The following is a 67,818-nucleotide window of genomic DNA, read 5'->3' as shown; positions in this document are numbered from 1 at the left end:
CTACATGTTTGTTAGTCTGTAAAGTTCTATCAGACCATTTGTTTTTAAAGTTTAACCGGTTAAGGTTAACCGTTGTGGGTTGCAGCAGTTTCCTGTCTGCTGCAAGCAGGACGCTGCTCCAGCCTCCCACCAGAAACAGTGTTTATGAGGAACTTCTTAACTCTGTTTCTCAGCTTTTTTTAAAAAGCACTTACAATATTGGCATGCCTATACATCAGAATGTCTGTTACCTAAGCCTAATGAGCATAAAAGTGTGGAACTGCTCATCTAAAAATATATCACTCCATGAAATTCTGCAACGGTGAAGTCCAGATTGAACTACACAACTTAAGTCTTATAGATAAGATCCACTATTTAAACTGAATCCCATTCAATAATTAATACATCTTTAATATTAAATATTTGAACAATTACTAAAATTCTTAGCATATACAATTTCAAATCTTGCTATCAATCCACTGCACAGTTAATTTATGGTATCATTTATTTAAACGATACATGTGGAGATGATTGGTATTAGTAATTGCAGCAGAATAGTTTTGTTCCGGTCAAAACTTTTTCAAAAGTGATGGTAGATCAACTCAAATCTGACTGAGCCAGATTATAAAACAGCTTGGATGAAAGCAGCCTTCTAAGATCCAAAAACTCTTGTCACCTTATACATGTATTTGGAATATACATTCAGCAGATTAAGTCACTTTGCCATTTTGTAAAATAAAAATGATTTTAAAAGGTGTTCGAATTCCTGATTCAGCAAGTATACTTGAGATGTGAAGTTATGCATCTCTAATTTCTTTGGCAGTCAGTTCGGGGGAGGCTGCTTTCCGTTCATTCATTCAACTCCCTATTTGTTTTCTTCCACCTGCATTTCTTGGACAAACAGCCCTGACATTTGTAAGTTTTGTCAAAACTTCCCAGCTAGCACATCTCTGATGCTGTGGCCACTATAAAAGTCTTCTCTGCCAGCCTCCAATTGCACATCACCAACTACATGGCGCTTCTTTCCCAAATACACATCATATCTTTGACCAACTGTCGTCTTTTATTGAAATTCTACCAGACAAAAGAGAACAATACGAAGCTCTGATGAAGGAGGGCTCCTTAATCTCTAGATTAAGTCTGCCCTCAATTCCGCAGATACAGCCTACAGATCTCTGGCATCTGCGGTGGTCTTGAGACGTGCATCCTGGCTCCAACTCTCAGGTTTTCCTAAAGAGGTCCAGAGCACAGTTGAAGACCTTCCATTTGAGACATCCTGACTCTTTGCAGACACCATGAATACCACTCTTCACTCTCTGAAAGACTCCCGTGTCACTCACCAAATGCTTGGCATCCAACCTCCTGCCAATAGGAGGAAGCAGAACAGACAATTTACCTACAGATACAAACTGACGCCAGCACGTCAGTCATTTTGAAGCCTTGGTCGAGGGCTGGACAGCCCCCATGCATCCAGGGCAGCAATCCAAGCCTTATACCATATTTGGCTCCAGACTAGCAGCATTCTATCCAGTCTGGCAATCAATCACGATCGACACATGGGTTCTCGAAATCATCAACACTGGCTATTCAATTCCCTTTACCTCCAACCCCCACCCACAACCACCATCCTTGTCCCTGTTCAGGGAGCCTTCTCAGGAGATGGTGCTCATGCAAGAGGTACATTGTCTCCTGCAGTTGGGGGCCACAGAAGAGGTACCCTTTGAGCACAGAGGAAAAGGCTTTTACTCCTGCTATTGCCTCACAATAAAGAAAACGGGGTTGGAGACCTAGACTAGATCTCAGGAGACTCAATCAGTACGTCCACTACCAATGATTCAAAATGGTGACCCTTGCCTCAGTTATGCCCGCCCTTGAGAAAGGAGATTGGCTGTTCATCTTTGGCTTTCAGGGTGCTTACTTAAGGGGAATCACCATCTTCCCCTATCTAGACAGTTGTCTCATAAAGGCTATGTCTAGACTGCAAGCCTCTTTCGAAAGAGGCTCTTTCGAAAGATACTTTCGAAAGAGCCTCTTTCGAAAGAGAGGGTCTAGACTGCACGTTGAACTTTCGAAAAAGCGGCTTGCTTTTTCGAAAGAAAGCATCCAGTGAGTCTGGATGCTCTCTTTCGAAGAAGCCCTATTTACATTGAAGAACGCCTTCTTTCGAAAGAGGAACTTTCGAAAGAAGGCGTTCTTCCTCATGAAATGAGGTTTACCGCCATCGAAAGAAAAGCCGCGTTCTTTCAATTTAATTTCGAAAGAATGCGGCTTGAGTCTGGACGCAGGGGAAGTTTTTTCGGAAAAAGGCTACTTTTCCCGAAAAAAACCCTGAGTCTGGACACAGCCAAAGGGACAGTCACCTCACCATATGCTACAGGCACTGACATTTACCAGGGCACTTTTCGACAGGCTCAGGCTATGCATAAACCCAGCAAAGTGTGTCTTGCCCCTGACACAGACTCTAGACTTCATAGGGCACACCTGGACTGCGAAACAGCAATAGCTTCACTCCCATAGCCCCAACACTCACAATTACCACAGATGCCTCACTAACAGGTTGGGGGGCTCATCTACAGGATCAGGTAGTCCAAGCCAGGTGGACACAGACAAGCAACACAGACACATCAACTTGCTAGAGCTCAGAACAGTCCAGTATGCATACATGCACTTCTCCCACAGAATATGCAACAATACTGTTCGCATAGACAGACAGACAATACGACAACAATGCACTACATCAACAAGCAGGGTGGCGTCTGCTCTTGCCAGCTCTGTCAGGGAGCAGTACAGTTACGGGAATGGTGCATCCCTCAGCACATTCACCTCATAGCCACATATATCCCAGGCAAAAACAATATGTAGGCGGATGATCTCAGCAGGAACTTTTCCCTCAACCACAAGTGGGAGATCATCAGATTGGCCATCAATCATCTGTTTCGCAGATGGGGGTTCCCTAAGGTGGACCTTTTTGCCACACACACAAACTCACTGTGCCTTCATTACTGCTCCAGAGCGGGACTGGGCCTTGGCTCTCTGGGGGATGCATTCAGCATCACATGGGACGTGCCTCTAGCATATGCATTTCCACCAATCCCACTCATCCGGAGAGTGATATTAAAGATAAAGTAGGACAGAGCAAAAGTGATACTGTAGGTGCTAAGGGGGCCGAGACAGACTTGTATCCAGCTCTATTACACATGGCCAGCCGTCCACCATATCGCTTCCCTCCTGTCCCATCACTGCTCGTGCAACAGAACAGGAGGATCCATCACCCTGCCATCCAGTGCTTTCACCTGCATGCGTGGCTCCTTGCTGACTAACCACGACAGAGCTCCAGTGTCTTCCAGAAGTGCAAACCATTCTTACGAACAGTAGCAGACCTGCAACAGAAAGACCTATACTCAGAAGTGGCAGCATTTCACCAGCTGGTGTTCATCTCTAGACGTTACAACCCCAATCAGACAGGAATGCTGCTCATACTTACCTGCTTACTACATCTGCACAAACTCGGGTCTATCCCTCAGTTCCATCAACGGTCTACCTCGCAGCCATATCCGCGTTTCATCCATTTATACAGGATCACTCGGTTTTCTCTCACCCATCAATCAAGAGATTTATGCAAGGTCTGTGCAATACTTTCCCACCAACTAAAGAACCAGTCGCTGCATGGGACCTTAACCTAATGCTAAGGGCATTAATGGGCAAACCGTTCGAACCACTAGCAACATGTTCCCTCCTCCACCTATCCATGCTGGTGGTCTTCCTAGTGGCTATTATCTCCACAGGAAGGGTGGGAGAGTTGGGCACACTACTGATTGACCCACCTTATACGGTCTTCCACAAGGACAAGGTGGTCCTCTGGACCCATCCTAAATTCCTTCCCAAAGTACTTACCTCATTCCATTGTAACGAGCCAGTTTACTTACCTGTCTTCTTTCCGAAACCTCATGGCGACGACAGGGAAAGGGTTCTCTATATCCTCGATGTCTGCAGGGTGGTGGCCTTTTACTCGCAACGAACACACTCGTTCTGCAAAATGCCTTGTCTGTTGTCTCCTCTACAGAGAGATCTCAGGGACTACCGATCTCGAAACAAAGACTATCCAAGTGGATCTCATACTGTATAGGACTGGCCTACACCATATACAACAAACAGCCTCCTTTGACCATACGTGCCATGGCTGCCTCCACAGCATTCCTCTACGGTATCCCCATGGATGAGATCTGCAGAGCAGCCACATGGGCTTCCGCTCACATTTTCACTCATCACTGCGCCATTCAATCTTATGCAGATGCTCACACTCGATTCGTCTACTCAATACTTTCAGTAGCCAAAATAAGTTTTCCGAAGTTCCCACTTCCAAGTATTGATACTGCTCTGTAGTCATCTAAGGGGGAGCACACATAGGGGACTCCTCAAAGAAGAAGGAAAGGTTATTCACCCTGTGCAGTAACTGGAGTTCTTCATGATGGTTGTCCCCATGGGTGCTCCATACCCACCCTCCTCCCCTCTGCTTCAGATTCTGCTTGGGTCCAGATCAGAAAAGAACTGAGCAGCCGACTGGCCGCGCATACACATTATACACACCAGGCGTCTTGTACCAGAGCCTAGTGCGCGCAGCTAGTCGGGGTGGCACTGCTACTAACAATCTCCAATTGGTGGGCACAGCAACGCTGGTGCATCTAAGGTGGAGGACCCACGGGAACAACCATCTCGAAGAACTCCAGTTACTGCACAGGGTGAGTAATCTTCCCTTTCTACAACAGTAAGACTGATTCTGCCTGTGTTTCTTCTATAGAACAGCAAGTTTTCATGTACAGAAACCTCTACTTTAAATACTTAATCATGATTACTGCCTGTAACCATCAGATTACCAATGTGCCCAATGTCTCATTATCAATTTAAGGATTCTGCCGTTGAAAGCCTAGGAGAATGATCTCTGCTAACCTAGAGTCTCCACAATAGAATGTTGTTTGGCAAAAGACCAAAACTGGCACGTGTACCTCATTGATATCTTATTCATATCAAATTGTTACTGTAGCAGCCTTCATTGATCATGGTATCTTACATTGACACACAAAGGGGTGGGAAGAATATTTTAGAGTTGCAAGTCGAGGACTTCATTTGCAGACAGATGACGTTACATTTCCAATTCCTCCAACATCAAATATTGGCAAACTTGCCACTAGCAAAGCACAGACTGACAATTAATACATAAAAAGCTTTAAAAAACAGTGAATAGTTGTCATATTTCATCTTACAAGAAATAGGCTCTTAAAATTAGTTTGGTTTAGAAATGGGGTCTATTAGATGGAAAGGAATTTTGTGAGGCCTGGGATCCTGCAAATAACATTTTAAATACTTCCATGGTTGTGATTATTTTTCCATTTTGGAGAATGATATTAACAGTGTTAAGCTGCAATCAGCATATGCATTCAGTGTGCTCCTGCCACTCCATTTCTTTGTTGATTTATGGTTAGCTTCTTTCTACAAGTCAAATCTTACTCTAGATACCATATGCTGCTTTGAACTGTACACTGATGCAGGAAAGGATGATTCTGAAATGCCAAACTTCCTGCTGGTTTTATCTACATGAATAGCCAGCCACTGTGCCAGCAAAATAAATGTAATGAACTATCAAACTGAGTTAAAAAGAACAGCAGACACTTTAGAGTTAATGATTTTGAAATAAAGTAGTATATGACTGTTGAAAAGTTAGTGCATTTTATTAAAGTTACTTCACCAACATCCCATAAAATAAATGGCAAACTTCCTTCTTTCTCTGCTGACCTGAGAACAGCACTGCCCAACAGACCCAGGAAGAATACAGGGCTAAAGAGTAGAATAGCTCTTCTAATGAAACCAGGAAGCTATGAGCTCAAGTTTCTTAGAATCCCAAGAAAAAGCTTATTGTTTCAAATGTTGTAAACTATTTATTAGTGCACCAATATTATAGGTGCTTTATCGGCAGTAAGACAATGATCCTGTACCTCAGGGTTTACAGTATAATAAACATTTAACTGAATAAAGAAGGATGGTCTTCAGCTCAGTGGGTGGTGAAATTAAACCTTTTTGCTGGCTATGATCCCTTCTGATATTTTGGTAATTAATGTCTAACAGCTGTAACACATTGATTTGTCACCTCTTCAGCTACAACCCATTGGAAGATACACTGCAAAGCCTTGGAAGTCTATATGATCCACTCCTGATCGCTGTAAATTGTTTGAATCATATACATGGCTTAAGCAGAAGCCACCTCAAATGCTAAACTCTAAGTTAGTCTTCTCCATCTTTTCCCTGGAAGCTCTCAATCTATATACAGGTTTGACCTTCCTGATCCGGCACCCTGGGGACCTGAGCTTCCTGGACCAGAGTTTACCAGAGCAGGGGAGGTCAGTGCTCCTCGGCTGGCTGTCTTGCTGCCAGCTTGTCTTTCTGGGGTTCCCCACCCTGCTACGGCCCCACTAAAGCTGACCCGGCTGAGGCTTCCCACCCTACTGCCTGCCCACTGTGCTCGGGGTTCCTGGGGGTTCCCCAGCCCGGGCTGCCTGGCCACTGCCAGCCCAACTGCTTCTAGGATTCCTCAGGATTCTCCAGCGCCAGGCTGCGGCACCCCAGGCACACTGCGGGTTTCATGGAGTTCCACGGGGTTCCCTGGCTGGGGCAGAAGCTCCCTGATGCCACCTGACCACACTAACACCGAGGTTCTCCTGCCTACATGCTGCTGGCCCAGCCAGGATTCCACAGAACCTAATTTCTCCTATGCTTATTGGGTAATCGAGTAGGAACTTGACTAATCACTTCCCTCCTTGCTGCCTCTATCAGAGAGGCAGTAAGAGGAGGCAGCAGGCTTAAAAGCCAGTCCCCCCCAGCACCATCTCCATGGGGGACAGGGGATGACAGGGATATGGCAGGAGTGGGGACTGAAACGGATGCCAGACAAGGGAGGTCCAACCTTTAGTTATATGGTCTGTTTAGATTATTATAACAACTTTTACCTATAACTAAAGGTTGGACCTCCCTTGTCCGGCATCTTTGGGATCAGTCTGGCCCCGCATAAGGGGATTGGCCAGACCAGGAGATAGCCTTCTCATGGCCCATGCGGCCCTGGCCTTCTATGGCTCTCTAGCTGTTGGCCCCACTGCTGCCAGGGCACCACAGCCACTTGGAGCTCTGTGGTCAGGGCTGGAGCTGTCCAGCTACTGGAGTCAGAACGGGTCCAGAGCTCCTCGGCTTCTGTCAGGGATAGAGTTCATAGACTCATAGACTTTAAGGTCAGAAGGGACCATTATGATCATCTAGTCTGACCCCCTGCACCGTGCAGGCCACAGAATCTCGCCCACCCCTCTTAGAATAATCCTCTCACCTATGTCTCAGATATTGAAGCCTTCCAATACTTTGAAGGCCCCAACATGCAGAGAGTCCTTCAGCTGTGATCTGTGCCCAATGCTACAGAGGAAGGCGAAAAACCTCCAGGGCCTCTGCCAATCTACCCTGGAGGAAAATTCCTTCCTGACCCCAAATATGGCGATCAGCTAAACCCTGAGCATGTGGGCAAGACTCACCAGCCAGACACCCAGAAAGTTCCCTATAGCAACTCCTATCATCCCTCCATTGACCTATTTCTAACTGGAAATGAATGGTCAATTAGTTACCAAGATCATGTTATTTCATCCAACCATCCCCTTATCATAGAATCAGAACTGGAAGAGACCTCAGAAGGTCGTCAAGTCCAGCCCTCCGCTCTAGGCAGGACCAATCCCATCTAAATCAACCCGGCCAGGGCTTTGTCAAGCCGAGACTTAAACACCTCTAGGGATGGAGACTCCACTACTTCCCTAGGTAACCCATTCCAATGCTTCACTACCCTCCTAGTAAAATAGTTTTTCCTAATATCCAAAATGCCCTGGCTGTGGCTAGAACTCTCCAGCTGCCACTGGCCCCGACCGCCAACACTGGGCTCCCCTACCACACTTCTGCCCTGCTGTCAGATCTCCCTATTCCTGGGCTCTGTGCTAGACCATGGATGTTGCCAGACCAGAGTCCCAGTTAAGGGAGGTACCACCTGTAGTTTCTTTTGTGTGTCATGCTTAGCTTGCATGCTGTTTTATTTTAATAACCTACTTTGTCATGTGCACTTATGACCACTTAAATCCTATTTTTTTTTACTTAAAACTGCTTTTGTTTATAATAAACCAAGTGTAACTTATGGAGGAGGAGGAGTAAGAAGTCTACACATCTCTTTACATTGAGAAAGAGGGTGACTGTACAGCATAAGCTCATGAAAGACTCTATACAGCCCAAGATGGATTTATCTAGGGTCTAGCTCCTAGAAGGGCTGTGTATTTGAGTGCTGGGAAAAGGCCACACACTGTGCTGCTTATAGTGTGTGGCCCTGTCCATGTGCTGAAGCAGGCTTGAGAGCTGTGCTCAGCAAGAGGATTATAGGGTGCCCAGGCAGTCAGAAAAAACAGGTTCAATGGAACCTCAGCACATCACATCAGGTAAGTCCTGAAAGAGAGACTGTTAAAAAAAATACATTCCACTGTAAACTGCACCTCCTGTGAGAAGCTTGAGAGATGGAGCTAAGATACTAGTCATCACCACTGCTGTGGAGATGGACCTAGCCCGATTTGGCTACATTGAGGGAAGACTGCAGCTTGTTTGAGTCACAATCTTTAGATTGGGATGGGGAATCTCTTTTGGATCTGTGGCCACACACAAATGAGCAAAAATCCAAAATAAACCCCAAATCCTCACTGATGTGGCACCTGATGGAGAAAGACACTCCCCTTGCACACCAGAGCCTAGAAGGGCTCAGGCTAGTGTACATGTGTGCTCTAGGCCCACAGTGGGGCAGCAGGGGAACTCAAGCATCAGTGCAGGCTCCCCACTGTGGGAGGGAAGCCCTGAGCTTTGGGGGTGGGATCCAGGCAAGCTGGAGGCCATGTGCAGCCCCCAGACCTGAGGTTCCCCACTCCTACTTGTAGACGACTTTGGCAAACACTATTTTCCAGATGATTTGTTGTGTGGCTCTTCTGAGGGCTTGAGAGTGCCACAGCCATGAGTTAACAGAAAGCTTTACTGAAGGTTAGAAGATAGTGGCTGGAGTTTTTGGTAGGGATCACACTTTTGCAGGATGTGGCCCTTCCCAAGGTAACTAACACACTGGGAATGCTTGTCTGCAGTTGTGATTGGCCTCTTATGAGGCACTTCTTGAAGCCTTGCAAACTTGTGGGAGACAGGGTCCTCATGGGGCGGAAGTAGAAGAAATCACTAGTTCGTTTTACTTTTAAAGAGAAAATAAGAAACCCCTAGAACTGCAACTAGTAACTAAGAACTACAGAAATCAAATTGATGTGGTCTTAATCAGTGTTCCCTCTAAGCTGCATATCTTCACAAGTGATAGATCAGCCCTACCTCATCAGAGGTTTGGAGTTTTGTGCAAGGAGCTGACTGACTGGGCAGGACTGATTATCACCTGTGAAGCTGTGCTGCAGCCCAGTTTAGAAGGAACACTGGTCTTAATGGACTACAAATCTCTGTCCCTTGCTAGGGATAGACAAGAAAGAACTGGGGACGGAGAGGGGGTTAGCTTGCTTGTGCTGACTAGCCTTGTGATGTAACAAGGAGCAGCAGCAAATATGCAGGCCTGACAAACATTGCTAGTGAAGCTTCAGGGGGTAGCCTAGTTAGTCTGTGCAGGAAACAACAAATGGTCTGGTAGCACTTTATAGACTAATAAAACATGTAGATGGCATCATGAGCTTTCACGGGCAGAGCTGACATCTGAAGAAGTGGGGTATGCCCATGAAAGCTCTGATACCATCTATATGTTTTGTTTATACAGTGCTACCAGACCTTTTGTTATTTTTTATTGCTGATGAAGTTTTCTAAGCAGCAGTGCAGGGATACAAGCACACACATTTACAGTAGAGCATCTATAGGTATGTCACTCAATCAGGAGTTAACAGATTTGCAGCAAAGGAATACACATCAGGCGGTTTCAATTTTTAGTAGCAAGTAGTACTACTTGGTACCTAACTGCTTAGAAATTGTTGTACAAGACAAACTCAGTACATGTAGCTTCAAATAAAATTCTGGAAGAAAGACATGCCACTGGTTATACTGGGGAGAATTATCTGTGCTTGTGAACTATTCATATGAATAACTTTCAGGTATTTTGATGCAATTCAATGTTGAAATACAAAGTGAATTCACCTGAACAATTGATTTTGAAAGGAGAGTTACGGTTTGAGGAGGACATTTTACCTAGCAAGATTTGCTGTAGTTTAGCCCGTAAGTAATTGCATGGAATTGTTACAAAACAGGAAGTGGTTTATAAAATGTAATTTTATTTAATGTTACTTTGCTGTTACATTGGGCATAACATTTTCACAAGGCTTTTTTGGGACTACAATCAATGATTAGCAACACACAATAGTGGTCCATCTTTCTAAATAACAATCACTGGACAATCTTGACACCTTCTCACATGTGCACACATCTGCATGGAAAAGTACTAAATATTATAGTTGAACACGTGAACTTGAATTGGGTTTCCCATTCCAGTGTATTAAGATTTGACATGCATTTTAGTCGGCCAAAAAGCACTGTCTGTGTTCCAGCAGTTTCATGCTGCTTTTAATACATAATAAAGTGAATACCAGAACTACAAAGGCAGGAGTGTAAGTGACTTTTATTGGGAAGGGATATTCAACTTATAAACAGCAGCAACTGAAGACTGAGTAAGAAGAGACCCTCATTTTCACGCAGACATACAGCAGCCCCTGCAGTATATTACATAGAAAGCAACTCAATTTGTAATTCTTAATCTAAAAATGCCAAATTTTCTATCTGGCCCAACACTTCCATAACCCTCATGAAAAGAATACACAGTCGCATGTGAAAATCAGTTATTGAGAGGAAACCCTGCAGAATAAGAGGGAATGTGGTGAATTAGAAAGCTATGTTGAACACTCTTTAGTTGCAATTAACTACATTTTAATATCTTTACTGTAATACAAAACACAGTCAACTTGCAGGAACTGGTTCAGATTTTTGCTTTTAAATACCAGGTACACTTTAGTCCGCTACATAAGTGTTTGGAAATTACTTATGTTTATATGAAATGAAGCTATTAATACTTTTCTACAGCAGTAACCGCACACAGGGAAGGCCAGGACAAACACAAATCAAGGAATGGAGTTTTCCCAAAGCTGCAGTGTGAAAAGACTATAAACTGATTTCCATATACATGGATGGGTTCTCTTTGCTATAGGAAATCCAAGTGGAGCTATAAGGAATGGAGATGTGTAAAAAGGTTTCTTGAGAAGGGAAGAGAGACTGACACCCCATGTGCAGTTTAGTTTTCTGCACCTTCTGCAGCATCACATTCTTCTCCTGCACTGTCTGATGTCCATAACTAGAAATAAAAGAAAAAAGCCAGATCAGCATAAAACTTACTCCTCTACCCTCCATATTAGCACTGATGTCCTTCTCCTAAAGTCAAAGACTAGCATGAAGGAGTACTACATTTGTAAGTGCTACAGTGTGGAGGTGTAAATCTGTTACTTTAATTTGTGTTGAACTTCTACTGGCTTACTGTGAGCATCTTCTCATCCATGGGGCACAGTCATTCACGTAACTGTTTAAGATTCAACTAGCTAAAGCGGGCATCATGCTAAACGTATACTAAACACACAGATCTGTATATGCTACCCCATTATACTATTGGCACTTAACAAATCTGTGTGGCTAGTATTCTCCCCCTGCCTCCCAGTAAAACAACAACAACAACAATGTTCTCCAGATCTCTCTGGTTTCACTTTCACCTGAAAAGTCAAAGTCATAATTCCTATTAAGGACAACAATAGTGAGGAATATTGCTGGAGTACGTAGCTGTCCCTTAGACAATTAACATGGTATATATATATATATATATATATATATATATATAGTTGGTGCACCTTAAAAGTTCATTCTAGTTTTAGAAGTATTGAAAGTTCCAGCAGTATTCCCCATCTAAGCACAGGGAATACTGCTGGAACCATCAATATCTTTAAGACAGTTAATTTTTTTCATTCTTGTCTTAAGTGATTGTAGATTATCATTTTCCCTCACCAGACTTATTGCTCTATCTGCTAAATCAAGCCAGCGTGCTAGTCTTATAGCTAAATACATTTTGCTTCATATGTAAACTGACTAACTCACACTATTATTTTAGTTCAAACTGGCTACATCTACACTGGCAGCTTCTTGCACAAGAACTCTTTTGCAGAAGAGTTCTTGGCAAAAACTCTTCCAGAAGAGAGCATCTACACTGGTATTTAATTTTTTTCCCGCAAGAGCTCTCCAGTGTAGATGCTCTCTTGCGCAAGAAAGCTCTGATGGCCATTTTAACCATAGGGCTTTCTTGCGCAAGAAATTCATGTTGCCTGTCTACATTGGCCTCTTGCGCAAGAACAGTTGCACAAGAGGGCTTATTCCTGAGCAGGAGCATCATAGTTCTTGCGCAAGGAGCCCTGATTTTATACAGTAGAACGTCAGTTTACTTGCGCAAGAACACACGGCCAGTGTAGACAGGCAGCAAGTTTTTGCGCAAGAGCAGCCGCTTTGGCGCAAGATCACGCCAGTGTAGACAGCCACTAAGTTTGAAGCTAGTTTAAGTTTTAGTGTGAAAAACTGCATTAAACTAGACATCAACCTACTTATGAGTAACTCTTCAATACAGTACATTCTACACCTAAATATCAAAGTGCTCAGATAAAGACCATGTTTTGGTTTTGTCACACAAATGAGGTTTAAGTGTAGCCATTATACAAATATAGCAATTAGCACAAAAGGGCAACTTACTGTTAGGTTGTCTCTAAGCAACTGCATGATGAGAGTACTGTCTTTATATGAGTCTTCATTCAGTGTATCAAGTTCTGCGATAGCCTCATCAAAAGCCTAAAAAAAATTAATCTTTACACTGAGGTATTGATTATGAACTCTTATTAATGTAACTAGTGGTGGATGTTAAAGGGACAAATCAGAACTAACTGTAACCTTTTTCCATGAAGACAGCTTAACCAAACAAACATGCAGCATTTTAGAAAGTGAAATAATTGCACTGATTTGCACTGCCAAGTTGGGGAAAAAAGCTTAAAACAGCACAAATCTTGTATGTTTAAAATTCAGTAACAAAGATTATAAACTAAAATTAATGGTGCTCCTTTAAGTCTGTTTAAAGTAGGCACTTACAAATAAAATGCATTAAAATCAAACAGGATTTCACCATACACGACAGACTGATCAATGTGCATTATGCACATTAACTCCCATTAATCATAATTAGTCCCCTTCCACGAAAAGGACAGCAACTTACTGTCTTGGCCAGCGTGCACGCAAGCTCAGGGTTGTTGAGGATCTCATAGTAAAATACAGAAAAGTTAAGAGCTAGGCCCAAACGAATTGGATGTGTTGGTTGCATCTCTTTCTTGCTGATGTCAAATGCCTCCTGATAAGCTGCCTGTGAATTTTCTATTGTTTCTGTTGAGAAATAGGAACATTTCAACATTAAAAAAGTGGATACTACAGAGAAAAGTGCAAATCAGTCCCTCACCCTACCTTTAAATACTTTCCTAAAGAAATATTTAGCCCAGTAATGGGCAAAATCAGGACTGCAGGACAATATGGACCAGGCCAGCATTTCTCTCCAGCTCATTCAGCTGATTACCAGAGTGTGCATACCAACAGTTGGCACTGTGTGTTCAGGTGTAGTCCCCCCAATCTTGCTCTGTTCTGCAGCCAAGTTAGTATCAAACTTACCATGCAGCCAGCACACACTATGTCACTGTCTCACACACATTCTCTGTGCCACAACAGTCAAATACACACTGCAACACACTCTTACTCTTTGCCTCCATCTGCATTTAAATGCCTTTTCCACAGTGTCTCTTCACACACTTCTCTGTAGCCTCCAGCCCCGCCCCTTCTGCCCAAGGCCTCACACCTCACCCCTTCCAGGGAGCAGGAGTGAAGCCAGTCTGTGACCCAATTAATGAAGTGCCCCCCCCCCTTGACTTAGCCTCTCTTTATATTGCCAAAAGAAACTGATGCATTGGCTTAATTAAGGATGTGACTTAAATTGGGGAGGGAAGAGTTTTACATGTAACAACTGTTTAATACCACCTTAGAAATCTGGTTTCTCTCTGCCATTGCCCGAGTTTCTATGATGGTAGGCAAGTCACTTAAACCTAAGTGCCCAAACTGAGATCTTGGCATCTGATCTGCAAAACTGCTGAGCACTCACATCAATGGGAACTGTGCTTTCAATATAAAGTAGAATACAGTTCTAAGAACTCAATCGGGTATTAGGCATACCTAACTGGACAATGACTTTAGTGATTACTTTTGACCATAATCACAGAAACTGCCCCCCCATCTCTAAAATGGGGTCAATATGCCCCAAATCCCACCTCACAGATGTATTGTGAAAATAAATACAGAAATACTCGTGAAACACTCTACTATATACTATTCTGATGGCTGCTATAGAAAAGTTCATGAGGAAATAATGGTGGTCTATGCAGGACTTGAATACTGAGCAGCAGGGCTGTTGATTAGTTAACATGAGATAAATAAATTTCAGTTAGTATTCTCTAACAGTGCAATAAATCATTTAACTAAAAAATCATATTTGTGTAATGTTTCTATATTTTCAATACGACTTTAAATTACAACACAGAATACAAAGTGTACAGTGCTCACTTTCTATTTTGTATTACAAATATATGCACTGTAAATAAATAGTATTTCAATTTCGATTCACAGAATTATAGAACGCTATAACTGGAAGGGACCTCGAGTCCAGTCCCCTGCCCTCACAGGAAGACCCAGTATCGTCTAGACAAGGGTTTCCCAACCTATGGGTCAGGACCCAAATATGAGTCACCATTACATTTTAAAAGGGTCACCCAAGTTTCTCCCCAGGTGGCTCTGCCCTCCCTCTTGGGTCACCAAGTCTTCCCGAATTGTCAAAATAGGTCCCCATCTGGAAAAGGTTGGGAACCGCTGGTTTAGACCATCCCTGATAGATGTCTATCTAACCTGCTCTTAAATATCTCCAGAGATAGACGTTTCATAACCTCCCTAAGCAGCTTATTCCAGTGTTTAACCACCGACAGGAAGTTTTTCCTAATGTCCAACCTAACCTCCCTTGCTGCAGTTTAAGCCCATTGCTTCTTGTCCTATCCTCAGAGGCCAAGGAGAACAATTTTCCCCTCACCTCCCCAGGACACTTTTTAGATACCTGAAAACTGCTATCATATTCCCTCAGTCTTCTCTTTTCCAAACTAAACAAGCCCAATTCCTTTAGCCTTGCCTCATAGCTCATGTTTTCTAGACCTTTAATCATTCTTGTTGCTCCTCTGGACCTTCTCCAATTTCTCCACATCTTTCTTGAAATGTGGTGCCCAGAACTGGACTCAATGCTCCAATACAGGCTTAATCACGTCTTGCTCACAACACTCCTGTTAATGCATCCCAGAATCATGTTTGCTTTTTTTGCAATAGCGTCACATTGTTGGCTCATATTTAGCTTGTAGTCCACTATGACACCTATATTCCTTTCTGCAGTACTCCTTCCTAGACAGTCGCTTCCCATTCCATGTGTGTGAAACTGATTGTTCCTTCCTAAGAGTACTTTGCATTTGTCCTTATTAAACTTCATCCTATTTACCTCAGATCATTTCTCCAGTTTATTCAGATCATTTTGAATTATGACCCTATCCTCCAAAGCAACCCCTCCCAGCTTGGTATCATCTGAAAACTTAATAAACGTACTCTCTATGCCAATATCTAAATCGCTGATGAAGATACTGAACAGAACCAGTCTTAATCCAGACCTCTGCAAAACCCCACTTGTTATGCCCTTCCAGAGTGATTGGGAACCGTTAATAACTACTCTCTGTGACTGGTTATCCAGCCAGTTATACACCCACCTTACAATAGTCCCATCCAGGTTATACTTCCCTAGATTATTGATAAGATACCATCTTGTGATCTTCAAATGCCTTACTAAAGTCTAGGTATACCACATCCACCACTTCCCCTTTATCCACAAGATTTGTTATCCTATCAGAGAGAGCTATCAGATTGGTTTGACGTGATTTGTTCTTTACAAAACCATGCTGGCTGTTACCTATCACTTTATTATCTTCCAGGTGTTTGCAGATAATTCCTTAATTACTTGTTCCATTATCTTTCCTGGCACAGAAGCTAAACTGTAGTTACCTGGGTTGTTCTTATTTCCCTTGTTCTAGATGGGCACTACATTTGCCCTTTTCCAGTCTTCTGGAATTTCTCCCATCTTCCATGATTTTTTCCAAAGATGATAGCTAAAGGCTCAGATACCTCCTCTATCAGCTCCTTGAATATTCTAGGATGCATTTCATCAGGCCCTGGTGACTTACTGAGAAGAGTTAGATATTTGCAATTCTTAATTTGTTTTTGTTTTTAATGTTATCTTCTAAACCTACCCCATGCCCTCTAGCATTCACCATGTTAGGCATTCCTTCATCATCAGACTTCTTGGTGAAGACAGAAACAAAGAAGTCATTAAGCACCTCTGCCATTTCCAAGTTTCCTGTTACTGTTTCTGCCTCCTCATTGAGCAATGGGCCTACCCCTGTTCCTGGTCTTCCTCTTGCTTCTAATATATTTATAGAATATCTTCCTGTTTCCTTTATGTCAGTAGCTAGTTTGAGCTTGCTTTGTGGCTTTGCCTTTCTAATCTTGCCCCTGCATACCTGTATTGTTTGCTTATATTCAACTCATCCAAGTACTGACGTGCAATTTCTTTAAAATGACAGTGTGACCTAAAGTCAGATATTTTTCTTCTTACATAATTGTGCTCAAAAACAAAACAACGTAAAACTTTACAGCCTACAAGTCTACTCAGCCCTGTTTCTTGTTCTGCCAATCGACAAGACAAACAAGTTTGTTTACATTGACAGGTGATACTGTAAATAAGTAGGTGGCAGTATCACCAAAAAAAACGAGAACTGGTGTTCACATGGCACTTTTGTAGATGGCATTGAATGGCATTTACTACCTAATATGCTAAACTTTCATATACCTCTTCATACTTTGGCCACGATTTCAGAGGATGCGCTTCCATGCTGATGCTCTTTTAAAAAAAAATACAGTAATTCTGCATTTAACACGTGCCTACTTAACAAGTTTTCGCGACAGCACAATCTTTTTTTAGAGAACATTTTTTGAATTACAGGACTGTCCCCAGAATAACACAATTTCCCCAGCTGGTCCGTTGCCGGCGGGCTGCACGGGGCTTCCCCCGCATCCCCACAAAGCGGCAGAGGGTTTGCTGGTCACCGTTTCTCAGCAACCCTCTCCTCCCCCCCCCCCCCCCCGACGCTGTGCAGATCCTGGCAGACCCGTCACAGGGGCATACTCCCAACCCAATCCCTTTCCCCTCTCCTCCCCTTCTCCAGAGCCAAACACCTCCCCTCCCTGCTGTAACCCAGTCCCCTTTCTCCCCCAACCTTATGTCCCGGTCCCAACAGACACCACCACTCGAAACGCAACCCCAACCTTTTCCATTATTTTTAATGGGAAAATTGACCCTGCATAACATGTTTTCACTTAACACGATCATTTTCTGAAACACATCTATAGTGTTAAATGAGGAATTACTGTAATGCATTAGTTACAATTTTCCCTCAAGGAGTTCAGTCACAAGTGTATGTCTCCTGCTGTTTTACTTACATTCTGCCATATAGTTCATGTTCTAGCTGTCTTGGAAGATGTCCCAGAACATGTTCATTTTAAGAAAGCTTTCACAGCAGATTTGACAAAAGGGAAAAAAGGTACCAATGTGGAATTTCTAAAGATAGTTATAGCATCTTGAGCAAAGTTTAAGTATCTGAAGTGCCACTCAAAATCTAAGAGGGGCAAAGTGTGAAGCATATTTTCAGAAGTCTCAGAGCAACATGGATGCAGAAACTACAGAACCTGAACCACCAAAAAAGAAAGTCAACCTTCTATAAGTGGCATCCGATTCAGATGATGAAAATGAACAGAATCTGCACTGCTTCATATCATTATCATGCAGAACCAATCTTTAGTACAGGCAGTCCCCGGGTTACGTACAAGATAGGGACTGTAGGTTTGTTCTTAAGTTGAATCTGTATGTAAGTCGGAACTGGCGTCCAGATCAGCAGCTGATTCCAGGAAGCCCAGGGCAGAGCAACTCTGCCTGGGGCTTCCTGTAGTTAGCGCTGGTCAGTTTCAGCAGAAGCTGACTTGGGGATGCCTGGGGCAGAGCAGCTGGGGTGCTGCTGGGTTGCTCCAGTAGCGCCGCTCCTGAAACTGACCAGCAGCGGCTGAATCAGGACCTGGGTGGGGCAGAGCAGCTGGGGTGCTGCCGGGTTGGTCCAGTAGTGCCCAGAGCGGCGCTGCAGGACCAATCGGCAGCGCCCCAGCTGCTCTGCCCCAGAGTCCAAAACAAAAGCCTGGTCTGCTGGGGCGGGGGGGGGGGAGCACACTAGCTGCCCCCGCCCCCTCCCCAGCAGACCAGGGACACGGGGAGCAGAGCCTCTGAGGCTTTGCTCTGGCAAAGCCTCAGAGGCGAGGGACCCCCCCGCTGCTGCCACTTCAATCTGGGTGCCTGTGGTCTGCTGGGGACTGTCCCCAGCAGACCACAGGCTCCTGGACTGAAGCCGCAGCCGCGGGGGGGTCCCGCGCCTCTGAGGCTTTGCTCTGGCAAAGCCTCAGAAGCGCGGGAACCCGCCCGGTGCCCCTGGTCTGCTGGAGACGGTCTCCAGCAGACCAGGGGCACCGGAGCAGCTTACGAACGGGGCTCTCTCGCCCCGACTTCCGGGGGGAGAAAGCCCCGTTCGTAAGTGCGGCTCCGACGTAAGTCGGATCCGCGTAAGTCGGGGACTGCCTGTATAGATCTCTCTCTTGTGGACTAGTGGTTGAAATATGAAGGGACACATGAATTTTTAGTTTAGTGTATATGGCATTTAACTATCTTGCAGTGCCAGCTACAACAGTGCCATGTGAATGCCTGTTCTCAGACACTGTAAACAAGTAGGCAGCACTATCTTCTGCAAATTGTACCCAAACTTGTTTGTCCGAGTGACTGGCTGAACAAGTAGGACTTACTGTATTTTTTATGTGCTACAGTTCTACTTTTTTTTTAGATGTAGGAGGGGTTGCACATAATTCTAATTAGCAACATGTAAGTTGAACTTTCATAATGCAAATATTGTAGTGCAATCTTTGAGATTAAAAACATTGTAAAGACCATAATATGTAAATATTTGTAATAAAAATATAAAAGTGAGCATTGTACACTGAATTCTGTATTGTAATTAAAATCAATATATTTGAAAATGCAGAAAACATTCAATAATATTTATAAGAAAATGGCATTCTACTATTAACAGAGTGATTAATCGTGATCAATTCTTTTGATTGCATGATAGCCCTAGTAAGCAGTAAAGACAGGGGCTGTGTGCTGAGCAACAGGGAGAAAACTTTCAGCTTATTAAATTAGAAGAATTCATTCTATGTACTGAATGAGACAGAGGTCCAATGGCAAAAATAATACACGCTCATATAAATAAAGACTATCATACTTCTATGATTTATTAGACAGTCTGTAAGTACCTCCTAGAGAATAAATGTTGCATCAACAACAAATCATGCCAAACCAGCTTAACTCTCTTTTTTGACAGGATACTGGCCTTGTTAGTATTGGGGCTGGGATGTGTGTGGGGAACAGATATATCATAATGTTACTGAGGCTTTCGACATTCTCACATGGCATGCTCATAAGCAAACTACAAAATGCAGTCTAGATAAATCTCCTATAAAGTGGATATAACTGGTTGAAAGGCAATATGCAAAGAGTACTCCTTCCTTTGCAGCACAGGGGCATAGATCACATGTCTGAACTTGTAAAAGCAGTTACTTGTCAATTATAGGGCCAGTGTAAATGAAGCTAATTAAGAGGGTTGGATGTGTCCCTGTCATAGCTTTTGAAGTGACAATGGGAATATCAAAGTCAGGGGAAATTGGCTTTGTAGTGAATTAACCAGTTAATATCTTTATTCAAGCACAGGGTGACAGTGTCAAATTTGTAAATGAATTATAGTTCTGCAGTTTCTCTCTGTAATTGGGCAGCAAGATTCCCTTGTAGAAGAGTGGCTACTTTTTAATTGTATCCTTTGGTATATATGGTTGTGACTATTTTCTTCCACTATTTGATCTGAGGAAGTGGGTCTGGCCCACGAAAGCTCATCATCTAATAAACCATCTTGTTAGTCTTTAAAGTGCTACATAGTCCTGTATTTTGTTTTGGCTACTTTTAAGTCCACGATTGAGTGGTCCAGGTAGTTTAAAGTGTTCCCCTACAGGTTTGTGTGTGTTACCATTCCTGATGTCTGATTGTTTCAACTTAAGTAAAAGGTAAATTATCTAATTTGAAAATCTTTAAATCAAGATGTGAAGACTTCATTAACTTAGTAAGAACTTACAGGTCTATTGCAGGAGTTAATAGGTGAGATTCTGTGGCCTGTGAGGGACAAGAGGTGACACTAGGTGATCATAATGGCCACTTTCTGGCCTTAAAATTATGAGCAGTTATCAATGTTTTGTTGTCAAACTGCAGAAAACCTATCTATTGAGATCCTGCAATGGGTATTCAATATTTTCATCAACAAATTAGGTAAGTAGATTTCATTGGTATGGTATATGAATGAATTGAACCAGGAGGGGTTACAAGAGCTTTAAAGGTCAGGGTTATTATTCAAATTGACCTCGAAAGATTGGAGAATTAGTCTAAAAAAACAAACAAACCAAACAAGATTAAATTTAACACAGAAAAATCAAAAAGTACTTCACTGAGGAAGGAAAAAAATGCACAAGTTAGCGATGGATGAAAGATTAACAGGTAAGCATAACCATTAGTGGGTAAGGATGGTGTCAGGAGCTGCCCCTGTCTGCAGTGAGGTGCTGCTCCAACCCTGCCATGGCAGTGTGTGGGTGAAAAAGCTCCAGCCCTCACCTTTTACCTGGCTAATCAATTAAATGGGATTGTACATCCCTACTAGAAGTTGGGGAATAACTGGTTAAACAGTTGTACTGCTGAAGGATCTGGGGACTACAGTGCACTACAAACCGAATACAAGTCAAAGAGATGCTGCCGCAAAAAACTGCTAATATTTGGCATGTATTCTGGCACTGAACTTTCAAGTGCTTGACTTTACAACACTGAAAATCATATTAACTTGCTTAATTTTTCCAGTTTTTTTTTTAAATCCACCCTGTGGTGTTATATTGACACCCACATGGATCATCATCAGGAACCATTAGATACATTATCTATTCTATTCAAGTAGCAGTGGTGCGTGGTGTCTCTCCTCTCTCCAGAATTTGGGGGAATGTGTACTTTTATAGGCATATTTTTTTCTTCCTACTTCTCCACCCACCAAGCTTGACACTTTCTCCACATGTTCTCCTCCAACTTGTCCCATCTCTTGGACATTAGGAAAAAATTCCTAACTGTCAGGGTGGTCAAATATTGGAATAAATTGCCAAGGGAGGTGGTGGAATCTCCCTCTCTGGAGATATTTAAGAACAGGTTAGATAGACATCTGTCAGGGATGGTGTAGACGGAGCTTGGTCCTGCCTTGAGGGCGGGGGGCTGGACTCAATGACCTCTCGAGGTCCCTTCCAGTCCTATTATTCTATGATTCTACACACCTTGCTCCTTATCCCAATCTCTGCATTAGTTAGTCCTAGTTTCCATTTTTCAGACTTCTCATCTCCTTCCCACCCCAGGTTTCCGACTCTGACCCTTAGGTCTGTATCTTTGTTCTGCAAATCCCAGTCTCCCTCCTCAATTCCTGCCAGTTTTCTTGTCTCAATCTACTTCTCCATGTCATCCCTTTCTCATCTGTATTATAGTCAAGTAGATTCCTCCTCCAAGCTATCTGGGCTGATCAAGGGCCACCAAGAGGACAGGAAAGCCTCAACTTTGTCATCTGAGAAGCATGAATCCCGCCTGGCTTACAGCAGCCGAGAACTGGGGTAACAGATGAAGTCCTGCTGAGTCCTAGGCTGGAGCATACTCAGTGTAGATTGAATGTTCAAGGAAATTAATTGTTAAGTAGTCCACAGTGAACATGTGGGAAGCACAATTTTTCAAAGGTGTTTAACTAACTCAAATTTGGATAAATATTCACAGGAATGGAAAAGGCAAATCCTGTCACATTTCAAATCTGTTCTTTATTGCTTGGGCAAAACATTTCTCTCAAATCGGTGTTTTCACAAACTGCAGAGCCATTTTAAACAAATTTGGTCTCAGCCAGACATCTGACAAAGTTTTAACCCAAACTTAACATTTGACCAAGGAAAATATCCGGCTGACTTCTTATTACCTTTTGAGTTTTTGGCTAGCTGTTCTTCAAACTCCTTTTTAGCTTTTCTTATTGCATTTTTACACTTAATTTGGCAGTGTTTATGCTCCTTACTATTTACTATTCTGCACTGGGGAGGGGGAGGGACACAGGCAGAGGGGAGACACTCAGTTTCAGCCCCAGCTGGGCTGCCTGGAGGTTGGGAGAGGAAAAGAAGTTTTGACTGGAGAAAAACTCCAGTAATTGTTGTTTGTTTTTTAAAAAGGAATGTAAGTCCTAGCTTAGAAGCTGCAATGGCACTGGTCAGGAAAGATGCCCCTTCTCTAAAACTTAAATGGTAATCACTTGGATTCCAGACAAGTGATTTCCATTAGGTTTTAGAATTTGTTGTTTGCGGGAGAGGTATTGAAAACTTAAGGCCAGATCTTTATTATCTAGTATAGTTCTGGCTCTTCAGAGTACTTCAGTGACTTGGACTTGCAAAGATACAGACTTCCTCCCCAATGCAAACAGATAGACATCACACCCAATCGACTCTACGTTTTTCGCTAATTGTAAACTCCACTCCAATCTCATCTGATGAAGTGGGTTTTACCCATGTAAGCTTAATGCCCTAATGAATCTGTTGGTTTACACTGAAGAACTCTTCATTGCTTTTGCAGATACAGACTAACACTGCTACCCCTCTGGGACTAGGTTTAGTGTTATGCTTTGTAGGATGAAGACCTCATTTGCAAGCTCTTTGGAGCTGGAATGCAAACTCCAAAACCATGTGTTAAGGTTCCCTATTTCTTTAATGTAGGTGTGGTGGGCTGGAAAATACTAAGGTAAGTTTAATGAGCCTATTGATTTTTAAGTCAGTGTAACAGTGAGAAACCAGGAAAGAAAGTTGCCTTTTTTACCAACCTCTGCTGCACTTACAGCATGCAAGTCCTAAACACTCATTTAAAATACACATAAACAACCACTCGTTTTATTTTCCTTTGTATTTTCAATGTTGTCATTTGTTTATAAATTTTGTTTGCTATGTTTTATTTATTTTTACTGTTTTGTGTGTGTGAAGTATTGAGTTGATATCCTTTAGAAATTGTATAGGCTGGAGTGAATACCTTTTACTCTCCTAGTATCAGAAAATATATTAATATCTGTGAAGAGAGCATGACTTTCTATTTGACTCAGATTTTTTTAGTATCTTTAAAGCTGAGCTGTGTGCAGATGATATACATGCAACATGGATGGTTTTGTGACCTGCAAAAGTCCATAGTAAGATAGTATTTTGGCAGATGCTTCATTTTTGAGAGAAGCTTTCCTGAAGATTTAGTGGCTTATATGTGGTAGGAATAGGTGGTTATTAAATTGGATGTCTGGTCCCTATTTCTATGCTTTCACTTAATGGCCATGCATTTCTTTATATAGCTGTTTTAAGTAGACCACATTTTGGTGTTTACACTAGCATGAGTTGTTAGAAAGGATGATAAAAATATATGTATACAAAAGGTAGTGTTAATTTTATTTTTATTTTATTTCATTTGATTTACAGATGAAGGCTGTAAATTATGCCTTGTTTTAATATTCTTCTTTCCATATCTGTGAACTTTTATTTAGGTATTTTGTTTCTACTGATGGCGCATATCTGAGCATTGTATCAATATTGGTGCACATACAAAATTCAATCGACCTAGGAATGGAAAAATTAAAGGCATACTATGCTACCTCACCTCATTCAAAGAGTGTTGGCTTAAGAGTTAAGTTCTGTCCAATTAAAACTAGAGATGAAATTAGGTAACTGGTTACCCAGTAAAATCATAACCTTTACTGGGTGATGCTTACAGGGTAATGGTTAATTGGTACCTAGGAGCAACCCGCTGTGGGCAGAGGGCTACTCCAGCCCCGTGGGTGTTGGCCGCCCTGAACACGGGTGAACTTGTAGCAGAAGTTGGCCACCCTGCACGCAGGGGGCACCCCAGGAGTAGCAGTCCCACATAGAGAGGGGTAGCGGCGGAGCAGGAGTGGGGTTGCTCCCACTGGGATTCTGCTTAATTAGTTAAATTGGATTTTATATATCTAATTAAAGCTATGTAAGGTTGATAATATCAACATTCCTGAAGAGATAATGCTGACAGTTTCAGACTGCTTCCTCTTTCCCTAATATCTCTGCAGGGTAAGTAGGCTAGAGAGAAAGCCCAACTAAAAACAAATAAGACAAAACACAATCCTAGTATTAAGTATCTTTTAAGCCTTTAGGAGGCCTTTAACCTAAACAGTATTTTGAAAGTTTCAATTGGGAAAAGGCGGAGGCAAGTTTACACTAAATTCTAGTCTTTCATATAATGAAGTCTTTCAGAGCAGAACACTTCAGGTCCAGTAAAAGTCAACCTAAACTTTAGATATCAGAACTAAACACAGTTCCTCCCCAATTTTATGGGTGACATATAAGTTATAAAAGTTAGAGGTATATGCAGTGTATTCTAGAGCCTTTTTTCTCTCCTCACCACCGCAAACAGATGTAAGTGTTAACTAATGGAGTATGATTGAACATAGCATGCTTACGTTTTCTGTCATCTCCACATGCAACTTCAGCAAGGTATCGGAAGTAGTCTCCCTTCATCTTCAGGTAGAATACCTTGCTCTCTGGATTAGTTGCATTAGCTATTAAAAATTTGTCCAGCAGCTCCTAGAGCAGGAATAGGAGACATTAACATGTTGCAAGCACTGTAATGGAAACCCCTCCAAATACTGGTTTAAGATAAAGCAATCCTAGTCATGTTCTGAGGCACATTGCATATATGCTCAGAAGCAGCTCAATGCAAGAATAAAATCTGCAAAATATTCAGAAATTCTTTAACAATTTCTTTTAGATAAATGTGTATTTACTTGACAAATCAGGCTACTTCCACAGTAATGAACATAAAAAAAGCCTAGAACATTTTCAAGTCTCCAATTCAGTGAGAAAGAATGAGGTAAGTTAGAAAAGGGAAAAATCCAGTAGCAAATGGAAAGCCTTTGCTTATTCACCAAGGAAGATTCCATTGAAGCTTAGTCCAAGACCAGTTTATTTTTTCCACTGGAAAAAAAATGTATCACAAATGCAAGCCTCTTTTGAAAAGATGGATTTTTTATGGCCAAAATTAGTGGACAGGATTTTATTTACTTTTTAGTGATATTCAGTAGTCAAATATGACTGAATATTTAAGTATGCCTGACAATCTGTTGTAGGTATAGAGCAAGCATGATACCCAGATTCAAATGAAAGCTTGCAGCCCATAGAAACCAAATTTCAGAGCCTCAGTTATTAATATATGATCATATGTCTGAGCCTGGAGACAACTGTGTAAACCTACAACAGCTTAACACATGAACCACCCCAATAATCCCCACTGGGGATTCATTGAAACACTGGTGCAATTTACAGATGTTCAAATGTACATGTGCATTTTGCACACTATTTCTAGATAAATTCTATGAATCAATAAATGTTAAGGCAAGAAAGAGTCATAAGGTAGACTGACATCTCGTACGCAAGAAGCAATTAAATTTCATCCAGTTATCCCATACTGAACATAACTTGTGGTTGGCTAAAGAACATCATCTAAGTCTTGATCTGAAGATTTTAAAGAAATGGAGAACCCACCATTAAGGTAATCTACTCTCCACGGGTGAGTAGATTATAGCCCGGCACAGTGCCACAGCACGATCAGCGCATGCACGTGCTGAACCACGCGGCTGGCGAGTGGGGCTCGCCGCGGCTCGGCGAGCCCTGATAATGGCTAATGATAGCTAAATTCAAAATCAGAAGCAATGCACTCATTGTCTGGCTTCAACGTGTCAAGCCATTAGTTCTCATCTCTTCCCCTTATTGACTAATTGTGTACTCAATACAAATTGTATTGACTACACGATAAGCGAGATAAGGATGTAAAATTGTGGTTAATTCCAATATCCTTACTCTAGTGCCATGAATATAAGTAAAAATCATCTCCCTAGTCCTATTTATTATTCGCATTTACACATCCAAGGGCTGTATTACCCCTTTTCCCTACAGCATTGTATTGGGAGTTCAAATTGACTTCTTGTCCTGAGTCATTGCTTTCCAGGACAATCCCTCTCTACTTTGTATATATGATCTGCTTTCCTTGTTCGCACATGTATGGGTCTAGTTACTAAGTGATCCAGATATCTGTGGATCTGCCCTGTCATTTACTACTGAAATCTGTATCATCCTCAAATTTGATCAACAGTGATTTTATATTTACTTCCCTGATCACTAAGCTTTTTCAAATCTCACTGAAATCATAATTTGATGATTTCCCTATTGACTATTTTTGAATAGTTGGTTACCATCTCTTAATTCATTTACCATGAATTTAATTCAGGTGCTCTGTTGATGTTTACTGATAATTTTAAAAATCAGAATGTTATATTGTACAAAGTCAAACTTATTTAAAAAAACCCTGAGTTTGCTACATTTACACAGTTGCCTTATTAACCAAACTTTCGGGTTTGAAATCAATTTTCCACAGAACTCTTGACTGAAATTATATTCCTACTCTGTATCAGCTGAACTCTTGATCAGCTTTCCAATTATTTTGCCCAGGACTGATGTCATGTTAATTAACTTAAACTAATTAGATATTCTTACTATTGGAAGAGTGTTACATTGTACCAGTCTTCTAGAACTTCCCGGTATGCTAAGATTTATTAATTAGTAAGAGCCATTATTTCCCCTCAGCCAATGCCTTTAGTTTTCTTAGTGCAAGTTATTCAACCCAGCTGATTTTAACCTTTATTCTTGGTAGACTAGATACTATTTCATCCTCTTCATATGAATACATAATCCTGTTCCTTTATTATTGAATTATTGAACACTTTTGCTTTTCTAGATCACTAACAGTTTTACTATCACCATCTTGTAACAGGGCAACACTATTATCTTTTACGTTATACATAAGGGGCTCGTCTACACTGGCCCCTTTTCCGAAAGGGGCATGGTAATTTCAGAGATGGTAATAGGGAAATCCGCGGGGGATTTAAATATCCCCCGCGGCATTTAAATAAAAATGTCCGCCGCTTTTTTCCGGCTTTTAGAAAAGCCGAAAGAGCGTCTACACAGGCCCCGATCCTCCAGAAAAAGCGTCCTTTTCCGAAGGATCTTATTCCTACTTTGAAGTAGGAATAAGATCCTCCGGAAAAGGGCGCTTTTTCCGGAGGATCGGGGCCAGTGTAGACTCTCTTTTCCGGCTTTTCTAAAAGCCGGAAAAAAGCGGCGGACATTTTTATTTAAATGCCGCGGGGGATATTTAAATCCCCCGCGGATTTTCCTATTACCATCTCTGAAATTACCATGCCCCTTTCGGAAAAGGGGCCAGTGTAGACGTAGCCATATTGCTTTGAGGGCAGCCAGCCATGAACTTTCCTTGATAAGGGAAGTTAAAGAAATTCACAGTAACAGATATAAAATAGTTATCTACTGTTTCCATTTGTAATGTACTGGTTTTTTATTTCTAAAATTTCTAGGGGGCTGTGCCCTCTGCTTGCTACTCTCACCTCCCCCTCCCTCCCATTATCTGCCTTTGCTTTGCTGAGAGCCTGTTGACGCTGTGTATGAGAGAGACAATGAGAACTAACTCAGTTGGACTTCTAAGTCAAGTTGTCCTCTCTTGCTTGAGGCATTCTGGACATAACTAAACCTGTAACACTTCCCAAATTTTCATTCAGTTTTCTGTCAAAATTTTTGGTTCCAGTACATCTTGCTCATAACCTTCCTGTCACAATCTCTGCTCTTAGAGAGCCAGTCCAGAGGATTAATCTTTACCATAAAAAAACCCAAAATTATTACACACTCTATATGTGAAAGAAAGCATAGAGTCAAATTGTTATGGTCAAACTTCCCCAAACAATGCCACTGATTTAGCATCTACCAGTTACTATGTGAGAGGCATTTTACCCACCATCTTCATAATGCCTCAAGGGAATATTAATACGCAACTCTCTTTTTAATGGAAACCAGCAACGAGACCACTACAGAAATATTTACACAGTATACCTTCCAGTTCAATTGGCATCCAGGGTCAAGATGAGCTGTTGGGATTCAGGAGAACAACTGATATACAAACTTTTAACAGTCAAGAAGAAATTGATGAGAACATTCAGAGGACAGAATTTTGCTTGGGAAGATATGGTCTCCACCAAGAAGTCAGGATCTGGTTCATAGTCTATTCTCTTCTGCATAAAAGCCTTAGAAGTAGGTAGGAAGCTGCCAGTCTAAGGAGTTAATATTCGGTAAGGGAGAACCCCACAGAGGTGGTTTTCTTTAAAGCTACAGATTTCTCAAAGCATGGCACTGTTACAATATCAGCATTTCCATTCCCCCTCCCCTTCAGGATCACTGATGTCATTTCAGGAAGTTAGTTTTTCAGCAAGTAAAGCTATACTAGCAGAAAAGGCTGAGGAAAGGATTTCATAAATCAAACTGGATTATTCTTTCTATAAGATGAACACTGGCACTAAACATTTCCACTGTTACAGAAAAATTGGAACAGGGGCTCTACAAAAAGAGAAAGACAAATTACATCACAGAGATTTTACCTATTATTCCAAAACTTGCAAACTGAAGACTGCCAAGAAAGCCGGAACACTGAAGCTACCAAAACAATATGAAATAAATTAAACCTCTAAGGAATTAAGCTAGTCTCAAACACGATAGGAAAAAAATTGATTCCCTCCCCACACACACCATTCCGGACACATTCCAAAACTAAATACATGGACTGATGCTAATAATTTAGATATGCCTGAACAAATGTTGGCTCTTCCCAAGTATTAATCTGAAAGTCTTTCTGTATTGTGTATAAATAAACAATCTTAGTTGTTAATTCATGCAAAATACAGAAATGAACCTAGATTTATTATGTACTAGTGACTTTTCATCCACAGACAAAGAAAATTATATTCTCTCCCCTTCTCACTAACCCAAATGTAAATGGGCCTGGCTCTGTCAGGACCAGACTGGTCCCCAATGAGAGAATTTGCTAGAGCAGGGGGGGGGGGGGGGCGGAGCAGGTTCCTGCCACCAGCACCTAAGTTATCACCTGCTGCCTCACCAATCTTGCTGGGCTACTTGCCCAGCTGCTGCCAGCTCTCTTGGTAGCACAAGTTCTGGGTCCTGTCATGGGGCTCTGGCCCCAGCTGAACACGCATCTGGGGCAGCCACAGGGCTCAACACCATCCCCTTTGCTCCAAGGGCTGCCGAGGTGCCCCAGCCCCATACTTCTGAGGGGGTGCCAAAAGATTCCAGCTCCACGCTGGCTCTAACTTCAGCCCTGAGCTCTGAGGAGCTGCTGGAGGCTGCTGAGGAACTCTGGCCCAAGTCTCATGCTGTTCCCAGACAAGCTGCAGAACTTGTCCCAGCTCGCTCTCCTGCCCTTAGGCTCCCAGACTCTCTGGTCCATGAGCATCCATGGTCTTGATGGATGACAGATGTTTCTGAACCAGAGAATGCCAGTTTTTGGAGATACAACCTGTACTATGAAGAAAAGTCACTGAATTCTCTACTTTTGTAAGGAGACATCTACAATTGCGCCCTAGTTCAAACTAGGGATGCAAATGTAGGTGACCAAAATTGCGAATGAAGCGGGGATTTAAATATCCCGTGCTTCATTAGCATGATCTCACCGGCAAGTTACTCTGCTCAACAGCTGTTTCAAAAGTGAAAGTGCACACCGGGATGCGTTAGTTCGAACCAAACCCCTTGGTTCGAACTAATGTTACTCCTCATTTACTACTCAGAGGCAGCAGTACAGGGAGTGGAGAGAACAGGGGAGGTGACCGCAAAGCAGCCTTTTCCCTTTGGGAGCTCAGACCTCCCACAGACAGGGTCTGCTGCCAGCCCACACTACTGTCTCTGTATCAGAGGCAGCAGTGGAGGGCGACAGGCATCCGGTCTGCGCAGGGAGCTGGTTTGTAAACTGGCTCCCTTAGTGGACCAGATCCTTCCCGCCATCCTGCGCTGCTGCCCAGGAGCCCTAATCATGGACCACAACCACAATGTGCTGCCTACCTTCCTGACTATAGGTGGTTTCCAGAGATTCCCCAAGGAAGAGCTAGCTAATGGGGGCACTGCAATTAGGATGTGGTATTCTAAATGACCCATTTTTTCTTGTGCCTTATGTGATTAAAACAAAGAACACTGCTATCAGAATATTTGCAAAATCCAGAGAGCGTCCACATTGTGATGCAACAAAAGTCACAATACACACCTAGTTTTAGCTACAAAAAACAACAACAAAACCCACTTCTACCCTGGCGCAAGATTTTTGTCTCTCCTCCTCCCTTTATTGTTGACAATCATGTAGTGTACACAACAGTAGGATTTTGGTGATTATGACCTCCAGCTGATTCTCTCAATGCTTGATTAGCCACTCTGGCCAGAGCTTTGAACTCTGCTGCTCTGCAGACACATCAACAGAGGGTTCTCTCCCACCTTCAAACTGTAGGCACTTTAAAAAATCCATTTCCTGGTGTCTGGCTCATTGTGTAGTGGTCCTCCTGGCATCTTCTCACGTAACCAGGTGTTGGGTATCACTCAAAACGTTCTCCTGCTTGGAGTAATGCAGAGCTTTTGGACCTTACTGACAGAGAACTGGTGCAGTCACAGCTGCAAGTGACCCATAGGAACTGAGACATGTACATTTCTTGAGCCCTATGTGAGAAGGGGTTTGAGTGAGTCCTCCTACAATGCTAAGCCAAGACAAAGGAACTCCGGCAGGCGTACCAAAAGGTGAAGGAGGTTCCTGGGTGGGGACCCCAAACTTTCATCTTGAAAAGTTCCAGATGCTGCAACAGCATTCAAAAGACTACACATAAAAAGCCATATTTAGTTCTATTATTACCAGCAACTTGAATTATTTGATTTCAAGCTACTTAAAAAGCTAAGTGATATACACCAACATTTTATATTTATCTAGGAAGGAGTACTGCAGAAAAAGATCTAGGGGTCATAGTGGACCACAAGCTAAATGAGCCAGTGTGACACTGTTGCAAAAAAAAAAAAAAAAAAAAACACGCAAACATGATACTGTGATGCATTAACAGGAGTGTTGTGAGCAAGACATGCAAAGTCATTCCTCCACTCTCCACTGATTAGGCCTCAATTGGAGTACTGTGTCCAGTTTTGAGCACCACATTTCAAGAAATATGTGGAGAAATTGGAGAAGGTCCAGAGAAGAGAAACTAAAATGATTAAAGGTATAGAAAGCATGAACTATGAGGCAAGGCTGAAGGAACAGAGCTAGTTTCGTTTGGAAAAGAGAAGAATGAAGAGACATGATAGCGGTTTTCAGGTATCTAAGTGTCATAGAGAGGCGGGGGGGAAAGGGGGGGCGGAAGGGGGGAATAATTGTTCTCTTCCTGATGATAGGACAACAAGCAATGGGCTTAAACTGCAGCAAAGGAAGTTTAAGTTGGACATTAGGAAAAACTTCTTATCAGGATGGTTAAACACTGGAATAAATAGCCTAGGGACATTGTGGAATCTCCATCACTGGAGGTATTTAAAAACAGGTTAGACAGACATTTCTCAGGGATGATCTTATACAATATAGGGCTTTTATTGTTTGAACTTAAGGAATTCGATAGGAACAACTTGTCAGCAAGAGAAAATTAAGATACCAATCTTGGTTGCCAACGCAGACCCTGCTCAAAGACAAGAGCTCAATTTCCGAAATCTTTTCCACGTTGAATAGAAGTAACACATTTTAGTGACCTTATGTTGAAACCAAGAACAATGTATTTGCAAATTCCATCTAAAATTCACTTTATCAATTTTTAGCTGCCTAACCAGAGCCAACAATCAACTCTTGAAGGAAAAGCTAGTCTTTCTGCAGTATGTGAGAAAAATGAAGTTAATTTCTACAACAGCTTTATCCACAGATCGAAGCTTCAGTTTTAATACTATTTTCTTAAGCATGTCTTAAGCAAACATTGCCATCCAGCCAAAATAGATTACTTATGATAGAATAGTGCTGAGAACATATTTAAGAACAGTCAGCAACAATACATAAAAACATACATCAGAAAACAGTTGTCCATCTTGTGGAGTACAAGGTGAAGCTACAGAAGCTGATGAAGTTGATTACGCTAACTCAAAACTAACTTTAAAAAGGTGCTAAGTTGCTTCAGTTTCATAGTACGTAATCACTGGAGATTTAGAACACCTGTAGTTATGCTTGTACTCATGGGTGAATGCATTTTCCTGTCCTGCTACCAAATGACTGAACACCAATGGGCTTTTTCAGACTGAATATCAAGTACCTTACAGTGGACATAACTCACCATGACTGATTCCAAGTGACCACTAAAATGTCTTTCCCTGTAAAGTAGAAAACTCCCTGGTCCTAGTCAATAAGGGTATTTCACTTTCCATAACAGAATTCCAGAAAAGGTAAACCACCCTTCTAGATCCAATTTATGTGTATCTGTTTATTGTTTGAAGACATAAAAGGAGCTGGATGACAAACTCTTTAAGACATGAGGGGTTTTAATCACCAAATGCAGTAAGCAATTTAGGTATCAAACAAACAAAGTGATTTTTCATTTAATTCCTTTCTAATATTAGTGGAATGGCCTTTATTAAAATAGTTTAAAAATGATCTGACGAAGTTCTGTAGATACAAAGAAACACTTATGTGGCATGAAATCACATAAGATAACCTGATCTGCCTTTCCCATTTTGATTATGAACACTTACGTGCACAGTTTTAAGAAAAGGCAGCCAATACTTAGGATTGGCCAAGGACTAGGTCACCAACAGCAGGGACTGCACTGGGTCTGGGACCAAACCCCGCAGCAGCTCTGCAATTTAAAATGCAGTAGGGCCGGGGGAGCAGGCTGCCCGGCTCCTACTGCCCTTTAAATTGCAGAGCCGCAGCAGGGTTTGGTCCCGGTGTGAGCCGGGACTGAGCCAGATGCCTTCCCCTATCCATTATTCAAGTAGTTGATAATTTTATTGACTGCTTGATTAGTAAAATAACCTCATTTTAACACCCCCTATTTTCTGTCTTCGGCACTGAACCAAGATAACACAAAAGCTGCCGAGAGACCTTGAAGAAAAAAAATTAATCTGTCCAAAAGTTTATTCTAAAATATCAAAAGGAATATACTGGCTTATAAACATGCACAAATGGTATATAGAAGTGCATTTAAGTAAATGCACTATCTTTGATTACACTGTCTGCCTAACTATTCCAACTAGGCAAGATGATTCTGAATGAGGTTATTTACTGGTTACATTTCTCTTACAAGTACAATAAAAACCTAAAATTTCTAGGTTCCAGAATATCCATGTAAACCAGAAATTAGAGCTGCTTGGTTAAACAATAGAACCTCAGAGTTATGGGTGTCCTTTCAAAGTTCAAAGACTGAACGTTGACTTAGTACAGCTTTGAAATTTTAAAAAGCAGTATTTTTCTTCTACATAGTAAGCAATTTCAATGAAAAAGCACAGAAATAGTTTCCTTATGTTTTTAAATTTTTGTAAACTTTCCCTCTTTTAGCAGTTTACATTTACAGCACTTTTGGGGGTGGGAGGTGAAGGAGGGAGCTGAGTATTTCTGCAGCTTCCTGATTGGATACTTCCAGTTCCAAAGAGGTCTGTGATTGACAGATCAATTTTTAATTGATGCTCTATTGTAGAAGCTCTCCCTGCCATAAAATTTATCACAGAAAAAAAAAAATGGAACATGCATTGAGAGGCACAAAGCCATAGGAAGTATATGGAAGAGACCTCAAGTTAGACAGTTTCTTCCCGCCAAAAACAGAAATTGTTTCTTAAACACACATTCATGCTCGTTATCGATAACTTAAGTGATAGGGCTTCCACTACTTCTGCTGAAATGCTCTGCCATAGAATTAAGATGATCTTTTAGGAAATTAATCCCGATGTTGAGCATAGCTTGCTCTTCATTCCAGCACTCATACTTATACTTCCATTTGCTACATCTTCCATGGTATTTCTACTCTTAACTACTTGGAAGTGTCATGTTCCTTCTAAGAAATCAAAGTCAATTTACATATTAAGCCCTTCTTTTAAATAAACCCTTCAGATCAAGGTTTCCTGTGAGCCCACGTGGGCACAGCCCTTTTCTGAGCCCCCCCAAAGGTTCAGAGCTCCCTGCACAGGCAGGAAGCTTTGCTCATCGCCTGAGGAAGGGGGGGGGGAGGGAGAAGGAAGGGGCACTCACCCTCTCAGAGGAGAAGCAGCAGCAGCTGCTGCTGCCTGCTATAAATGGAGAAATTGGCTCCAGCTTCTACTCTAGGCTGGGCAAAAAATGACCTGCTGGCCAGATCCAACTGCAAGAGCTTGAGCCGGCTCCCTGTCTGCCCCATATCTGTTAGGCACGCCAGAAAGCTGGGTACAGGGCCACATGTGTTTGTGAACTCAGAGCCTGGAGCTTCTCATGCTGCCCCCCACCTCTCAGTAGCTCCCACTGGCCAATTTCAGCCAATAGCAACTGCCTGTTTGCGGGATATGTGCCCCTCCTCCCTCAGGCTCAGAGCATTTAGTTTAGAGCAGTAAACATGGCTCCTGCAACTCCCCTGAGCTTGTATGTACGTGGAAGGCAGGGACCGTGGCTAAGGAATCTCCTGGGCTGCTGGCTGGGAAAGGTCTGGTAAGGTCTCCCAGCCACAGCGGGCCTCTCGTATCCCATCTCCTCCCTCCCCAACCTTCTGCCCTCCTGCCCCATGTAACCCAAACCTTCTGCACCCCTGCTCCAGCCCCATTACACCTTCCCAGACACTGCATCCCCTCCTATACCCCATCTCAGGTCACAACCCCCTTTCAAACCTTGCACCCCAATCTGCTATTCCTGGTCACAGCCCAAATCTTTACACTCTCTCCTGCACCCCTGCCCCAAGTCACAACCTCCTCCCAGACCCTGTACCACCTTCTCACCCCAGTTTGTTGCCCCAGGTCATGATCCTCTACTTCACCCAACCTCCCTCCCAGACCCCCGCACCTCCTCCATTAATAGAAGAGTGAGGCCCTCGACCATTTACCAAATTCTTGGAGTACCCCCCCCCCCATCAAAAATTATTGCACACCCCTGTGTTAATGTTAATGGCTTACAGAAAGAAAAACAGAATTTTTGTGAGTGTTGCACATATCTAAAACGCTGATCAGGATTTTTTTTTTAAAAATCCTGTGTTACTAATTAATACATGGTAAACTGTACTGCATTAAGGCCAGATCTTTGCTATCTGGCAGAGGTCTGGATCTTGAGTCAGAAGTAGCAACTACTAAGTGTGATGCTAGCTATTTTGTAGGATGAAACCTTATTTGCAAGATCTTTGAAATATGCATCTGTCTATTAGAAAGAACAATGATACTCCAAGGTCTCAGAGGGGTAGCCATGTTAGTCTGTAACTAGAAAAAGCTTTAACAAAAAAAACAACACACACCCAATGGTCCTGTAGCACCTTAGAGACTACAATACGCGCGCGCGCGCACACACACACACGGCTCGACAAACCACTGCTGGTCGCTCTGTTCACCGGCGCTGCAGGGCTGGCAAGTAGATCTCACCGCAGATTGTCGAGCCCTGTATATTATATACATATATACATATACAAGGCTCTCCAAGAGGCAGCAAGCCCCACTCGCCAGCCACGTGGTTCTGCAAGCTGCGCATGCGCAGATCGCATGGTGCCGGCTGTGCCAGCTTGTAATCTACTCACCACAGGTGATTAGATTACATGATTTGTCGAGCCGTGTGTGCGCGCATATATATATAAAAATCATGAGCTTTCGTGGGCAGAACCCTTTTTTCAGCCAAGGGTAATGTTAATTTTATTTAATATGAAATAAAATAAAAAGAATCATAAGCACTGCTCCTTATTAATTTTAGCTATTTTAATATATTTTCTTTCACACCTATGGACTACTGAAAATATATATTTATTTCTATTGTTTGTACTGGTGGTTGCACATCCACGCACCACCTCAATATTGGTGTAGTACATAAGAAATGTCAAACCTCCCAAAAGAAAAAAATTCAACCTGCCCAAGAATGAAAAAAATCTTAGAGGGAACACTGCTTCAGATGTTGGCCATTTAAAACATTTTCAACTCCTTCAATTCAATATGTTTTGTGATATGATCCCAAAGCATGTTTAAACCATAGGCAGGAATCTGGTGCCTACTCTCATGGGGTCTTGCAAGGACATAAAAGTCTAACTATGGTCTCATTCCAAAATTCTGTTTCTAACCCCCAACAGTTGAAGGAATTGCTGAAGTCTTTACCCAAATAACTGATATAGCTGCCTGCCTGAAAGTGTGTCAGAAGTATTAATCTACATTGAAGTTGCACGAATTTAACTATAGATCTTTAAAGTCAATTAGGTAAACTAGTATAAAATATGTGAAGCTCTCAATGTATGCCAATTCCCAATCTAATTAAGCCACATTAAGCTACTCAAGCAAAAAATAAGTGGCTACACAAGGGTTTGCACCAGTTTAAAATAGGGATTAACATGGTGGTTAATCAGTTAACTGGTTAATCAAAATGTTTAAACTTTTGGTATTTTCTACAAAATGTATAATCTTGTTGTAACTTCAGTCTGCAAAGTATCTGAAACACTTACTTATATTTACATCATTATCAAGAGTTACCATGCAATTCACTTTACTGGACTCCCCTCTGACATTTCAATATTAAAATCTCCAGGATTAAGTAAGTTTCTTTATGTTCACAAGAATCTTACAACAGGTCTTGCTGATGTTTGCAGAAGTGGTAGTTCAAGTGAAACTCCTGAAGAAATAATATTTTTTTTCCTCATTAGGAAAGGCCAAATAAGACACCATTTTAGCTTATGAAGTTTAATTGCAGTGGAGACATGCTAACACCAGGCAGCAGGTTAGGGCTGGCCCCAAAGAAAGCTAAGGGGAGGAATGGGGAAATACACCACCACCACAGACCCTGCTCCGCCCCATCCTTCCTTTTCAGAAGCCCCCTTCCCTTGAGCAATGTGAATTGGGAGATGACCACTAGAGAAGTTAGATAGTGTGCAACTGAATAGTTACATAACTGAATACAATTTTAACAGTTACATAGCTATTCGATAGTCCCTGGGGGCAGGCCACTGCCCTCTGGTCCCACTCCTAGAGAGCCCCCTGCCACTCCCCACTGCTGCCTCTGATACAGGGGCAGCAGCAGCCCCTGTCCAAGGGGCTCCTGAGGAGCCTCCGTCCGTGGGGAGCTTAGACCCCCTACCGACTGGGATTGCTGCCACAGAACAGCTTCCCCTGCCCCTCCATGCTGCTTCCAATGGAGGCAGCAGAGCAGGGGTGGGGTGAGGGAGCAGGTGAATCTGGTGCTTATGGGGAGCTGCCTTAAATGTCAGCTTCCTACAGGTACTGGCTCACACCTCCCCGTCTTGCTGCCTCTGATACAGAGGAAGGAGAGAGAGCGAGAGAGAGAGTATGAGTAAATGCATGTAGTTGACAGGATTACTCAGTAAGCCTAGGCTTATCAGTTAATCATGTAGCCATCTACATGCTGACAATCCTAATTACCACAGGGCCTGGTGCTGGGTGGCAGGAACCAGAGTGACATGGCAGCCTGCACTATTCCATCCTAGCCCACCCCACCCTGCTTCCCCAGGAGTGCAGAGGACCCTGAGCCCTGCTGCCATCCCATGCCAGGCCCTCCAGGCAATCCTCCAGGCGGTCCTGAGCCCCAAACTGTCCTATGTATGTGACAGCTGTGGGTTTCTTAATAAACATATTAAAATAGTGTTAATAGCTAATGATATTTCCTGCTCCTGAACTCTCCCTTCTTAACTCCCACTTACCCTTTCTAGAGGATCATAACCCAGTTCAGGAAACTCTGTTGCATAGTGTTACCTTTTTTCATTTCCATCTCTTTGATGGAAGTAAAACAAGAGAAGAAAATTCTTCTTTAATTAGTTAACTGGTTAAACTTTGTTTAACCAGTTAACCAATTAAATGGGGGGAGGGTGGCACCTTGCAGCCAGGCTGGTGCACCCTTTCCAGGGCATGTCAGATTGGGCATGGAGCAGCCCCCGTATGTCCTTTATCTATATGCTAACGCTTGCCTGCTCCCATGTCCAGCCAAAACCCACAGAACTTGCATAGGGAGGAGTCTGCAGACCTAGAAGTCGGGTTATTGGGGGAAAGCTCATAGGCAGCATACCGAGCTAATTCCTTCCCTCCCACCAGGCAAAGCCCATGGGCTGGATCCAACCCCAGCCTGCCTCAAGGTTTGAGGCTCCTCTCCCTTACAGGGAGTGCCAGTGCGAGCTCCTTGATGCAAGGGACGGCCCAGCCCAGAGCCTCACAAGCCAGACCCAGGCAAGCTGCAGGCTGCTGTAGGTTCACCACCCCCGCTTTAAATCAATTTACCCTATAAGAAACTTATGTACAATCTGAAGTAGGGATATCAATGTGTAGTCGACTACATGATTAACCAATAAACTTGAGCTTATCGGTTAACTCTGTTGAATACATGTATTCCCTCCTCCCCCAATACTGAGATTAGTATCAGAGACAGCATGGTGCTACCAGAAGCTGGCATTTAAGCAGGCTACCCATGAGCACCAGAACCTTGCAGCTGCCCCAGTCCCCAGCCCCCCTCCCCCTCCTGCAGGGTCTGCATGGGAGGTAGAGTGCATGGCTGGGGGAGAAAGGGTAAGGGACAAGGGAAGGTGGAGGAGCAGGCTGGGGGTGGATAGGGTGTCTGGCATGAGGGTGGTCTCAGTGAAGGGGGTGAGTGGGAGGGTGCATGGGTCTGGGAATGAGGGAAAAGGGGGCCCCTTGCTTGCTTTCAGCCCTGCATGAGTCCCAGACATGGCCTCCTGCTGCTCCCATTGGCTGGATTCCAGCCGATGGAGCAGCAGGAAAAGCCTCCAGGCAGCATATCTAGGCACTGCCGTTCCCCCAACTCGGGAAAGGGAAGCAGCAGTATGCAAAGCCACTTCTCACTCTGGCTTTTTTCCTGCAAGACAGATCTGGAGAGGAGACTTGGGACTTCCCCCACCCTCCTTGCAGGAAGATGGCCCTGGCATCCAATCTTGCTGGGGACTGCAAGGCTGGAGTGCCACAGCAGGGTGCCTGAGCTCGAGCTGCAAAAGAGCCATATTTGGTTCAGGAGTATAGGTTGCTGACATCTGACCTAGTGTGCCCTTATAAAACAGTATTTTTTTAAAATCACCCAACCCTGATTTTAAAAACTGCTCGTGATAAAGATTATCACAACATTAGTAAACGGTTTCAAAAACTAAATCACAGCCACTTAATGTATGCCTCATTTCCCGTTTTAATTGGTCTATTTATCTATTTCATTTCCAGCTAATGTATTTTGATCATGTTACAACTTTGCATACGAGACTGAAGAGAACTTTATCAAGTTTGCACCCCATATAGGTACTTACAAACTCTGATCAAGTCACCTTTTAATCTTTTCTTTAAGATAATATAAAAAGCTTCTTCATCACATAAAGCATGTTTTCTCCTAATCCTACCATCATTCTTATGGCTCTTCTAATAGCCCCTTTAGTTTAACAATATCTTTAATCATTTTACTGATCAAATGATTGCGCCTCCTGATGCATTTTATAAAAACTGGTAGTCACCATGTTAGTCTGGTAAGGAATTCTTGTCATCTTTCACACCACAAACTTTGAAGGGGAAGGACGAATGACAGTCAGGGAACAGTATATAAAAAAAAAAAAAACCTAAGTACCTGATCCCCACAACTAACTCAAAGCAGCTACAGTTGGAAAGATTAAAAAAAATTAATAGAAAGGCATGAAACAAGGAACATGAGCAATTCAAAAGTTAGACATTTTTAAATGTAAAGATAGTTTCAGTAGTCTCCACGTTATTATATCAATTTATTTGTAATTTAAAAATCTTTTCCTTGTTATATGAAGAGGCCCAAACAAACTAAGGACAAGTGCTACCTAATACAGAATATACACAAGTTAACACACAACAGTGAACCTGAGAGAAGTATTATCATTTTGATATGTCCCTTGAAGGGTGAAGTACTAAGGATATTGAAGCTGGCAAAGCAAACAAACAAACAAAAACAAACCTCACTAATGTGGACCCTGATGAGGACACTCCCCACATTCCCCTCACACACCAGAGCCTAGAGAGGCCCAGGCTAGTAGATTTTGTGCATTCCATAACCATGGCAGGACAGTGGGAGGGGTGGGGCAGAGACCTGGAGTGCCAGCGACAGCACTCCAATGCTGGGGTGGGGGGCTCTGAACCTCAGGGGCTGGACCCAGGCAAGCTGGGGCTGCATCCAGTACCCAGGCCTTAGTCCAGGGTGGGGAACCTACTATATTGTGAAAAATATCCATTCCCTTCTTCTTTTCACACAAAAAGGCATAATAGCTAAGAATCAATATTGCTTTCAGTAGGACACAAGCAGTAATCAGTATGGGTATGTCTACACTAGCTCTTTAGTTCAAGCTAGGTATGGTAATGAGGGCAAGTGGAGTTGCAAATGAAGCCTGGGATTTAAATATCCCAGGCTTTATTTTCATGTTCTCGGGCGCCACCATTTTTAAATCCCCCTTAGTCCGAACTCCGGGCCCGCGGCTACACGTGACACGGAGTAGGTAGTTCGAATTAAAGATCCTAATTTGAACTGCCATTACTCTTCATTCCATGAGGAGTAACGGCAGTTCGAATTAGGATCTTTAATTCGAACTACCTACTCCGTGTCGCGTGTAGCCACGGGCACGGAGTTCCGACTAAGGGGGATTTAAAAATGGCGGCGCCCGGGAACATGAAAATGAAGCCCGGGATATTTAAATCCCAGGCTTCATTTGCAACTCCGCTTGCCCTCATTACCCTACCTAGCTTGAACTAACGAGCTAGTGTAGACGTACCCTAGGTTCTCAGCCACCACTGTACAGTTTGTTTTTTTAAACACTGTGCTACACCACACTTCAATTACTTCTCAAAAGAAGCACAACTTTCCACAGTGTAATATTTTTAGAAACCTGAAAAACTGCAGCCATTGTAGATGCACTGGATGATTTTGCATGCAACTGTGTTCATGGCATGGTCAAAGCTCTAGCATGTGCAAGTTTAATACTACATTTAAATATATTCATGAAAGTAGAAGTTGTGGATTTGTTAACTTTACCTTTAAAACAAATAGAGAATTTTAGAATCAGTTACACAGAAATCAAACTCATGGCCACTGAGTCTGAGGAAATCTTCAAAAGCACTCCATTGACTTGTGCTCCCAAATCACTTCTGAAAATTCCAGTTTTAGTCATTCAACACTACCCAACAGAGCAATCAAGTAATTCAACCAGCTTTGCTGGAAGTTCTCTCAAGGTGTGGTGAACAAATGACATTCACATTGCAAGTTTTCTGCCAAAGCCATATGGTAACTGTGCCAAACTTATGTTTCAGTCATTGTTCTCTTGCCTGAAGGATTAAATCCCTGTTACCTATGAAACTTCATCAAGATTATCGTGTTTTTAGTTCTATCTTCTGCTTTTAGGACAATTAGAATGTCTTATTATTCAGTTGCGACAGCTTAGTGCCCACTGACATGAGTTGTATGTGAATAGCATGCAAGAGATCAAGTACATTTAAAATGAAATTAATAATTACAAAACACCTTCAACAAAAGTATTGCAGTGGAGATAAGAGGTGGGTTTTCAAAAACTTTAATCAAAAGAGGAGAGCTGGAGCACTCCATTAGGGGAGAAAAAGGAATTTCAGACTCAGTGTTACAACATTTTAGTTAACTAAATACAGTAGAACCTCACAGTTATGAGCATTTTAGGAATAGAATGGGAATGAGCACCTTGTTTGTAACTGAACAGAACATTATTGTTCTTTCAGAAGTTTGCACATGAACACTGACTTAATACAGCTTTGAAACTTTACTACGCAGAAGAAAAATGCCGCTTTTAACCATCTTAATTTAAATGAAAAAAAATTGAGAAAATTTTATTACTTTCACTTTTTTAAACTTTTTTTTAAAGTCTATGATTAACATAGAAGTGTATTTTTGTTTATTTGCTTGCTTGTTTGTTTGTTTGTTTTGGTCATTGCTGCTGCCTAATTGCATACTTCCAGTTCCAAATGATGTGCATGGTTGACTGGTCAGAGTAATTCAGGGTTACAAACATCAGAGATTCTACTGTATCATGCAAAATACTGCTAAAACTCTTTATAAATGCAGATTTCTAAAACAGCACAACTTTTAGAAATGTTTATGCTGCATTGACAGTGATAAAGCTTACTTGTTAGTTACATAACCAAGTAAAAACAGCCACCTACTGCACCCAACATATCTACCCTTTTTAGATCAGAGTTTAGTGACTGACAAGGAACCCTTCCATATTATTTGCAAGCCGTTCTTACATTTATCATACAATAGAGAAGTTTTGTACTTAAGTGATAATCTTTCAGATACCTTACCAGAGTAGGAACTTAATATTCCTGGAAACCAATTTATTTCAAAGTTATTCTGAAATTTGATTTAAAAGTTATCATGTGCTGAAGAAGGCTAAACAGAGTAAGTGACAAGGAGTCCTGTAGCATCTTATAGACTAACAGATGTATTGGAGCATAAGATTTCATGGGCAAAGACCCACTCTGTCAGATGCACGTGAAGACAAAGTGGGTCTTTGCCAACGAAAGCTTATGCTCCAATACATCTGTTAGCCTATAAGGTGCTACAGGACTCCTTGTCGCTTTTGCAGATCCAGACTAACAAGGCTACCCCTCTGATACTAAACAGAATAGTCTCTTTTACTTCTTATTGAAAACGCTGGGAAGTTTATTCTTTATAGTGGCAGTTTCAATCTTTCAGTTGCTGACTCATGGAACAAAGTAGCAGAATGAAGAAGGTAACCAAGAAGAAGTGGGGTAGAACTGCAGATGGTACTGGGAGGAAAAGCAGCAGTATCATAACTAGCAGTGAAAACTCATAATGAACCTCCCCCCCCACCCCCCACAGGAAGTTGTGCATCAGTGTCTTTGCTGATGACAGGGAACAGGAAAAGCATGTGACTTTGTATGTTCTGTCTTCACTACTTCCTGCAGATTTTAGGGGCAAATTAAACCAGGCAGTTGCCAATCAGACCCCAGATGAGAGCAGAGGGAGCAGGTCCAGTCAAACAGATACTCAAATACTCTTTGTGAACACTACACATTTGCATTAGCACTGCTACATCTGTTACTAAGCGCCAATTACCTTAACTATGTAACTTCAGTATAGACAAGACCCCAAAAGAGCTGGCTCACTGTTCACATCTCATTCAGTTCCAGAGCCATTAGGCCACTTATCACAAAACCTCTTGAGAATGCCATTTGACAGGAAGTAAAGGGGTAAAGCCTCAAAGTCTGGAGGGTTGGTTGTGCATATGAATCTCAACATGCTGGTGGCTAGACTTCATCACAGAAAAGGAGAGATGGTGTGAGGGAGCTCCATGGTAAAATATTGGCAGCACATCACTAAATCTAATTAGAATTTTGTCACAGGAAATGAGAATTACTCTAAACCTGTGGTTTATGAGTCATGCTATTAAAAAAAAGTTACCAAAATTTTAACCATGTCTGAAACATTAACAGGTTTTTAAAGAAATGAAATATCCTCTAAGAGTGTTAAGGAAAAATAATTGGTTTGACCCATTTACCAGGTTGTTTCATATACAACTTTGCAAGACGGCTTACAATTGTTAACTCATATTTTTAATTCAAAAAACTAGGTGGCAGCATATATTGGAATGTGTATCTCCACACAACCCAGAAAGATGTCCCCCCCCCCTTGTCAAATGAGTTAGAATTCTTGGCTTGAATTTGCTTCTCAATAACTACTGAAAAAGACAACTAGTCTCCTGATCACCTGGATAAATCTGAAACACATTTATTTTATGAACTTGCTATCACCTCTTCCTAAGATACCACCTGAAATGCTGTTTTATCATTATACTGGTGATAAAGTAATTCAAGATTATTTATTGCTTCCAGCTGTATTGCACATCTAACTTTCTGCAGCCAGAACTTTAATTGATCCTCTGGAATAGGGTGCTGCATATTCTTCACGGCTGACACAGATTCGGCACCCACTGTATTGCAGCATATTTGTACTATTATGATCATCTAGATGACTAGGGTACAGTAAAAAAAATACAAACATTGCTGTACTATTATATATTCATCTGCAGTACTTCTTTCAAGCTTAAATCATTGGTAGTTTTGCATTATTCTACAACCATTGCATCTCTATTGTAATAGGCAGTCTGAGAAGTATATTTGCAAGTGCCGAATGCCTGCTTTTCTACAGATTTAATACTTGACTCTTAAGGTTTTATATTTTATACAGTATATTTTTACTTCAAGACCTCTTATGAAATTATTCATGTTATACAAATCTCCTCTTGACCTAAGGTAACAGAATTTTGTGACCACCACCCAAATGAGCACTCCAAAGCCGGTCATTCAGATATTACACTGGTTAACCTGGATGGTTACAAAAGCGTTATTAACCAGGAACCACAAAAGGAAGAAGCATCCTTGTTTTTCCTTCCAACCCTGTTATGCTCAACTATCTGCTGTACTTACACAATGGTGCACACAATCTCGAGCTCAAATCCTTCCGTAGCCCCCATAATTACAGGAGTGATCCATATTGATCTTCCCTCTCACTGCATCCTCCTTTCCCACACTTCATTACAACTAACTATCCCTGCTTCCCTCAGTAGAGTGGTGCAATGGCTTATCCCACACCCCAGCAGAGTGTTGCACACAGATCTCCCACACCCAAACCTATGTATCTCAACAGAGCTAAGAACAGATGCTTTATATGTCACTTCCAAAGGACTGCAAGATGTATCCCCAGATCCCCCACTCACCAGCACAGTGGTGCAGATGGATCGGAGCTCAGACTCTACCTTCTCCCGATAGTCCTTGACAAGCTGCATCTTCTTGTCATTGGTGTCTGTTTTCTGCTCAATGCTAGAGATGACCCTCCAGGCAGAGCGCCGTCCCCCCACTACGTTCTTGTAGGCTACCGAGAGCAGATTGCGTTCCTCATTGGATAACTCTGCACCCTGTTCGGTTACTGCCTTCATGCAGGTAGCCATATCATCATAGCGTTCGGCCTGTTCAGCCAGCTTGGCTTTCTGGATCATCTCGGTCTTCTCCATGGTGGCTGGCAGTGGGGAAAAGGCAGCAAGGCAGAAGGAGAAGCTGATGCTGTCACACTGTCAAAAGGAGAAGGCACCTCAAAACCTGCCAGAGGGGAAACAGATTAGCCATCTCTCTGGGAGCCAAAAACTACAGGACACCACACTCTGTCCTTCTCCAAGACTCAGAAGACATCAAGCCAATCATCATTCTATTAATCAAGAATCAGACCATAAAGGATCTCCACCACTACACCACCTCAAAAGCTATCTTGGAATGAAGAACCTTAGGCTTATATAGCCAGCCCATTTCACAGGGAACTGGTCACAGGACAAGTGCTCCAGGGTCTCTACAGAAGGTTAATAACCCAGAAACCATGACAGGGGAAAAGATAACTCAATCCCTCCCCACTGGAGCACAATCTACAGAGCAGATGGTGGGAAAAGGCACTCCAGTCTCTTCAGAGTGGCTTTTGTTTCCACCTCCACTTTCCTCCCTCTCACTCCTGTGTGCACTAGCCAGGCTTGCAGCCCGGGAATACTAAAAAAAATTAGAGGGGGAGGAGAAGAAATAGACGGCTGGAAGCCATTAACCTAAAGGGGCTATCTCCAGGAGCCCTGCCTAAACGCTTCCCTCTATGCCTTGTTTCAGAGAGATTTGCCTTAAACATGGGTACCGTGGGGAATGGGGCTAGTAGAATAACCACCGACCGAAGGGCAGAGACAGGAGGACGAACAGGATGAGACTGCCCCAGAGGACACGGGAAGGAGAAGACAGGTATCTAGCGCGCGTCTGGGGACACAATGGCCCCGGAACAAGAGGATCCGAGGACGGCATGGCAGTGCATGCTCCCGCGGGGCAAGCGGGGCCCCCGCTGCTGGCAGAGATGGGGGGGGGTGCCCCGAGATAAGGAGACACAATAGGGGAATCTTTGTCCCTTGGCGAAGGAGGCGGCGCGGGAGCAGGCCGGGCGCTCACAGGGATCCGCGTCCCCAGCGCAAGGCCGGGGAAGAGGCAGCACTGGGAAACCGCTGCCCGAACCTCCCGGGCAGGGCGGCGAGTCTCGATCCCTCGGGGGAGGGCGGGGACGCCGGAGTCCCATCCCCTTGGGTGGTGCGGCGGGCAGGACTCGCTCAGCCCGGGTGGGTGGGGTCTGCAGGCTGAGCCCGGAGCGGGCGGGGGAGAAGCAGCTCCACGCCTTAGGCCGGGCCCGGCCGTTCTGCCGGGGAGAACGGCGCTCGGCAGCTCTCTGCAGGGCAGGGCGTGGCCCGTGCCCAGGCAGGCGGGAGGAGCCCGGGCGCAGGGGAAAGCGCTGCGTCCCGGGGCGCCCCCGGGTGCGAAATGGCGGCGGCGCTGGCGGCATCTCCCGCTTCCCGGCGCCGCCGGAGACTCCGCGCCGCGCTCACAAAATGGAGGACGCGGCGACCTTTCTCATTCCCGTGGCCGATCTCGGTCCCGCTCACCTGGGTCCGTTCCGCAAGGCCGGGCCGGCTCACGCTGCTGGATCGGGTGCGCTCCGCTCGGGGCTGGGGCGAGGAGAAAGAGCCGCTCCTATCTCAGGCGAGAGCCAGCGCTAAAGGGCGTTGGCACAGGCAACCCTACCCGCTGCTAGACCCGCGCTCCTACGGCCAATCCGAACGCCTGCTCCTAGCCGGGACCCGCCCTTCGCGTGCGATTAGCCAATCCAGACGTAGCGCGCCGTCGCGGGGGTGGGCACAATCAGGGCGCAAGCTCGGTTGGTCCGTGGGCTGCGGCTGGGGCCACGGGGTTTCCTCCAATTAGATCCAGGGTGAGCTAACGTCACTGTAACTATGGTTATACTGCTACAACCCCCCCCCCCTCCCTTCCACGCCCTGCCCTAGCACTGGAAGCTTAGTCTGGGCGCGGCACGAGACAGTGCGGAGGTGCGGCTGGGCGGCTCGTGCTGCTGCGGCTGGGCGGGGCAGAGGGGGACTCCGGGTTCGGAGAGCGGGTGGCAGCGCGGGGCGATGGAGGGCGGGCGTTGTAGGGAGGGAGCGTGCACTGCTAGAGGGGAGGTGCAGAATGGACGCTGAGGGATCAATGGGGATTGATGGGGTCGGTGCGGGCTCCATGCGGCGCTGCCCCACCCCTCCCCTTTCCCCCCCCTCTTTGCTGCCTGCCTCTATCTGATAGAGGCAGCAAGGGGGAAGAGCGACTAATCGAGTAGCCCTTAACATCCTTACTCTGATGGAGGGGTGGGGGCGGCAGGAGGGGGGATAGAGGTGGTGGGACGTGCTGTGAGATATATTACTGAAAGGTGAGTATGAAGGTTAGTTAAGTGCCACTGAAGTTTAGGGTGCTGTGAAAGTAGCTACTGGGGTTCAGAAGGATGTGGCTATGGCAGTAGATAATGAAAGACCAGTGAGCTGTTGAAGGTGGGTTGTAAGGATTAGTGGATTCTGGGATGGATAGGGTGGTGGATGGTATTACTACAGGAAAATTTATGGGGAATAGGTGGGTGATGCTGGACTAGTTTGGTTGGGGTGTGCTTGGGGAAATAATAGATGGATATTGGGAGGTGTGGAAAATGATTGTGTGTTGCTGATTGGTAAATGGGTGGGAGCTATGAGGGAATGAAAAGGAGTTAACATTCAAAATTATTTTTCTCCTCCCCTTCAATAATAGTCTGTGTCTATCCTGGGTTTTCATGATGGTCAGCATATCTTGAGAAATGACTGAGCACTTTTTTAAGGCTTTTTTTCCTCTTTTGTGTATTTGGGAATAGTTGATGAGGGGGTATTTGTAGAAGGGTGTAGACTTGAGTGGATAAGTTTGCCTTTTTCCTTCGATGGAAGTGAAAGAGTCATATGACAAAACAAAAAAATGTGGATTGAGTTTTCCTTGATTTCAGGCCATGTCACCAATCTTTGATTCCTCAGCAGTAAAAATATGCAGTTGATGATGCAGACAAGAACTTCTCCTTTGCCAAGAGTTAGACATTTATGATGGAAGGAGTTATGTCTTTTTGGAGCGGTTAGTCTGGAGTAGAAGTGAGAGGAAGGGGGACAGGGAGAAAAAAGATAGGAAAAGGGATGGTATAAATTTGTCCTCGTTTCTTTACCTAATGATGGTGTTTGGAAGAAGTTTGGTAATTTTTCATGTAAAGGCAAGATCCTCAGAAGCAGCGAAGGGTTATTTTCTCTCTGATGACTAGAAAATAAGTTTTGCAGCCAGCCCTGGAAATCTTTTTCCTGGCAACCAGATTTGGCTGCTATGTCCCTTGAAGGTGTCCAAGAAGGTAGAACAACTGCTCTGTATTGTGGATAAAAAGGCTTGGTATGAAGGGCTTGGTTGGAAAGTTTAGGATTCTTCGATCCTTGTGTTAATGGACAGGGGAGACAAGGCAGGAAGAAATCCTGGTTTAAACAAGAAATTGTTCAGTCTTTTCCATTGGTTTCATCTAGAGGTTGGCAATATCAGTGGACAAATATTCCAATCTTATGATCATACATGCTGTTATATGTAAGATAAATGTTTATTAAAGTGTCATCTGGCCATGATTTAATTAAAGGTGACCCCTCCCCAACAGTCTTGCATGCAATTCTTAAATACTGATTGAATGATCCCGCTGGACCAGTTTTGGCATAGTTGATTTTAGACAGGCACTGAGTACAGGCTGCTTGAGCCTAAGAGGAGGAAGAAGTATTGTGGTTATGTTTTTTATAGCTAATCTGAAATGCAGGAGTTGTACCTCAAAGCTGAATTAAATGCATACTTTAAAAATGAGTAGTCCTGTTGCACCTTAGAGACTCATGATTCTGCTACAGGACTACTTGTTGTTTTTAAAGTTACAGACTGATATGGCTACACTTCTGAGACTTTTTAAATGCACACTTGTGAGAGTTCTGGGACTTGCAGATCATCCTGCTGCATTGCAAAGTTCCTGCATGACCTAATATAGTTTCTTACCACAGTGGTTTTGGGATCTCCAAGGATGACATTTCTCAGTAACTTAAACATCAATCTTGGATGATGAGCTCTCTATATTAATCCAGGATTTCATGGGGACCATGAAGATGAAGGTATTAGTGGCTGAGATTCTTGATTTAGTGTGTGGTTAGGACTTCTGTTTGTTTAAATCTGCTGTCTGTTAATTTCATTGGGTGATCCCTGCTTTCACAAGAAGTAAGAGAAGTCAAAGGGAGAGTGTTCTCCCTTCACCTTCCTGCAGTGTGGACAGCACCAGAAGTTCAATTAAAGTACTTTGACTTCAGCTACGCAATTAACATAGCTGAAGTTGCATATCTTAATTCAACCTTATCCCATAGTATAGACATATCCCAGTTGAGCCTCTGCTGATGAACCCTATTCAGTGCCTACTTGAGTCTGAATCATGGAGAAGAGCTAGTTGTATGAAGCTCACTGACACAATGCTGAAAGAACCGGAAGATATGGCAAGGGTTATTTCTGACCCTTAATTGGCAGGTTTAAGCTAGCCCACTGTAATAAAAGTTTGCAGTCTGTGGTATCCCCAGCTGTTGTTTAATGGGTCAGATAGACCAGTGATCAAGAAAACTCTCTTCGGTCACCAACAGGGCAGGGGAATATAATTGTTTCTTTTGGTTGCAAACCTTGCTACTGCAATCTATTCCTTTGTATTCTCAAGACTAAATTTCACCGTAAATCAACCTGAAAACTGAATAATAGAAAATTAGGGTTGGAAGATCTCAGGAGGTCATATAGTCCAGTGGTTTTCAAACTTTTTTCCTTGTGACCCATTTGAAGAAAATTATTGATGCCTGCAACCCAACATAATTTGACTAAAGCGTGGCCTCTGGGGTGGGACTGAGGAAGAGAGCTTTTGGGTGTAGGAGAAGGGGGCTCTGGCTTTGGGGGATTAGGGCCGAGACAGGAGGGGATTATCTTGAGTAGCTTCCCGTCAGCTGTGCAGCCAGGGGTGTTAAGGCAGGCTTCCTGCCTCGACTGACACCATAGACCATGCTGTGCCTCAGAAGCTGCTGGCAGCAGGTTCTTAGCCAATGGGAGTGTGGAGCTAGTGCTCAGGGCACAGGCATTGCGCAGGCAGGAATCCCCAGCTGATCTCAGGTTCCAGGGAAGTGCAGCGCAAAGCTGGGGGTCAGCTGGGGAGTCCTCAGCTGACCCTGGGCTCCACTGCCCTTGTAAAATGGGTGTAGGGGGCAGTTTCAAAGGGGAACCCACTGCACAGCTCCATGTGGCACTTCCCCAGAACCTGGGATCAGTTGAGGACTCCCAGCTGACGCCGGGCTCCCCGCAACAGTGGAATCCAGCGTCTGCTGAGGACTCCCCAGTTGATCCCGGGTACCAGGGAAATGCTGTCGGGAGCCTAGGGTCAGCTGGGGAGTCCCCAGCTGACCCCAGGTTTCAGGGGAGTACCACTCAGAACTCCTAGGAGCATTCAGTGTAGCATGGAGCCCGGGATCAGCGGGGGACTCTTAGTCCCCAGCTGACCCCAGGCTCCATGGCTTTGAAATGCACAAGACTGCTGGGGACTCTTGTGCATTTCAAAGCAGGCACCCACATGCAGCCCGGAGTCAGCGGGACTTCCTGCTGGCACCGGACTCTATGCGGAGTTCCTCATTCTTCCTTTGAAATGTACAAGTGCCTATTGACTAGTCAATGGAAAATTAGTCAATTAACCACATTTTAACATCCTTAATTCAAAGAGATTAGAGAGGCTATCAAAATAAAAAACTTCAATATTAGTGGGGGATTTCAACTATCCCTGTATTGACTGAGTACACATACATTTTCTAAGTGGAGAGAGGTAACTAGTGGGATTTATAACTTATTTGAAGGGATCAACTTATTTATAAATGATCTAGAGAACGGAGTGAACAGTGAGGTGGTAAAATGTGCAGATGATACCAAACTGCTCAAGATAGTTAAGACCAAAGCAGACTGTGAAGAGCGTAAAAAGATATCACCAAACTAAGTGCTTGGGCAACAAAATGTAAAGGAAATTTAATGTTGATAAATGTAAAGTAATTTACATTGGAAAAAATAATCCCAACTATACATACAATATGATGGGGACTAATTTAGCTACAGCTACTCGAGAGAGATTTTGGAGTCATTATGGATAGTTCTCTGAAAACATCCACTCAGCGTGCAACAGCAGTCAAAAAAGCAAATAGAATGTTAGGAATAATTAAAAAGGGATAGAAATAAGACAATATCCTATTGCCTCTATATAAAACTATGGTGCACTCACATCTTGAATACTGCATACAGATGTGGTCACTTCATCTCAAAAAAGATATATTGGTATTGGAAAAGGTTCAGAAAAGGGCAACAAAAATGATTAGGGGTTTGGAACAGGTCCCATAGGAAGAGAGATTAAAAAGACTTGGACTTTTTAGCTTAGAAAAGAGGAAACTGAGGGGGGGGATATGATAGAGGTCTATAAAATCATGACAGGTGTGGAAAAAGTGGATAAAGAAATTACTTATTCCCACAATATAAGAACAAGGGGTCGCCAAATGTAATTAACAGGCAGCAGGTTTAAAACAAACAAAAGGAAGTTTTCTTCACTAGCTATTCAGTCAATCTGTGGAACTCCTTTCTAGACAATTTGGTGAAAGCTAGGACTTTAACAGGGTTCAAAAAAGAGCTAGATAAATTCTTGGCAATTGGGTCAATCAATGGCTATTAGCCAGGATGGATAGGAATGGTGTCCCTAACCTGTTTGTCTATAAATGGGTGACAGGAGAGGGTTCATGTGAGGATTACCTGTGTTTCCCTCCCTCTGGGGCATCTGATATTGGCCACTGTTGACAGATACGATACTGGGCTAGATGGACCTTTCATCTGACCCACTATGGCTGTTCTTCTGTTGATTTTAGTGGGGCTGAGGTGATGCTGACCAGTCTATAGTTTCCTGGATTCTCCTTCCCTTGTTTAAAAATGAGCACTACATTTGCCCTTTTCCAAAAGTCTGGGACATACCCTGATCACCATTCGTTTTTAAATATGCTGGTTAATGGCTCTTGCAATTACATCAACCAACTCAGTGCTCTTGAATGCATTGAATCTGGCCCCATGGACTTGTCCATTTCCAGCTTTTCTTAATCTGATCTTTCGCTACTGAAGGCTACTCATCTCCTTTCCATGCTCTGTTGCCCAGTGCAGCAATCTGGGACTTGACTTTGTCTGTGATTACCAAGGCAAAAAAGCACTTAGTACTTCAGCTTTTTCTGTATCACCTGTCACTAAGTTGCCATCCCCATTCAGTAAGGGTCCCACACTTTCTCTGACCTTCTTGTTGTTAACATATGTGTAGAAACCCTTCTTGCTATCCTTTATATCCTTTGCTAGCTGCAACTCTACTTATGCTTTGGCCTTCCTCATTACACCCTGGCATGCTTGAGCAATGTTTTTATATTCCTCCTTAGTCATCTGTCCAGGTTTCCACTTCTTGTAAGCTTCCTCTTTGTGTCTAAGCTCATCTAAAATTTCTCGGTTAAGCCATGTTGGTCGCCTGCCATATTTGCTATTCCTTCTGCACCCTTAATTTGGCTTCTTTAAAATACAGCTAGATCTCCTAGACTCCTTTCCCCCTCATGTTATTCTTCCAGGGGCTCCTCCCATCAGTTCCCTTTGGGAGTCGATCTGCTTGTCTCAAGTCCAGGATCTGTATTTTGCTGGTTTCCTTTTTTTACTTTTGCCAGGATCCTGAACTTACCATCTCAGGGTTACTGTTGCCCAGGTTGCCAACTACTTTTACTGAACGCAGCAGGGCACCTTATTGAGAGTATCAATGCATCAAATTCTTCACTGGTTGTCTTATCAGTTTCCTCTTGAATTTAAGGTGTTAATGTTGTCCTATGAAGCCTTAGGATCTAGCTGTTTGAGTGACCTTTTCCCCCCCCCCCATCAAATATTGTGACAGCTTAAAGGGTCTGGTCAGTATAAATGTGAGGGAACTGTCAGCAGAGCATTGTCTGTTTGGAGACAACTTTGTAACCCACCTGAGTACCACAAATCTATTGATGTTCAGCTATGTGCAAGATCTACTCTTTTTATGCTTGCATTTGTGGGCAAAATGAGGTACTGTTTATTATGGATTTTTTTGGTTAGGATAAGCTTCTAGTTCTGTTTCATTATACATTGCATTTTTAATTCATAATTCAGGTACTGGAGTTTGAGATACATGCTTTTCTAGATGCTACACATTGAAAGGGTTAAATTTAAAAAACTATACATGTGTAGCACTCGAAGGCAAAGGACAGGGATGGCTTAGATGTCATCTATTACCAAATCAGTAATGTTGTAGTGATAAATGGTTACATCAAACCCACTGTGCAGCTCAATCCTGTATCAGATCTACTGGCGATGAAGACTACAATGCAGTTTTTACATGAATAGATTCTTCATTATTAGAAAAAATGGGTGCTTCTAGGAAAAGGGGCTGCTATAGGAAACTGGTGCCAGGAGCTTAGTGGTGATACTGATGCATGCTGTTTCCTGTTGCTGGGATGATAGGTCTCAGGAGTTTGAAAATGCTGTGGGGGAGGTTGGCATAGAGGAGAGTGCTGGTACAGCTTGAATATTGCTGGTGGGTGCTGTTTGTACAGTTTGATTTGTGCTGCTGAGGGAAAGGTTTTGCTGCGGCTGAGTATTGATTTCTGCTGTTTGGGGAGGGTGTTGCCGTGCGGGTGATATTGATTACTGTGCTTGTTTTGACCCAGCCAGGCATGAGTCTAAAGCTCTTTTTTTTCACTGTCATAAATAGGTATGTGCATGGTTAACTGGTCAATCTGTAAACATCACCCTTACTATGTAATGCTTACCAGTTATGATTAACCAGCGGGGGCTAGAATAGCCCCTGCTGCCAGTGGGCAGAGGGCTGCTCCACCCCAGAGTGGCCCACTGTAGACAGACTGTGCTCTAGCCCAATAGAGCAGCCCCCGCTCTCCAGCCCTGCTAGAGCAGCCCCAGTCCACGGCAGGCCCAGCCTGGACAGGTCAATGTGCCGTGGGTGGGAGTGCCTCCCTCCCCTCCGTTATAAGCAGTTAACTAGTTAAGCAACATTTAAGTGGTTAACTGATTAAACAGGATTTTACATCACTAATCACAACAACTGTAATGTTAAATTTTACCCTTTGTTCCCTGGTGAAATGGTTATTTCTTTTAGCGCACATCTAATTCTTCCCATCATGCTTCTGTTTTCTGTAGAGCATGGAACAAAACAATGAACAAAAGCCCCGGGGAATATGGAGCAGAAGGATAAAGTATTCATGTGAGATGTCAACTTCCCCATCTGGAGTAGTCATCTCTGCCTTTATATGACCTGTGCAAAGTGTGAGGAACAGAGTATCCTGGCTAGGCACAGAGGTGTTTCCCTGTCTGCACTGTCAATGTAAAAAGCACAGATAAATTAATGCAGTTGCAGTACTGTTTTGAGAGCCCCAACAGAGGGAACCCCACAGTAAAATTCTATTTAAAATGTTAACTGTTTAGCTCAGTAAGCAAACCCGTAAAGGATAACCGGGTAACTGGTGGTTATCCCTTTACACCAGTGCTGAGTGATGCTGACCATACTGCCACTGCTGAAAAGAGGGCCCTAAGGGCATGTCTACACTAGCAGATTATTTTGAAATAACTTATTTTGGAATAATAACTCCTGAAATAATTATTTTGAAATAGCATGTCCACACTACAGGGAAGCCTCAAAATTAGTCCAAGGCAGGCTCCCTTAATGTGGATGCGCTGCCTTGACTTAGAGCCCCAGGAAGCACAATGGTGTAATTACTTTGAATGACTCTGGGGAGTAGTTATTTCGAAATAGCAGCAATGGTGCATCCACACTACCACTATTTTGAAATGACTGTGTTATTCCTCATAGAAAGTAGGAGTTATTTAAAAATACCCAGCCTCTTATTTCAAAATAACGGGCTTGGTAGTGTGGCGGCTCCACTTGTTATTTTGAAATGTAGACAAAAGCTAAGAGATCAGCAGTAGGAGAATTCCTTTGTTAGGATCCCATAGGGCTCAAAACAAGGTTTCTGCAAATCCTCACTCATTTTCCCCCCTGAGCTGAACTGAATTTCTGAGTTATTCCAAGAGTGAGTTGAGAAGGGGACAGCATGGAGCCAATAGCTATCCACAAAACTTATCTTTAAATGGAGTGGAAAAATATACTATAGTAATGGCTTTGTTTGAGCTATATGCTCAAAAGATAAAGATGCATGAAGGAACTGAGATGGCAATAGTCAGTGAGGTTTTCACGTTATATCTTCCTATAACTTTCCAAACTGGTGGCAACATCAAGGGCCACGATTTTAGATAAATATAATTAATTTCTCCCTTATGGTGATTTGAGTTTTTTCTTTACAAATTACTAGCTCTCTTTTCTAATTATGGGACTAGCATTTACCCAAGAAAAATTGTCCAGCTTGTGAGGTGCAGCATTAAGCTCAGCCATTTCTGCACAGTTCATGTGGAGTGAGGAGACTGTCAGATTGCCAGTGCATGTATCATGAGATATTTTCATTTATACATTTCTGACTTGCTACAGTGCCAATGGTAATAACAGGTTAGGAACAAGATAGTGCAAATGAAAATGCTTGAGATATAAACACAAAGCACACAGGATGAACAACAAAATCCACAAATGTGCATGTTTGGAAGGGACACAGAGAAACAAGTCTTAAACACAGGGAGATGAGTTGGTACCTGGGAAGACTTCATCGTTTGGTGGATTAGTAATTTTAGAGGTAGAGTCTCCTCTTCCCTCTTTTGCCTCTCCACTTCCTTCTTTTCATGTCTCCTCAACCTTTCTTTGCAATTGCCTTATGAACAGTTTGTTGCCAAATGGTGAGATTGTGATATTAGAGATAAGTCATTGATTCAACAGATAAGGGGCTGTAAAGTTCAAGGTGAATGGGTGATGTGAAAGAGGGGAAAGGACATGTACATGGACCAACGTAGTTAATTGTGTGTAACTTTGTGTGCTTTTAAAAACTATTTTAGAAGACCAAAATGAGCCCAGATAATATTTTAAAAAACTTGATTGCAAACAAAATAATCATTTTAAGATACTGGAAGGATATCATTAATATAATTTACAAAGAGCCAAGGTTTGACATTGTTATTCTTTCAAGATTGAGGATTGTGGGTTTCATTCAGGACAGTTATGAAGCCTACATATTTATTATTTTGACTCATAGATATTGGTAGGTTAAATAAGGACTTGTTTACCTAGGAAAACTGACTGGCAAAACTTATGTGGAATACTGTATTTATATCATGGTAGCTATGCTAGTATATCTCCCCCATGTGGATGCTATATTAAAAAATTATCCCCCTTTCAAATCAGAATAATTATTCCAAAATAAAGTCATTTTAATTTCAAAATAGAGCACTCATGGGCATTACGCTTGCGTACCTATAGAGATATGATTATTTTGCTATAACTATGCTGGTCAGTTTACCTGTGTAGAGAAGGCCTAATAGTGGGAGGAAGGAGAGAGGAGAGGAGAGGAAGATGGGAAAGAGGAAAGAAAATTAGTTAAGCAGAGGTATAGATTCTTGTGGAAATCTCACAAAAAAATGGGTTTTAAAATGCAGCTTGAAGATTTCAGACAAATAATTAATCCACATTGTTTCTTGAAATTTTTTTTCCAAGATCAGTGCTGATGAGCTTTCTGGCTTCCATTGGTTTAATTGGGACATATTCCAGTTTAAGCCAATGCAGGATGTGTATTTTTTCTCTTGATTGGAAAATAACATTATTCCTTAATTATATTCCTTGGTTAAGACTTAAGTTAGGGCCTGATCCTGCATTAGTTGCAGAAAGGACTGGAATTGGGAGGATGGTATAAAAAGTGCAGTGTCTGACCCTTATTTAATTATGATTATTTTTCTAGGAAACAGAATCATATATTTGGAAGGGACCTTGAGAGGTCTTTCTCTCTATTCCTGAACACCCAAGGAAATAATGAAAAATTACCTTTCCAAAAGTATGACATTCAACTCTTAAAAATCCAGGAAGCTTCCTTTCCCAACTATTCATTCTCAGCCCCCACATTGTTATATGATGAAAACCCTGTTTCACTATACAGCTCTAATACAAACAACTGGAAATGTTTCCCTTGCAGTTGTTAATATGCCACAGTATCAGCCGTTTTTGTAACCAGTGTTGGTGCTAACAGTCTATGTACAAATATTTCTCTGACTGGTCAGAGTTTGGAGCTACCCGTAGCACCAGACAGAACCAAGGACTCCGGTATCATCATGAGAGGGAGCGGTAAAAGGAAATGAACAAGTAGCTTGAAATATATGCAATAGAATGCAGGAGCAATGTTGTCCTTCCTGGTTTAACTATTAAACAACAATTTGTATGAGAGAGTGAGAAACAGGAAGTTTATGAAATAAGAGCTGAGTTGCACATCTAAAGTAGGCAGTTCTTTACACGTGATTTAATCTTGTAACGAATAACTGAAAATGGTAGAATTATCAGCATCAGGGATAAATGGGGAAGATGACACTTGCAAAAAAATGGAAGCTATGTCTAACTAATGAAAGAGGTATTTTAAACACATTAATGAATGTGCGAACATGTTAAAATTCCAGTATAGGCAAGACTCTTGGGCTGTGTCTAGACTGGCCAGTTTTTCCGGAAAATCAGCCGCTTTTCCGGAAAAACTTGCCAGCTGTCTACACTGCCCGCTTGAATTTCCGCAAAAGCACTGACATCCTACTATAAGAAATCAGTGCTTCTTGCAGAAATACTATTCTGCTTCCGTTCAGACAAAAGTCCCTTTTGCACAAAGCTTTTGTGCAAAAGGGCCAGTGTAGACAGCTCAGATTTGTTTTCTGCAAAAAAGCCACGATCGCGAAAATGGCGATCGGGGCTTTTTTTGCGGAAAAGCACGTCTAGATTGGCATGGATGCTTTTCCGCAAAAAGTGCTTTTGCCAATCTAGATGCTCTGTTCCGAAAATGCTTTTAACGGAAAACTTTTCCATTAAAAGCATTTCCGGAAAATCATGCCAATCTAGACGCAGCCTTGTAGTTTTAACCTAGGTTAGGTGGTCAAGATAATCTCTCTGGGCAAATTTAGGTTGTACCTTTACAGGCAGTCCCCGACTTACGCGGATCCGACTTACGTCGGATCTGCACTTACGAATGGGGCTTTCTCGCCCCGGAGGTCGGGGCGAGAAAGCCCCGTTCGTAAGCTGCTCCGGTGCCCCATGTCTGCTGGAGACCGTCTCCAGCAGACCAGGGGCACCGGGCGGGTTCCCACGCTTCTGAGGCTTTGCCAGAGCAAAGCCTCAGAGGCGCGGGGAACTGCCGCTGCTGCTGCTTCAGTCTGGGTGCCTGTGGTCTGCTGGGGACGGTCCCCAGCAGACCACAGGCACCCGGACTGAAGCCGCAGCCGTGGGGGGGTCCCGCGCCTCTGAGGCTTTGCCAGAGCCCCCCCAGCAGACCAGGCTTTTGTTTTGGACTCTGGGGCAGAGCAGCTGGGGCGCTGCCGATTGGTCCTGCAGCGCCCGCTCTGGGCACTACTGCACCAACCCGGCAGCACCCCAGCTGCTCTGCCCCAGGTCCTGATTCAGCTGCTGCTGGTCAGTTTCAGCAGCGGCTGAATCAGGACGCCTGGGGCAGAGCAGCTGGGGTGCTGCTGGGTTGGTCCAGTAGCACCGAGGAGCGGCGCTACTGGAGCAACCCAGCAGCACCCCAGCTGCTCTGCCCCAGGCGTCCCCAAGTCAGCTTCTGCTGAAACTGACCAGCGCTGACTACAGGAAGCCCCAGGCAGAGTTGCTCTGCCCCGGGCTTCCTGGAATCAGCTGCTGATCAGTTTCAGCAGCCGCTGACTTGGGGACGCCTGGGGTTCTTAAGTTGATTCTGTATGTAAGTCAGAACTGGCGGTCAGTTTCAGCAGTGTCTGAATCTGGACGCCGGTTCTGACTTACATACAGATTCAACTTAAGAACAAACCTACAGTCCCTATCTTGTACGTAACCCGGGGACTGCCTGTATTGGCTAATCCACATCTACTACTTGTGCTACTGATCTAAATGCATTTTTCCAATGCAAGATGAAGTCTGAAAGGAAGATGAGTGCTCTTAGGTCCTTGTAATGGGGTGGCACCCTCCTCTCCTGAGTATCTTTTGGCTGGGTTTGTGTCTGCACTCTCTTCTATGCTGTGCTCTTCTTGTCTGCAGTGATTTCTACTGGCAATTTTCACCTTAGAATCATAGAACCATAGAGCTGGAAGAGACCTCAGAAGGTCATCAAGTCCAGCCCCCTGCTCTAGGCAGGACCAATCCCAACTATATCAACCCGGTCAGGGCTTTGTCAAGCCGAGACTTAAACACCTCTAGGGATGGAGACTCCACTCCCAGTTTTCTAGTGACTCAGCCCTGTGGCTGAGTCATGGCAGTCTGTATGTGAAACATAAATCAAAATACCTTCCAGAATAAAGATTGCAACGGGACCTATCCTAGTTCTTCTTGGTTGGAACATTTCTTGCTGCAGTCCTCTCTGAGCTCAGTCCCTTAAACAGTCAGTCCTCAGTTAGTCCAATAGGGTCACTGGACCCTCTAATACTAATGTCTACAATCCCATCCTGGCTACCTTTCCTGATATGGGGCCATGCCCTTAGGACTTCTTCCCAGAGGACTCTTTTCCTCTGGTGGCTGGTCACTTGAGATGAGTTCGCCTGTTAAACTCACCTCTCTGGGGTTAGGTCACTCTGTATAGGGGGACCCAGACCAACCCACCTCTCCAGGTGCTAGCCTAGGGACCCTATGAATAGCAGCCACCAGCTGCATCCCTTTATCCAAGAGTCACTATGCAGCTACAAATCCCTTGGCCATTTCCCATGGGCCCCAGGCACATCACCTTCTGCTTCACCCTTACTGTACAGCTCTTCTATCTTCAGTCCCAGCAGCCAGCCAGAAGTTCTTTCTTGCTTCCCCAGTCCCTGCCAGCAACTGCTCTGTCCACAGCCCTTCAGCCCATAACAGCTCTGTCACTGCTTCATAGGCCCTGGGCCACCACTGAATAACTCTGGCCCTGCATCTCCTTTTATGTGAGCCTGCTGGACCTTGATTCACTGCTCCCTGGAGCCTTTTCCTGATTCGCTGCTTCTGCTTCTCTCTTCACAGCTTGGAGAAGTCACTGTCATTGCTCATTTCTGGGACCGGGTGTGGTAGGACCACAAGACCTCCAGCAGGGAGTGTCAGGGACAGGTTTACCCACTGTTACAGTCCTACATTTGAGCATATCCTTTAATGTACTTTCATTATTAGCCTGCCCACAGAAATCTGAACTAGTCAAAATTGTCAAATCCAATTATTTGTTCTCCTTGGCTGGGCTTGTTCATCAGTGGTTTTAGTTCTGTTCTGTTACTTCCTGGTTCACCTGCACCACCCAGATATATTCTCATGCAGTGCTCTGGTGCCTGCTATATATGCAGCCTCTTCAGGAAGGCCTTGCCTTCACTTCGAAAAAAGGTGTGTTTTTAACTCAAGTTAGCTAATTAGTTTGTAGATGCCAGACCTCAGGAGCACCCTTTAACCTTCAGGGACCCTGCACACACTGCCATTTGGCACCAAGTACCCCTGTATGCTGTGTAACACAAGAAGGTTGTATCCCTTGCAGCAACTGTTGCAGTTATAGCTTTCAGCAGTTCCTAGATGAGCAGAATCCGACTCAGTCCCAGCCTCAGACAGTGCTGCCATTTTTAATATCAGGGATTAACCTGACAGTCAATTTTGCCTTGGAAAAAAATGTTTGCTGCCCCACTCTAAAAATAACTGATTCATCTATTGTGGTCAAGCTGTTGTGGATAGGGCTGGACTAAGAATTTTGGGGTGGATGACTGAGTGATACTTTGGGATCCACATCATACCAACTCATTTTACATAAAAAGTGTGGCATTTGTGTGAGGGGTCTTTAAGCTCCTCTCAGATTCCTGGTGCAAAAGCAAAGGCCTGCTGCTTGGTCTTTTCCTGCGTACAGGGGCCGATGAGAGTTTTGCGGGGCCCAGGACAGCACAATTTTGAAGGGCCCCCTTTTGGAAAAAAAAATAGAAAAAAGGCGTCAAATGCGCAAATTGAAGGATATTTTCATATTAAATGTGAATTGGGTAAATTTGATAGAAACTTATTTTAGTTGGATAATTTTTATTTTAATTATATGGTAAGTCATTCTTAAACAAAATTCTGCATTAATACAGTCAGTCCCTGACTTACGCGGATCCAACTGGATCCGCACTTACGAACGGGGCTTTTCTTGCCCCAGAGCTCACGGGCGGCGGGTCGCCACCTGTGTCCTCCGGGGCGAGAAAAGCTTCTCCCGGTCTCCCTGGTCTGCTGGGGGGTCCAGCGGCTTTGCTGGACCCCCCCAGCAGACCAGGGGGACAGGAGCAAAGCCGCAGAGCACGCTCGCAGGGGGACAGCTCAAGCGCGCCCGGGCTGTCCCGCTGCGGGCATGCTCCGCGGCTTTGCTCTCCGTCTCCCTGGTCTGCAGCGGCTTGGCACGGGGCTTATTGAAGCGCGGGGACCGGGACAGCCACCCCGCTCGCCCTGCCCTATATCCACTGCTGCCTGTGTAGCACTGAATTTTCATGATACACTGGTTTACATTTCCAAAGCTGTCACTATGAGGCATGTTTTCCTGAAAGCTAAGATTCTCTTCCAAAAGCTGGCAGTGTTAAAAAGGATTCCTATGAGAGTCTCCTAAGTTTGTCAGTGTTCCCATTTAGGATTAGGCACCCTAGCAATCTGTTTTCACCATCTCTGTCTATCAAGTTCTATTTTTTCTCTGACCATGCCTCTGGCCCTCCACAAGTTCTGATTCTCCTGTCTCACTGGGGGAAGCTTATGAAGAAACATAGGAAAGGTGAGGCCATTCTCCCTCTGTCATCATAGTCTTCAGAGAATACCTGCTGACAGAGCTTCCCTACTCTTAATAGCAAGATCTTCAGGACCTGCCAATGGATATTCTAGGGAAAATAAGCTAAGACTGCAGAACAATGACATGCCAAAACTTGGTGCCAAGTGAAGTGGCTGTTCCACAGAATGCCCAGCCATTGAAAGAAATGCTAGACTGGATGGAAGAACCCAGGCATGGTCACTGAAATCTCCAGAATGAATATATTTGTGGTTGAAAATGTCCTTTTAATAATGATATAGAGAGTGTTTCAGTAACTGTTGTTCTGCCAGAGGATATGAATGCCTGCCATCAAACAGGCCTTCTACCTATAGACCATCCCAGGCTTCATTTAAGACAATGGGTGTGCTAACTACCCTTCTTTTTTGCTAATGTAAAGACCAAATAAGCCCCTTTATGGAGTGAGATAGTTGGTGACCAAGGCAATCCATATGGTAAAAGTGAACAGGGGTTAAACCATGGGGGCTGAGAAGATTCCCTGGGACTAGTCCCAAATGCAGGGCTTAGAGCTGGATTACTGTATGCGTGAGGCACAGCTGACTGGGGAAAACCATCTGAATGCTTAACTTGAAGCAGTTGCAAGAGTGGCTCTGAGAGGGGCCAGAGCTCCTTGGGGAACAGAGCTTGGTAGACAGACAGGTTTGCTCTGGGGAGTGCAGGGCTGCTCTGTCCCCTAGACACCCTCCTTGCTGAACCACCATCACCGACGTCTTCCCTCCCTGCCACGTTCTTGTGTGAACCCCAACAGAAATCTGGGGATGGGGGCTTGTGACTCTGTATGCTCCCACATATTGCCTTGAGAAGATGTGGCACCAGGTACCAAGAGAGGTAGGGAGGTGTATGGAAATGTGTGTGTCACTTCACCCCATACAAACCTTAAATATAGGAAGGCAAATAAAAAGACTTCTGCTACACAGAATTTCTTTGAACAGAGGCTCAGTCAACTCAGTGTTAATTTGAATGTTTGTACTACACAGTTCTGATTGACTGCCATTGAACTTGCTTGAATACAAGTAATTTTACCAGGTGTCTTATATTCAGCATAGGGAAATATGGTCACCCTTCTGAAACCACTTCAAGCCAGAGAGTGTGGCAGAACCCCCAGCACCCCTAGTTCAGCACCTGTGCTTGAGGTTTGAAATTCTCATTTGGATGAACTGCAAGTTTATTTCTTCTACAAGCATGACACTTGAGTTCTGTGGACTCGCTAATTCCCCGAGGGGCCCTGGGTTACCTGGCTGCTCTAACAACTCCAGAGAGCACTAGGAGTTATAGCTAAACCCTCACTCTGCTGAATCCCTTCAAGAGTTTTCCTTGTGGAAATAAGGCTCACATCAGTGCTTTAACTGCAAGAACATAAAACTGTACCCAGGTTGAGTTCTAAGCTGTCCTTTTGAATGCTCCTATGACTCTTGAGGCTGCTGCAGCAGGTAGCTCTCTGTGCACCTTAGTACTTTCCCTTCAAATATGGAATTCTGTTGCTTGCCTTTTCACCAACAAAAAATTACATAGGCTGAGGAGCAGGTGGCCACTATTTGTTCCAGTTGCAATGTCTCATGTCATGAATTACAACAATTGGACACGGGTATTTTCTAGCACAGGAGAAAAGAGAGATTCACCCTTTCCAATGGGACACAGCACTTGTCTACCCAAGCCAGATCAAATTCAGTTTTTAGAAAGTTAGTGAAATATATTAGTTGTTATTTTTCTCTCACAGTGACACCCATATATTGTTGGACTAAGGTAGAACTCACAAGCCATGTAGAGAATCCCTTTTTTGTTCTCATTTCCCCACATTCTTTACATTCTTTTTTGCAATTAGGGCTAGTCCTAGAGATAGCTAGGATACCAAATTGTGAAATCACTTCATACAGTGTGGCAGGCCCTGAGGCAGAGGGACAAGTCAGGCACTGTTTTTTATCTGGCCTGTTAATAGAAATTAGTTTAAGATATAAAGCAATCTCTCTGCAGTTTATGGTTGAAACTTAATCTTATCTATTAAAGCATTTATGCAGTGTGCCTCATCTGAGTGCCTACTAAAATCACCACAGTAATAAAACTAACATTTTTTCTCCATTTGTGCCATGAAGTAGCCTGCAAATAGGCCCAATTCCATCTGAAGCTTCATCATTTCAGAGTCTGGTCAGTGATGAGAAGGGCAATTGAAGGAGTTCTTTATAAACCAAATAACTTTACTGAAAGAGCAAGACTGCATGCAGCTTTGGTGCTAAATCAAAGCTATTTGCTTGGATATGTCAGGGCATGCTCTATTTTCCCAATTCTTGCAAGTGCTGCTTACATTAGCATGGCAGAAGGAATATTGCATGTCACTTTCATGCCTCCAAGTTGCAGGGAAGTGGGTATTCCTGTCCTGCATGATATTGTGGATTTGAATTCAGAAGTGCATAGCCTTGCCTTAATAAAAACCTTTAGGGTGGCAGTTTGTATGACAGCTAGTTGTTCAAAAGTGCCCTCAGTGATATCTTAGTACCTGCTTGTGGCTTCTCAAAAAACTATATTTTGGTGGCAACTGAAGTCTGAATCTACTACAAAATCAGTGAGTGGGTTTGACTCTCAAGAAATATCTGCTTATGTCCCTTTCTCTTTTTATGTTCTAGCACCATATTTCTCAACCTTTTTTTTATGAAGTACCCCTTTAGAAAATTATAAGTACCCCCAGTACCTACAGTTTTCAGACGCACAACATTTTTTTCTATATTGCAACACATTTGTTTAAACAACTTAATTGTAGCCGGGTGGGTGATGAAATTTTTGGGTGAAAAAAGTACAAAAATAATAAAACACCGTAAAACTTAAAACAAAAATTCAGTTTTCTCCAAATTTCAGTTGTGTTGACGTACCCCCCAGACTTCTCTTGAGTACCCCTAAAGGTACTCGTACCACTGGTTGAGAAACACTGTTCTAGCACTCTACAGGCTCTGCTTTCCTTGAGGCTTGTGCATCAAGGAAGGAATTCTTGCCCTCCTCTTTCAAATCTGTCCCCACAAGTTGATTCCTGGCAACTGAGTCTGGAAGAGTCCCACACAGACAGGTCCAAGGTAGTGTTCCCTCTAAAAAGGGATAATTAACAAAGTGCATGACTTTAAATGTTTATTTAATATGAAGTCAAATAAAAAGAAAATGTAGACTGCAAAGTTTTCAGTATATTAGATTAGCCTCATTATTTTCCTATTCCACTCAGGCTCCACTGAAGGGTTCTTACTGGCCTCCCATACAGGAACCTAGCCTGTTCCTGCAGAGTTCCTCCTCAGACTTCCAGATCGCTAGAAACTCAAGATAAACAAAGTGCTTGATTTCAGTAGTTTGTCCTTCTATAGTACGTTCTCAAAAGCAATATTCTACTTTTATTAGTCTGCTGTTTAACTGTCACTTTCAGTTGGACTGTTTGTTACCCAGGAAGGGGACTGAACTTTGTGACTTAGCTGGAGGGCTGAGCGTCTCAAAACCTGACCAGAGACAAATGACTGGTAAAAGGCTCCACAGAGTCTTCTAATTATCCCTTCTAATATTTATTACCTTGATTTGGTGACAAAATGGTCATTTTTCTGCCTCCTTAAAATCTGTTACAATTTTTCATAAAGTAGATAGGTGTAGGACAGTGGTGGTAGGTAGAGGCAAGAGAGTGGTGAAAGAAAAAAGAGGAACTCTGCCAGTTTTAATATTTGTCTATGACATTTGCTGATTTTTCCATGTACATCCTTGTAGAATGCACCCCCTAAATTGCTGACTCTACCAAATATACCCTAACATTACATTCATTTTTAGAGCTTGTTCAGTCTTTCACACTGTATCCAGTTATATTTGCCTTTTTCTGTTCAGAATTATATGCAAACATATTTCACCATTCTTAATTTTTTGTTCACAATTTGTCATGTATTTTATAAACAAATATTTCTCTATCATCAGGTCATTGACAAATGCATAACAAACAATCAGTGTTCAAAACTTACATTATAGGCTATTTTTGTTCCCTGATCAACCCTATGTATAAATGCCCATTTTTATGTCAGACTATAAAAGAAGAATATTGTTTTTGAGAACTTAACTGTAGAAGGACAAACTACCGAAATCATGTTGTTTTTCTTAAGTTGCAATGATCTGGAAGTCAGTTTGCTGTTTGGGGACTTATGCAAAATATGTATTGGGTCTGGAAGGTTTTGAAGGGAATCATTAGAGGAGCACTATCAAAAGAGCACCAGCCTCTGAAGTGGCAAGCTCTTGGAAAGGTAAATCAGAATTCACTGAGAGTCTCTCACTCCTATCAATAGAACATAACCACTGTCTTCAACATGTCATGAAAATGACAGACCACTGATATCACAGATATAATTGTATCCTGGTATCCTGATACAATCAAGATAACCCCAATTTTTAATAAACTGGTTTCAAAACAGTTATTCATTACTATGGGTCCAACAGAACAGAATTTCTTCAAAGATGTTATGATATAGGGGAGATTCAGACTTCAAATTACATGTGTAGACCAGCAAAACCATTGTCTCTAAAAATACAGGAATTAATCCACATTAAAGGCTAACATCTTGGAATTTGAAAAAACAAAATAAAATGGTTTTAAAAGTACAGAATTGAAGAAAAGGAGGTTAAAGTATCAAGATGAAGTTCATTTTTGTTCTCCTGTCCAATACTTAAATGGATATCTTTTTTTCCAAACGCTTCAGGAAGTAGCCGAGTTAGTCTGTACAGAAAAAAAAACAACAAATAGTTTGGTAGCACTTTATAGTTTTGTTAATCTATAAAGTGCTACCAGACCATTTGTTGTTTTTTTCCAAAATCTGTAATATCTGTAATATAATTTGTTGTTTCCCATGTTCCAGCTAAGGTGTTGCTATAATTCAGCTCTATACATTCTAGAATGCCTCCCTTTCCTGCCTTCAAATCATCTTTTTTTTTAAAAAAAGGACATGTTGTATATTTCCTCTATTTCAGCTTTATTGACATATTACAAAGCAATTTTGTTCTTATATTTTTGTGGGTTTAATAATTGTTCTGTAAAGGAATTTTGTGTTTTTTTTTTAAACTGACTTCTCTCAGCCTATATTTTAACCTTTTAACAAGTGTTTCACAACCTTGGTTATCCATGTCTGAGTCTGGGACTTCCACAGTCCCATTTCTAAATTATAGGGTTTTCTTGTATCACTTCAAAACAAGAAACCACAATCATTGTTGATGTCACAGGCAAATTGTAACTTAGTGCTCCGGCTTTTTTTGTTATCATCACTGTGTATCCTCGTTAAAGGTTTCTTTTGGCAGAGGCAGCTTAAATCAGCGCTGGAAC

General features: G+C 43.1%; 1 protein-coding gene across 2 annotated transcripts; it reads right to left on the bottom strand.

Moving 5' to 3' along the window:
• Nucleotides 1-10,314: 10,314 nt before the first annotated feature.
• On the bottom strand, nt 10,315-47,219 carry YWHAQ (tyrosine 3-monooxygenase/tryptophan 5-monooxygenase activation protein theta). Of its 2 annotated transcripts, none has more exons than XM_006123610.5 (6): nt 47,061-47,219; nt 45,324-45,702; nt 24,963-25,086; nt 13,349-13,512; nt 12,835-12,930; nt 10,315-11,404 (listed from the first exon to the last, which is right to left on the bottom strand). In XM_006123610.5, the coding sequence occupies exons 2-6, from the start codon at nt 45,615-45,617 to the stop codon at nt 11,345-11,347; spliced, it is 738 nt and encodes a 245-aa protein (XP_006123672.1). In that variant the 5' UTR covers nt 45,618-45,702; nt 47,061-47,219; the 3' UTR covers nt 10,315-11,344. The 2 variants fall into 2 exon arrangements, with proteins under 2 accessions (XP_006123672.1, XP_006123673.1); XM_006123611.5 differs by having other exon boundaries at nt 45,324-45,674; nt 47,061-47,218.
• Nucleotides 47,220-67,818: the final 20,599 nt, after the last annotated feature.

The sequence above is a fragment of the Pelodiscus sinensis genome, chromosome 3 (genome assembly GCF_052426305.1).
Source record: "Pelodiscus sinensis isolate ZL-2025 chromosome 3, ASM5242630v1, whole genome shotgun sequence".
In the NCBI taxonomy this organism is placed as follows: Eukaryota; Metazoa; Chordata; order Testudines; family Trionychidae; genus Pelodiscus; species Pelodiscus sinensis.
The sequence above is the reverse complement of the archived record's forward strand: the minus strand, read 5'-3'. Positions and strand labels throughout refer to the sequence as shown.

Bases quoted from the DNA above. Each gene is read 5' to 3' on its own strand.
- YWHAQ (XM_006123610.5), bottom strand. From the start codon at position 45,617: ATGGAGAAGACCGAGATGATCCAGAAAGCCAAGCTGGCTGAACAGGCC. The intron at 25,087-45,323 runs GTGAGTGGGGGA...TTCCTGCTCTAG, and splicing joins CCATCTGCACCACTGTGCTG to GAGCTGCTGGACAAATTTTT. The intron at 13,513-24,962 runs GTAAGCATGCTA...ATTTCTCAACAG, and splicing joins ATGTGGAGATGACAGAAAAC to AAACAATAGAAAATTCACAG.